The sequence below is a fragment of the Athene noctua genome, chromosome 20, assembly GCF_965140245.1.
Source record: "Athene noctua chromosome 20, bAthNoc1.hap1.1, whole genome shotgun sequence".
NCBI lineage: Eukaryota > Metazoa > Chordata > Aves > Strigiformes > Strigidae > Athene > Athene noctua.
Window position 1 is genome coordinate 3,002,595 of NC_134056.1, and position 61,669 is coordinate 3,064,263.

The window sequence follows — 61,669 nt, forward strand, 5'->3', positions numbered from 1 at the left end:
AGGAGGGTTTTCATCCAAAACTGACCCCCCCGATCCTCACCAAGCCAGCTGAGCTGCCCAAGAGCTGGCCCCCCAGCACCAGCTCCTGCGGGGACAGGGGCACCCCCAGGGCTCCCTCCATCTCCTGGGGGCTCTCTGGGGAAGAAGCCCACCCCCCCACCTCAGCCCGCTGGTGCCCGTACACCCCCTGCTCACGTCTGTCCTCCGGCCGCGTGTCCCCCCCGTGCACAGCATGCCCCCGTGTGCCCCCCACTTCGGCAAGAGCGCGAGCTTTGCTTGCTGACGTGGGTAAAGTGCAAATAGAACCCCCGGCCGTGCTCGTCCCGCTCCCCCCAGGCATCACGCGCCCCTGCACCAGCTCATCGTGCTGCCACCCCCACCAGCCCCCCCACCCCGCTGGCAGCAGGGCACCCGGTCGTGGTCCGCCCAAGCCAAGCTGTGCTAAAAACCGAGACCTGTGCAAGACCCTGGCATTGATTTTTTTTTTTTTTTTTTTTTTCCTGCAGGGCAAGGAGCAGTGGAACAGGCGAAGCGCCGGACAGCTTTGTTATTAGGATGCAAAAAGCTGCTTCAAGTATCAAAGAAAACAAAACATATAGCCAAAAGCTGGGTTATCCTCTCCCCCTTCCCCCTTGGAAATACAAAGAAGGAAGAAAACCCTGAGCAAAGCGCTGTCTGGATTCAGGAACCAAAGCAGGAAAGAAAAGAAGAGCACAGCCACAGTAGCCTTCAAAAGTGACTCTTGTGCACTTGTTCATAGTCCCAAACTTGTTAAAGAACAAGCTACAAATATCATTAAAGCAGGCTGTTTAGTCACAGTAAAAATAATAATTAAAAAGAAAAAAAGCCATATTTGGCTTTCACATCACTGCCCCCAGCCCTTGGGGGCACTTCAACCTCAGCATCCTTGTGGGTGCCCGGCACCCCCCAACCCAGGACAACGCTGCAGCGAGACACACCGGGCAGCGCCTGCGCCCAGCGCCGTGTGGGAGCCACGTCTGCGGAAGGGCTCCGGCCATCTGGGGCATTTCTGAGGGCAAACGGGCAGAGTCGACGCAGAGAGCTGGGGGTGAGCTGGTACCCGCTGCCCGGCCAGGCTCCAGGGGCACCCGCAGCTCCCACCCCAGCACCCGTATCATCAAGCCGAGGCCAGCTGGGGCCACCAAAGCCAACAGAGCCTGGGGACATCAGCTTTCAACAACAACCGAAAAATAAAACAAATAACTCAACACTGGGCTTTTCCCCAGAAGGGCCTGTCTGGAAGATGAGCAAGAGGCGAAACGCTTCCTCCTCCCCAAAACCTCTTCACAGAAGGGCACAAAGCTAATTTATTTATTTTTTTTAAAACTTTTTTTCATCCAATATACTCCAAATTATTAAAGTGAGAGCCTGGCTGCCTAGGGAGGAGGGGAGGGGGCAGCAGGCAAGCCCCGCACGCCAGCGGACGCTGCCAGGAGCCGACACCACAGAGCTCCCGGCTCCCTGCCCTTGGGAGGAAGAACAACGTGTTTTCCCTGCTCAGATTCCTCTCCGAAGCCCTTTGCAGGTGGCTGAGGGGGGTCTGCCCCCCCCAGGAGGTGGCCCCAGGACTTGGCCCGCCTGGGTGCGGTGGGGTGACGCAAGTCCGTTCGCCCAAGAAGCGGGTGGCGTGAAGGTGCAAGCAAGGAGAAGCAAACGAAAAGGAGTCGCTGGGAGGAAGGGAGAGAGAAACCAAACCCAAAACCCAGCCGTATTGGGAAAAAGAAAACAACCCACAACAACAACCACAACGGCCAGGGTCTCCACCTGCACCCCACACAGTCCTCCCGACACGTGCAAGCCTGAACTCCCACGGAACCCATCCCTGCTCCCGGGATCGGGATGAAACTCCCCGAGACAACGGCTCCAAGTCCCCACCAGCCTCCAGCAGCGGCTGGGCACCGCAGCACCCTGCCCCGCAGCACCCACGGCAAGGGGCTCCCTCCAACACCAGAAGCCTTTAACGATTTCCCCCACCCTGTCCCACTTGGCTAGAGCCCTTCTGCTAGAGACAAACCTCGCCAGTCACAGCACCTGTACCCTAACACACCTTGCTTTCCTGTTAAGTGACGGTAAAACTTTCTTTAGAGGACAAGGTTAACGATGGCTTTACTTCTGAGCTGAGTAATGGATGGGGTGGTGATGACAGGGGGTGGTGGTGGTTGGGGGGGGGGGTGGCTAGCTTTTCTCCTCCCCTTCTTAAAATAAAAAAAAAAAAAAAAAAGGAAAAAAAAAAAGAAAAAGCTACAATCTTATAGACTAACCTCAGGAATATCAAAAAAGGAGCCCAATATTTTTTTTTTAAGTAGGTCGCCACAGACCTAGTCGTTTACAGTATAACGAATGCGATTATTTCCTTCATAAATTTTAAATACAAGCAGAATAAAAATCACATTTTTTTCAGGCAACAGTAGCAGTTCAGTAGGTAAGTGGCTTGATCACATTTTTTGTTTTGTATTAGTAATGCATGCAAGCAGCTTTAGTATTACAGATCCCTTATAGGTCACGAAATGTTTGCTCTCTTTATAAAGTCCCTCCGTAAGTACCATCTTGTCTTCTCACGGGAGTTTCGGGCCGGCTGGAGGAGCCTGAACCTTGTTCAAAAGGTTGCGGAGTGCTTTGGGTATCCGATGCCATAGCATCTGTGGCAGCTGCCTCCTGTATCACAGAGCCAGCCCCCTCGGCATCCTCGCTCTGTTCGAAGGACTGGTTGGATCCATTGCTTAGCTCTACGTTCACTGTGTTAGTTCTCAAGGCTACTATAGTTCCTGAATCGCTCCTCCTTTCTGCATAGATTCGCTGCTCAAAGACCTGAGCAGTGTTGGGCTGGAATTCAGGATCCAGGGGGACACTGTTTGTGGTGGAGCCCATGACCGTGCGGTACATCTCCATCCCTTCTGGCAGCATGGACTTAATCTTCGGCAGCCAGCGCTTGCGGACCCGGCGGGCGTTGGTGCACATATCGGCTGCTATAACATTCATCTCGCTTTCCTTAAAGCTCGGGGCAAAATTCTGACAATACACTGCAAAGACAGGGATACACAGAGCTGAGGATTCAGAGAAAGCAAAAGGAAGGCGGCTGCATGATCACAGCCTCTGCCCCGGCCTGGAGACCTGCTGCAAGGCTTAGTGTGGGCAGGTGCCATGGAGCGGAGGCTCACCTGTGGGCCAGAGCTCTCCCAGGGAGAGACGTTCAGACCAAGACTCCTCAGCTCGAGATAGAGACAATCAAGAAGGGATAAAACTAGAAGGCATGAAAATCCCGGGTAGCACAGGGAAGGGGGTTGGAGAAGGGTTGGAACCCAGCAAGCCCCAGAGGTACCAGGCTCCTGCCTGCAGCCTCCAGCCGGAGCCAGAGCACGCTGGGATGGCCCAAAGCAGAGATGGGCACAGAAAAGGCCAATGCAAACTCCTCAACGGTAGATCCACTAAACAGCTCTTGAAACCACAGTGGTGCAGGCACAGCTGCGGGGCTGGAAAATGTCAGAGCTGCTCTCCACGGAGCAGAGGAGGTTGCTCAAAGGACTATCCTCTGCCTGTCCCACACCTCGTGCTGGCCACTGCAGGGCCACCAACCTGGCCGGTGCGGCTGCTCCACGGTCCCAGCAGCGGCACATCAGCTGGCACGTGCCCTGCAGAAGCCCAGCAGCACCTCGGCTGCAGCCCTGCTCCTCCGCGGGGGCCCAGCACCTGATGTTACACAGCAACATCCAAGGAACTGCCATGGGGAGCAACTACCCACTAAAGCTTGTGTGCGGGGTAAAACTCAGGCAGTAAGATGACAGCTTGTGCCCTGACACAGGACAGCGTGTCCTCAGCACTGTCACTGGACAGAGATGCCTTTCCGACCTCTGAAGGTATTTGCAAACCTTTAGCAAGGAGCAAGGCTGGAAGGTTCAGGCCCAGGACTCTCCAGGGGGAAGCTGCTAACAGGGCGGCTGACTCAGGAGAGCACCACCACACGCTATGGGCAAGCACCAACAGCACAGCTTAGGGATTTTGGCTTTATGTCTTGGACATCTGCTGTCTTATCCTTCCTCTCCACGTGCTGCAGATCTCCGAGGGTGGCTGGAAGGCCCCTGGAGTTCAGCAGCACAGCAATGGTTAGGGAGAGAAAAGATTTATCTTCCAAATCTTAAAAATAATGAAAAAAAAAAATCCTTCTTAGAGTTTCATTTTCCAGTGCAATATTTACATAAAGATTTGCTATCCAGAATCCAGTGGTGAGAGAACACATTGCTTTTCACTGTAGATCAAGTCCACGGTAAACAGGCTTCCCTGCACTAACCCGTCAGGGTTTCCTACATCACCCAGGTCCTCACTCACCAACAGATCCCTTTTGTCCCACAGCACACTCCTTGTACTCAACACTGACTGCAAGAGCCAAATATTTAACCATTTGTCTCTGCTGCCTGCCATAAATAATTAAACTACCTCGATGGAAGTAACAAAACTCTCTTTTTCTCGTATAAACACCAGACACTGGGCACAAAAACGCAGAGTGAAGCAGGTACCCCGGCACAGCCCAGGGTGGTTACCACAGTTAGGGCGCTGTGGAGTCACACAAACACCGGGGATCTTACCTGCGGGACAGCGGGAGGGTGTCAAACAGCTGAACCTTTTGTACCCCCGGCTCTGCGACAGAGCCCAGCAGGCCGACACTAGGACAGACCGACTAGCCGAGCCACGTGGCACGATGCAGAACTGTCTGCAGTTCAAACGTTAACAACAAAAGCTCCTGTTGCTTTGGGCAATCTTCCGAAAGGCAATGATTTGCAGCAGGGCTCTCATTTTACATATTTTTAAGAAGATAAAAAGTCTACAAAATATATTTAAGGACATAGACTAAAACTAACAGGCTACCAGCGAGGTGGAGAGCAGATCCTCCTGGGCTACCAGGGCTGAAGCAGCCAGTTTTTTGATTCCCAGGAGCCCATTTACTGCTGAAGACCAACACCCCAAACGGCTGCCCGCAGGCACCGCAGGGCCAGCACCTCCGAGATGCACAGCAGATGCCTCTGGGAGATGGATTGGAGCTGTATGCTCTGCTCCTGTAAACCAGGGGATCTGGCAGAGCCTTGCACTTGGATGAAACCAAAAGCAAGCTGGACTCTGGGACATAAAAGCCAACACACGGGGAGGGCCCGTTTCAGTGGTATCAAGCTCTGAATATTGCCAAAAATGTAATTTCAAATTCCTTCTCAAAGCACCTATAATTAACTGCAAAATTAGTGCTTTAAAATATAGCAAACCACTCAAGTAGCAATAATGTTTTATATTAAGATACTGCCAAAACCCACCAAAAATTAACTTCAGCCCCCCCCAAAATGATGCAAAATAAAAAAATTAATCCATTTTCCTATCACCTAACTTCACCATCTATAGTTCCCATTATTACACAACAGAGATGGCCTTCCCTGCTTAGGTTTGGGCTTTGCTCTCAGCTGTTCCAACCGAGCAGCAGTAAATCTCTCTCCTTACATTTGACTGCATTAAGGACCCTGCTGTCCAGGGGCTTCCTGCTGGGATCGCTCGTGGAGGACCGGATTCCAGTTCCGCAGCTGTTGGCAAGCGTGTTCCTGCAAGAAAGGCAAAGGAAGAGCCTTACAGCGGGGACGCCAGGAGACAGCCTCGTCCTCTTCCCTGCAGGTTCGATCACCCCCTTACACGGTTTTCAGGTAAGGAAGTGGAAAACCTGGTGCTCAGGTTCAGCATCATTAAGAAAAAGCGCAGAAATCAGTGCAGCATACACAGAAGGTGAAGCGCTCGTGACACGTGGCTAAAACACCAGAAAATAAACCAAATCCCTTGGGAAGGCACCAAGAGCAGGGGCACATACCGATCAAAGAAGGTGGCCAGAAGACGTCTCAGAAGGACCTTGTGTTTGACACCGGCACATAAGTGGCAATTCATCAGCTGCCCCCGGGTGATGTAAACACCTGAGCCTGGAAGGGTTGGAGAGAGAGAATTCGAAATGAAGCCCAGCAGGGATGGTTGTTGCAGCCCCTCAGGGCCTGGGCAAGTCCCAGGTAATAATAATTCATAATTTCAATTTCAATTCAAAATAATCTGTACAGAAGGGAAGTCTATGGAGATGAAACGAAAGGACTCTTTTTTTTTTTTTTTTTTTTGCAAAGATACACAGTGCAAGACTTTATTCTGTGATTTTATATCTACAGATATATTTACTCTTTCTGAAGGAAGAAAACCCCAATCCATTTGGCCTTTTCTTTTCTCAGCTGAAGGATTGTAGAACATATATAGCTGGAAAGAAAAAAAACCCATCCAGCACAGAAAAGGCACTCAGTTACACTACAGCTCTAACTGTTTCCAAAAATCCCAGCCCAACACCTCTTGATACTTCTGGTGAGCAGGGAATTTTCCTTCTAATGCACAGGAACTGCTGACTTTGAAATACATCGCCTTTAAGGATGCTCTCTCCAGAAGAAAAAGGAGCCCCTGCCAAAGCAGCTTTACGTGTCCAGGGGTTTGGCAGTGCTTTACAGCAGGTTTCTTATCAAACCTTTTTACTTTGCACATAGCTCACACAGACCAAACTGCTCCTGCCTCAGCATCGGCTTGCAGGGGGAGGTTATCCTGTTTTTCAAACGTGCTGTTATACGAGAGGGCTTTGGTATTTGCTTTTAATTAAGATTAAATAATGGGTCGTATCTGGATCCAGAACACGCTTTGTTCTCAAGACATAAAAACATCTACTGGAGAAATAAAATTACCTCCTGGATTTCCAGGAAAGCCTGCAGATGATTGTCCCTGATCTTCTGGGTGAAGACAGAGCTGCAGAGCAGCCCCCACCAGCCGGCTGTGCCGGGGCAGGCGCCCAGCACCTCCCCGAGCCCGATGCCCTCCCTGGGGCAGGCAGCTGCCTGCACCTTCCCTGCTGCCGTGGGCAGCCCAGCCCACCAGTCCTGCCCCAGAAAACAGCAAGGATCGCTCCGGATCTCTGAGCCATCCCACTGCTCATCAGGTATCTTCCACGTATCCTCTTCCACGCAGAGCATCTGTCCTTCAGATGTACTACCACGGCTGCGAGGTTGTTGAAGACCCTCTCAGAGGGAGCTGCTGAAGTTTGGAGATCAATCATGGCAGGAAAACCAGAGACAAAAGGAAAATACTCCGAAGGCAGAGTTGAGGAAAACTTTTGCTGCAGGATCCTCCTGTATGCCACCCCGCAGGTCTCACCAGGTTTCAGACAGGAATCAGCTTTCTTCAGCAGTGGTATTTTAAAAGATAAGCCATCAGAGGGAACACCAGACACTACCGAGGGTAACTTCACTTTAATAAATCAAAAATAACCAAGTCAGCCACTATCGGTTAGTGATATTAATCTACTTTTTTTCCAGATTGAAAAATGTAAATCAAGCAGAGCTGCCTCAAGCCAATTTGCAGCTCTCACTGTGAAAATAACCTGCACCACTTGATGGTTTTAAGAAGTCTCACATAAAATGTAAATGGTTACAAAATGAATATTCCAGATACAAAATAAACGCTTGTGTTGTACACTGTGCTGCGGCGTGTGCATGTTACTCCTGCCTTCCATCAGAGACCCATCCTCCATCAGATGGAAACTTTTCTGGGCATCCCCTGAAATGCAGATTCCTTCTACAGACTGAAAATAAAATCACGCTACTCACCAAGAGAGAAATGACCAGAAAGAAAGGACAACTGATTTGGATAGATTGCACTGCCACATGTCCTTTTTTTTTTTTTTTTTTTTTTTTACCAAGGGCTTTACAGGTGTTAATGAAACCTCCCCCTCTGGGCAGCAGGTAGGGGCTGTTGTGCAAAGATTGCTTCACCTCAGCATGGCTACGTCCAAGGGAAAAAACTTCACAACAGCACGGGCTGTAAGCTGAGAGGACCACTGCAGCAAAGTGAAGCTGAGGAGAATTCATAAAAGCAGAATATAATTATTTAAACTGGAATTTGACCTGGACACCCCAGTCAAATACCCATCTGTGCTGCACTTGGGGTGCCCGGGCTGCAGGCTGGCACAGCCACTGGATTTCATTCCTCTTTATCCAGCTCTATACCACCAGTATCTTTAAAAGCTAAACAGCACCATCTTCCACCTCAAGTTGGCCATAAATCCTTTACGGAGAAGTAGTGAATTCTCCCAATATTATAAATTCCCCCCCAAATGAAAATAAAGACAGAAAAAAGAACCGAACCCAGTTCCCTCTCTTCCTTCTTACTGCAGCATCTGACCATTTAGTAACACCCTCAATTCTAAAAAAACAGGTTTTTCAAAGCTTGTTCGCTGACACAAATTTTATCTCCACTGCTTTGCAAATCTTATAATGCAATAGATTGTTTGGTGGATTTTTTTTTTTTTTTAGATCTGTGCATCAAAATCAAAACACAATTGCAATGCAGCCCACACCAATCAGGAAGAACACAAGCTGGAGAATTAAATTAAAATGCTAAATTAATTCAATTGAATAAAGCCTGTTAATGACACATTTTTCTATCAGAAAATTAAAGGAAACGTAGAACTTTTTAAAAGATGATTGGTGATGAATAATCCAGAAAGACACAGCAAGGGCACTCGAGATGCACAACTCCAGCAACAGCGCGAGCAAGATGAAGACCACATTTCAAGAAGGAAAACATCAGCGATCCCCAGGCATTCTCAACGAAGGAAAAGTTACCCCATCATTACCTGCAACAAGCTCAAGTTTTTCTCCAGGATCTCCCTCTGAGTAGAGTTTTGGGTGGCAACGGTATCCGATCTGACTGATGAGACTGGCTGGGAGAGCAACTAGATCCCGTCGTATGAGGACACAGGAACGGTTCTCCAGTGGGATCTGCTCTGGCTTCTCTTGAGCAACTTAAAAATTAAAAGGGAAACCCATTAAAACAATTTATTATGTGGGCACAATGTTTGCAGAAAGTCAGATTTTGACTTTTTCACGCAGCTGTTGGAAATATTCTTCCCTCCTGAAGTACAACCATTCACTAGGGCTAGCGGCCGCTGGGCAGGTGCCACCTGAAAGCACAGACAGATCCCCTGGTCTCCCCCACCACCTACCACCGCAGTCTTGCACCCGCGTTGGGGTTCTGTGAGAGGGATTCTAAGAATCTAATTATGCTTTAACTTTTCCTAAGTTAATAATTTATGAAAACGGGCAACTCTGCACAGCTGGCATCGTTCTGCAAGTGCAGCATATGGAGCTGGCTTCCCCAAACGCTCCCAGAAGAATGTCAGGTTACTTCACCAGAGGTTTCCAAAACAGGCACTGAATTGCCCAAGTTTGTTAAATACCTGCATCGGTACCTTAACTACTTCTCTTGATGTTTTTCCTGATGAAGTTAAAAGGCCAGACTCGGCAGATACCCACTGCACCAAGAAAGGTCACCGCAGCCTCCCTCAGCCACCTCCTGCAAGCTCCTACTCTGAAGCACCTTCCCTTGCTCTGCCTTTTGCAGGCAAACGTTTCCTCTCAATAACAAGAGAGATTTCAACCAACGAGTCAAAAAAACCCCGTTATTAAGCTGTGGCTTCAAAACCAAATTACTGGGTTTTGCCAGGACACAGCTGTGACTTGCCCCAACGTACCATCCCTGGAGCCCACCACTGCCCATTACAACCCGAAAAGCTGGAAGTACTGAGCTTCCTACCAGCATGGCACAATGGCCTTGTGGGCATGCAGAAGATTCACTTTCTAAAACACATTTACAAGTGTGAGTCCACAGGCTTGCTTAAAATTACAAATTTTGACAGCAAAAGAGGGCTGACACGGGTATAATCAGCTCCAGCTGCACTGGGACATGGTGGGAACAGTTACAGTGCTGAATTGCAGCCCAGCTCTACAATGATCCATTTTTTTCCCCTCAAAACTGTTTGATAATGTGACAAGCACCACGCATAAAATCCAACCCAGCTCTGTACTTCAATATCTGTGAATACAGAGAGGAGAAAAAAAAACCCCAGCAATTAGCGTTTCTGAACTCAAAATGTCTCCTACTCAAGAGGTGTCTTTTCCCACAATTATTTTGGTGTTCAGGGGGCCACTTTTCCTCTCTCTAGATAAAATAACAAGTTTTGCAGACTTGTTGCTGCAGTAACCAAAGGGCGATGACTCCCGTACAATGGGAGCAGTGTTCTAACTAGGACATGCCCCGCGACGCCGTGCTGTGCCGTGGCATCCTATCGCAGGCACGGGGCTGGGAGCACCCCTCCCTCATTGCACCCTCCTTCCCTAAAAACTCAGAACACCACGAGGATGCCCCTTGCTCGTGGAGCCGTGCCGTGGCACAGCAACGTTTCCTTCAGCGACTGGGGACCAACAGGCGGCAGAACAATTCACGTGATGTTTTTAAACTAACTCCTCTCGCCATCACAGCCCGATGATCTATGCGAAGTGGCAGGGCTTTGTAGTGCTGATGCGCAGTTCCCCTGACGTACAGAATTTTCACCAACTGCAATTATTTCCCTGTTTAATAGCGCCAAGCACCCAGGCACCCTTCTCCTTGGAGACGGGAGTCATCTCGCACCGAGGAAGCACCTCAAAGACCTGCCGTATTTCTGATGCTTTCGAAGAGTGATAAGAAGAGTATATCCAATTAAATACTAGTATTTTCCAGCTTAAACAAATCAAAAGTAGAGGGGCACTGGGTATGGGGGAACCAACACCCAACAAGGGTTTCCACTCTGCTGTCCTCCGCAGGCTTTCTGGCTCTGGCAAGGCGTTCTCACCAAGGCAGGCTGCAGCACAAGGGTCACTGCAAAATAAATACAAATCTGGAGGGGAGAGGAAGCAGCAGGAACGGACACCGAAGTCAGCGGCCCCCCAGAATCCTCTGCTGGTCACACAGAGGCTGAACTAAAAGCTAAAATTATCTATACACCACGTATGAGCTATCGTTCTGCCAATAAATCCCAGGAATCAGACCGAGATGTGCAAGGTCCCCAAAAGCAGCAACAAAAGAAAGGTGAATGAGGCTATTAGGGGTAAAACTGAACTTGGCATCAGCTTTTTGTGCTCAGTGTACATCTCTGAGCCATCAGGCAACAAGACAGGTGAGGATGAGGCTGTTTTACACAACCTGCTCATTACAGGCAGGTCGTCAGGGCGAGAGCTCCACAGCGCCGGGCTCTCGACAGAGCGACCGCTTCACCTGCCCGGCAGGAGCAGGAAAACCATCACAGCACCACACAAGCACAACCCTCCATGCAGGTCGTGTAAAACTGCATTTTTAATATTTCATTCTTCCTTTGAACTCATGACTCGGGTCAAAAGCACCCACGATATTCATCCCTGCCTAAAAACCGGCGGGTGTTAAGCTGCTGAAGGGAAGCTGGGCAGACCGATATGGATTCTCAGAAAGTTTCTTAGAGGCCTCCAGTTATATCTTAAGCAATATAAAGGCTGCAGGTCTCCAGGGAGAGTAGTTGCAATCAATACCCTAAATGAGACAGAGTTCAGAGCAGGAGAGGCAGAAGGTCCTTGCAGGCTGTGACCCAATACTGCTCTAATGGGAACAGAAGAGAGATGACTTGAACAGCCACCAGCCACACCTTCCTCCTGCTCTCTTCTCCATCAAGACTGCTGTCACTTGAAGAAATTAAATACCTACAACATCCAAGTGGCAAACAGCTACAGTGGACAAGGACAAACCTGCCTGCTCTACCACCTCCCACAGGCAAACCTTCAAAAAAAAAAAAAATTGGGGGGCCAAAGAGATCCTAAGGTAGCAGTAACGAGGCAAGCAAGAGAAAGATCAGCATAAACACTGTGTTCACGCTACCTTCCTGGAGAAATTTTGAAGGATTTGGTGTCAAACCTGTTTCCTGAAAGAAAAGCAGCTTTTCAGGAAGACAACGCTGCCACGCTGGCTGGTGACAATCCTGCCTTGAAGAAATTCTTTGCTTTTGAAGACATTTCACTTCCTACACATGAAGCCATCGAGAAGTTTACATTTCTTCCTGTGAAATCAAATACTTCATAAAACAAACTAAAATTCAGGCTGAAAAGACCAAGCATAACTCAATCCACTATTCTATTTTGGTTACATCTGTCCTGCCTGGCTTGCTGTCTATAAATCTCTCATTAAACATGGGCATGAATAATTTTTTTGGACTTTGTTTCCATTAAAGCATTATTCAACGATACTAAACAAAAACGACCACAGATTTAGGCCTTTCAGTGCCACCTCAATTCAGCAGATAGCAATCGGTTATGTAAAGAAGCAGGATACAAGAGACACTTTGGTCCCATGTTTTCAAAGAAAGCCAGTCTGTTTGGCCTTTATGCTCTGAAGAACAGGATAGTATTTGCTTCTAATTAATTTGTATCTTCAGAGGGCAGCGGCTCCTTCCCTTTGAATGAAAGGGCAAACAATGTGAAGTATTGTTTAATACAGTTTTGTTCTCGACCAAGAAAGGAGCCTACCAGCTAGCAGAGAGGGGCAGGAAATCATTACAGAGGAAGCAATGAGAGCTGCCAGCCAAACGCTGCTATATTTTATTTATTCTGATATATGCTTTCATCTCAAACTTATATGGACGCTGCAGCTGGCAACAAGTGGTCCAGAATGGGCAATATCCTGGGTTTTCTGGCGGAAGAAGCAGCCTCAAACCAACTCACCAGTGAACACTCGGAGAAAAGCTGGAGTGGTGGGAATTACCAGTGGTCCACAGCTCCAGGCTTTGTGTGATGTTGGGGGCACGTGAACTCCTTATCCCTAAAACATGCTGTCTGGCTCAGAGGTCCGTCACACCACCCTGTTGCTGAGCCCACGATGGTTTTGGTGATGCCAGGATGGCTGCGTGTCCTGCCCAGCATGTCTGGGACCAGAGACGCTGAGCCCACACAGCTCCTGTTGACCCTCATTGGTGATGGGCAACTAGCTGCTTGGGCGAGTGCCTTGGGGTCTGGTAGTGCTGGGAACTGCACTGGAAACTGCCACACACCTGGCACCAGTATTCACTTATTTCCTTAGTTCCTGACAATCCAAACGCCAGGGCTTCGAAATGACTCATGAACCCCCAGTTCCCACCAGTTTGGGTTCTCCTCTTGACCATTTACTTCATATAAACTTCAACGTACACCTGTGGGTAAGAAACAACTACTCCTGGTTTAGGAACGGGATTCTGAAATACAGAAAGATCAGCGTGATGGACCCTCAACCAAAATTTAAGAGCCCCAACATGAAACCACAGGTCACGAGCCCTGGTCCACCACAACGGTTATGAAACCATCTCCAACTGCTCTACCACCAGTCAACCACGTATGCAAACACAGGGATAATTCTTCCCTGCTCGCTACACATCAAGAAGTTTCTTTTCAAATAGCAATATTTTTACAAACATTTTTATCCCATTAGCCTATTTTCCACTGGCAGTGGGACTGCCCCAAAAATAGCATCCCTGCCGCAGCCCCGGCATCGCCAGCATCTGCCTGCCTACGTAAACCTGGACCACAGAGGACACACGCACGCAGAGAGGGACAGATATATGATATAGTCCCAACTGGGATAGTTTACGTTTTACAAATAGTACATTTATATCAACGTACTGGAATGTAGAGATTTGATTTGTGACCTATTTATACAGGGAGGTAATCTGGAATTAGTATAGGAAAAATATTACTGGTTTATAAATACCCCTATCTTGCCTTCGCTTCAGATCTCAGCCAGGAGTGAAACATCTGCCAGCCTAAAATTAAACATCTGTGTTTTACAGTGAGGAAACCGGGACTGGAAGTTTAACGCCAAAAAAGGGCAGAGGCTGTGCGCCCCCGGCGTGGGGCTTCGCCTTCCTGCGGCTGCTCAGCGCCGCGGCCAGCACCGCTCCCCGCGCCGGCACGGTCCCTCATGCCAGCACTGGCTGCCTCCCGTTGGCACTTCCAGCAGCGGGGCTGTTTGAAACCCTCAACAAAAAAAAACAAAGGAAAAGTGCTCTGGTGAATAAACAGGGCATCCTCCCTTGACCACTTGATTTCCTAAAATCCCGCTCGCTCTTCGCGCGCGAGCATCCCCCCACGCGCAGCACGGCGTCGGGCCGCCCGCCGCACGGGCCTCGCAGGCTCGGATCCCCACTCCCGCAGTTAGAACCAGCTACTTTATTACGGCTGCAATTATCTGGCGTCGCGAGCCGTGAGTTAAATGGTTGCAGCGTGTTGTTCCCAGGCTTGGTTTGGGATGCTGGGCGGGCTCCGCCGGAGCCGCTCATTACGGATTCTGGGTTGTTTCTTGCCCTCTTTCCTTACTGTCAGGAATCAGAGGCCAGGAGAGAAAACTATTCTCTCAGCTAATTACCACAACTATTCTATAATGGCTATTTTAGATGAATTTTTAATGAAGTGTGCTCTTGTCAGTTCGGGATTTCATAACTTTCAAGTCCAGCCTTTACATTCCAGCCATTTGCTGCATAAAGATTTTTCCTCTCCCCTGCAAACTGGCGCAGCAGGAGCAGGGGAGGAGGACGGACCCTCGCACAACTTCGCTTGCGCCTGTCAAAATTAAATTAACTGCATCTGCTAAGCAGCAAGCTGACTGACAAGAACGCGGTTCAGTGCAGAAAAACGCCGAGCATCTGCAAGTCCTGCTGAAACCCACTTCAGATCAGGCCCACGACGCTGTAATTAACAAGGATAAAAATACTTTGCTTTTGTTTAATATTTTCTGGAGTTGTGCATTCCTCAGATCAGATGCTAGAAACCTCATTAAGTCTCACTCGTGTCCTCAAGGCCCACATGTTCTCCCCAACCAGACCTAGTTACAGAATAAGGAGCCATTTTAGCGCGATGCTCCCAGCCTGCCGCAGCAGCAGGCGGGCAGGGGGATGGTGGCGGTGACACTGTGGCCACCGAGGGCAGCCAGAGGCCACTGGGAGCTGAGACACCTTTTCCTAAATCCCTCTGCAAGCTGCCACTCTGTCTACCAACACCTAAACTTAACCCTCCCATTGGTCTCTGTTTAAGACTGGGCTTATCTTTTCATTTAGCTGCTGCCTCTTCTGCAGGTCCAACACTTGTCCCAGTCCACCACACCAGTGCCACCACTGCAGGAGGCACATCACTGACCAAGATCTTCTCCTCACTCCCTCTCCCACCATCAAACCCTCAGCCAAGGTGATGATGTGCTCCTTGTCTCTCAGTTTTGAGGATCTGGGGTGGTTCTGACTATAAAAAGGGATGAACAAAAATAAATAAAACAAACACAGCCTTGGGGCAAGAAGAAGCTTCATGAGCCCCCTGCCCCACGCTGCCCCGGCCTTGGGAGCAGTGGGTGGTGATGCTCCAGGTGGGTGATGCTCAAGGCAAGTGATGCTCAAGGCCAGCGAAGCACATGGGCCACCAGCATCCCACCACACACTCGCCAGCATTAGCTGAGTCAATGGTTCAGCTGGGGAAGGAGAAAGTGGAGAAAAAGGAGGGGAAAAAAAAAAAAAAAGCAGCCCTCTCTGAAATTCAGGGCTTCATCTGCTGCGCTCTTCTTTGGCTTTGTTTTTGTTTTTACAAACAGGGCTCTTGGAAACCTTGGCAATCACTATTTTAAAGGGCTCCCCCCTCCCCCAGGCCTTTGTAAGGCTGTCGGGATCTACATGCCAGGAGCAGGATTAGCTGGCTTTCTCTCTTCCATCTTATGGTTTTATTATTCTGCACCTTTTGAGGGTACAGTTTATCCCGAGTAATTAAAACACATTTAGCCGTACAAGTCCAAACCATAATGGAATAGCTTAGGTTTTATATTTTTTAATCTCTTTTTTGTGTGCCCTCTTTTCCAGGAAGCCTGATACTATAGCTGGCTTATTTAAAACAGGAAACTCCCTTGAAATGTGCTGGTGTGGAAGAGGTATTTTAGCAGAAATGTGGTATATTAGAGCCTTACAGCGGGACCGGGCAGCGCTGCGCTCCCGACCTGCCTCCTCCCCGAACGGACCCTGCCTCGGCATCACGACATGGTTCAAGCCTTCCCCCTACAGAAACCAAGCAGGAAAACTTGGCTGTGGGATGCCCAGCGCGGGGGCTGGATGGCTGCAGCATCTCCAGAAATGCCCAAGCAAGCTGCTTGTATTTTCACTTTTCCAACCGGGACGACTGCATCACACTACAAGAATTAGGCACGGCCTAATAGCTGCTGCCTGCGTGGTCCTGGGGCTGGTCCTGCCCTCACCTTCTGAATTTATTTTGTTCTGTTACTGCATGAACTGGCCCCATGACAGGGAAAGAAAACACCGTGTCCAAGGGTATAATCTCACTGCTCTGAGGAACGATGCTGAGAGCCCCGGCGCTGAAGGCAAACCCACATTACTCACTGCATGCTTACAGCAGGGAAGCGCAAAGCAAAATAAAAACAAAACCAGTGTGGGGGAAAACAGCCCGATTTCTCGGCGGTCTGACTCTTAACAGCAGCTGGGGCACAGGGTCCTGCTCCTGCCAGGTGGGCGGCCTTGGAGGAGACCCCGACCTTGTCCCCACTCCCTGATCCCACTCCTCCTCGCTCACCCGGTACCAACTGCTGGGAGTTTCAGCACAGCAGAGAGAGCAGAAAGGCTTTTGAGACTCATTTTCTACAACCGGCTTGTCCACTTTTCTCAGCGAATATCTCTAATATTAAAATAGTAACATTGCCTTCCCTCTTTTGCACATGGCTTGGCAAAAACACTTGGAAAATACTGCTTATCTGCTTGTTACCTGGCAGGGGGATATGCCAAGGGGACACTGGGCTCCTGCTCTTTGGGATGGGATGGGACAGGATGGGATAGGACAGTGTGTGGGGATGAGACTGTTCTCAGGACCAGGGAAAGCCTGGCTTTAGGTAACAGAAATGGTCATATTTGTCAAATCTCCTTTGCTTGAGAATAAAATCAAACAGCTTTGAGGAAAGCATGCCAACTCTTCAACAAACGAGAGTTAAATATTTGCAAAATTAGTCCAGCAATTTCAGCTCAGAACTGTAAGGGGGAAAGCGGCTCCAGGCAAGAGGATGCTCTGCGCAGCCAGAGCCGGGGGGAAGATGTCCCTCCTCGGGGAGCACCCGCGGATCAAAGCTGCTGCCACAGACACCTGCAGCTCTGACAGGGAAGCCACAGCGCCGAGGCTGAGCCTCCGACCGGGACGCTGCGAGCTTCACCCGACCGGGATGTGGGCACCCAGCGACCCCCCCGCGCATCTCCTGCTCTGATCCTGGGCCCCCGGCTCCGCACCCCCAGCCTGCCCCTGCTCCTCAGCGGGCTCCGAGCCCTGCAAGGTGCCGAGGGGCTGGGGGTGCACACCCCAAGAAGCCCTCTCCTGCGCAGGGAGCGAGAGGGAAGGAGCCTCGTGCCCCTGCGCCCACCTGGGGGCTCAGCCGGCAGCTCCTGGCCGAGCATCACCAAAGTGAAACCACCTCCTCTGTCTATGGCATGCCCAGGGACTCACCTAATAGGTGAGATAAGGTGAAATAAAAGATTATCAAGAGGCCCCCAAACTGCTTTTCCCGCATGCCCAGGGACTCACCTAACAGAGAAATAAAATATTATCAAGAGGCCCCCAAACTGCTTTTCCCTTTTTGACAGCGATGTGCTGGGCAAGGCTGGCAAAGGAAAGGGGGGTCACTTCAGGCAGTGGGCATAAAAGTCCTTTTTTCCTTTTTGTGGATATTCCCAATTAACATTTATAAAAATGATTTATTTCAGGTTTTTCTCCCTTCCTCCATATGTCATATGTTCATCTACTTTTTCAAAAATTTTATTCTAAAAAGCCAGGACAGAGGGAACGTGCCTTGCACCTCACTGAAGACTAACTCCCAGACCGACCACCTTGGCCCTGCCAGGTCGGCAAGGGCTGACACTTCCCTCCCCACGGACGACTGTCCCTCTCGGATGACCCTCGCCAAGGGACGGTGTCACCACTGCACAGGTTGTGTAACCTGTTGTGAGGCCACCCAAAAACCAAAGGACTAAGCTGAATGTGGGGGAGGCCACAGCCTCTCTTTCCTAAAGAGCCTCTCAGCTGGGGACACGGCCCACGAGCGATGGCACGAGGGCACCTGCTCACGCCATACCCAGACACCAGCACCGAGCCCACCACGTGCACCGCGCTACTTAAATAAACAAACGAAGCCCCTGAAGACAAAAGCCTGACGAACAAGACCAAAACTACCCGTGCTGGCTGGAGAAGGACCAAGCAAGCACTGAAGGAGAGCGGAAAACCCAAGGACAGAGACTGTCCGTTACCAGAGTAGCCTCCTGAGGACTTGATGTACATCTGCCCGTACTGCTCCTCCACCATGGTGTCGTACGCCTCGTCGTCCTCCTCATCCTCCTCGTTGTGGTAGGAGGTGGGGCTGTCGGTGGTGGGAATGCTGCTGGCGCCGGGGCTCGTCCGCTCCCCCTGCGAGTACTGGACCTGCTGGACGTTGGGGATGAGGGTGGCCAGGTTGGGCATCCCGTAGTAGGACACACGGGAGAGCTTCAGGGGACCGGTGTTGGAGCCACCGCTGGCGGCCCCCTCCCGGGCCCCGGGCTCGAGGGGCCGCTTGCCGGGCAGGCCGGGCAGGGCAGCTGCCTGCAGCTCGAGGTTCTCATGTTTGACGCGTGTGAGGAGCGGGATGGGCATGGAGGGGGACATGACGTAGGGCGCCGAGGCCGACTGCAGCTGGTTGCAGGGGCTCTGCGGCTCCGAGCTGGGGTCTTCGATCATGGTGGTCTGAGAGTCACAGTGGGGAGAGCTGACCTTGAACATCAAGTCCGTCCCTTTCTCCACGATGTGCTGGATCTGCAGGAAGCCCGCCGTGTACATCACCACCAGCTGCTCGCTCGCCGCCATGGTCAGCTTCCCGGTGTAGCAGAAGGAGAGGATCTGCTGGAAGCAAGCGGGGGGGACGGTACCCGGCAGCTCAAAGGCATTTTTGCTGTTCCCACTGAACAAGTCTCGGAAGTAGAGGCTGCTGGCGGCCAGGACCGCCCGGTGTGCCTTGAAGGCTTGGCCCTTCACCACGATGGAGACATCGCAGTAAAGCCCCAGCAGCCGCTGCTCGTTCAGGCAGCCCAGAACGGTGTTCCCAAAGTTGGGAATCTCTATGTGCAACATCTGCGACATGGCTCAGGATCGGCTGGAGCTCCTCAGACATTCAATGCAGGAATATCCAAAGTAGGGCACATCTGAAAAAGGGAGAAGGCAGGGAGAGAGGCACAGCATTTTTAGACAGTTCACCAAAGCAGGCAGAAGCAGAGGAACCCACCTCACCCGACATCAAAGGCTCAAAGCTAAGCTCCGAGAGCTGACGCGGAAAAGCAGTCGCTGACAAAAATTACTTATCGATGTTTTCAAATAACATTGGAAATGCTTTTGGTGGATGGCAAAGGATATTCCAAAAATGCGAGTATTTTCTTCAAGTTGCGGTCTGTTTAAATAAGCACCACTGATCTATTCCCCTGGGGGCTTTACTTTATGCAGGAAAATCTGAACGGTAATGGGAGAGGAGTGAACAGTAAAGCAAACGTGATATAGAATCGTAGAATTGTTTAGGTTGGAAAAGGTGTTTTAAGATCATTGAGTCCAACCGTTAACCCAGTCAGATAGTCAGACAGATCTCGGGTAGCATTATATAAGAAACACAAAACCCAGCAGCTATGTTGAAACTACAGAAAAGATATTTATAAAACAATGTGCCATTCTGCCTGAAATAAATACAGGATTCTGCCGGAGCAACAGCTCCCAGGAAAAAGCACTTTGAAAAGCAATCTTGCCATTTGCACCAGAAAGAGGGAGCATTTCAACAGTTAAACCCCTTCTCAACAGATTTATCCTCCAACAAAACGAGGCTTATCTCCAAATTAAGCCAGATATTTGAGCCCCAATAAAACAAACCAATGTACTGCAGCGAGCTGCCTATCAAGTTGTCTCCTTATTTTTCTCCCCTAAATCCAAAGCGGGGCAGGGGGAGCCCCAGCCCAGCCCCTCCTGCAGCCGGAGCCCCCCAGCCCATTGCCCCGGCTTGGGGGTACCGTCCCCAGCATCAGGGACCCTCCGAGTGTCCTCACATGAAACAGGCTCGAAGCGACGGCTCCGGCTTTGCATCCCAGCGCGGCCGCTCTCTAAGGCCAGCTGTACCTTTTGGCCGTGGGGATAATTCCTCCTTTCACCAACCAAATAAAGCCTCGCGTTCGAAGGGACCTCGGGCACAAACCCCGTGCAACGGCGGAGCAGGTAGCGTTAGTGCAGCCCGTGCACTGAAACTCCAGCAAAGCAAATCACTGCGGATCCACCGGCACAAGCCGGAGCCCAAACCCCCCCCCGTCCCCCCTCCCCGAGCTCCATGCAAGAGTCCAGCAGATTTAAAATCCCGTTTGCCTTCGATACTACTGAAGAAAAACTACGGTTAACTAGTACTGAAAGCTTCTAAGAACAGTATTTTTTTTTAAAAAAAGGAAAAAAAAGAAGTTTATCTGAGAAAGATTTAAAAAAAAAAAAATCTCTGAAAAGAAAATAATAACCCACAAAGAGCTGCTCTGTTCCCATTGCTGGGAAAAAAAAAAAAAAAAAAAAAGTCCTATCTGCAAGGCCACGGGGTAACAGGAAGAAAAGGGAACACACTCGGAGCCAATTTAATTGTATCTGCATGGTTAAAAAAAATTCTTCCGAGCGAGGAAGTTGCCGGTCCCCTCGCCTGGCTGGGAGCAAACGTACCTTCAGCAGCGCCCGACCCAGCGCGGCCGCTCGCCGGAGGGGTCTGGTCCCTCCGTATCGCCCCGGTCGCCACGCTAGACGCAGCGACGACGATCGCACAGGGGAGGGGAAAAAAAAAAAAAAAAAAAAAAAAAATATAGTATCAAACCCTGGGTTTGTATCTGCTGTAGCTCAAGCTTTTACCAAGTCAAATCTCCCCGGCAGCGCACAGCATCTAAATGAATAGGCCGGATGCAGATTAACATTCAGGCTGCTCTCTGCAATGAATAGAGCCCTTTGATTAGGGACCTGAAGTAAATGCCAGTTTCAAACCGAAGCTTTAAAAACAGAGAAATATCAGTGCCAGAGGAATGCTCTCAGTGTTGGTACAAGACAGACTTTTGATGAGTCACTGCAATGCAAACAAAGATGGCAGAAATACTGTACTGTATGCTGATGAAATGCTTAGTGGTGCCACGGCAACTGAGACAGGTTTTAAATTTATAGTGCAGTTTTGCATATGAATTACGCTGTAAACTGCCTCCCCTGCCATCTAGTACATCCAGAGTGTCAAAGCATTTAAACTATTCCAAACAGTCTGCAGAGCTGGCACTGCTGCTGGTTAACTCCTGCAGCCGGAGGAAGGCGCGGCGAGCATCCCCCAGCACCCCCCCCGCATCCCCCCAGCATCCCGCCTGCCCCGGCATCCCCCAGCATCCCACCACTCCATCCCAGGGGCTCCCCAAAACCACCCACCCAAAAGGACGGTTTTGGGAATGCTCAAATCTGCCCAAAATAACGGTGCTCCTTGGGCAGCCACAGTCCTGATTCTCCCCCCCCCCCTCCCCATACAAGAAAGCCTTTCAAATGCAGGAAAAATGTTTACCCCTTGGGGAAAGCTTCTTTCAGTCTGTGGCTGAATCCACTAAAAGCAAATCCATTTGCTTAAGTAATGAAATCCTAGTCACATTGTCTCCTGGATTCAGATTTTAAATTACCTTCGCATTTATTGAGCATGTTTGGTGCTTTTTTCTGGGAAAGAGGGTGGGGCCTCACTTTGCTTACTTCTCTCTTGCCCAGAGCGTTTTTATCTCTGCTATTGCTCTCAGATTTGTTTCAATTGCTCTGCTCGGATGGTCACACGCAGTTAAAATTTAGGAGATTAGAGGTGAAGCCATCCTTAGGGGAGGGTAACCGTAGGGAGCGCAGACGGGGCCGGTGATGCTCCGGCGCGACCCTTCCCTGCTGATCGTGCTCATACCTCCGCTTCCACCGTCCAGATGTTTGGTGCATTAAGTTCAACTCGAAAGCAGCAAACTGCTGCTGCTCCCGAGCGCCCAAGGGCTGGCTGCCTTCCCCTGCTCTTTCAGCAAACGGCACTGACACGACTGTTCTGCATCCCACGGGACCTGCAGCCTCCCAGCGCTCGGCAGAGCCGCCACGCTCCCAGCCAAGGACCTCCAGGACCTCCATGTGTTGGGAGCGCTCAACACTTCATCCCAACCCGGTGTCAGGTCAACGAGATCTCTGCCTGGTGTTGATGAGGAGGCTGAGGCACTGAGAGGGGACCAAGGTGACATCCAAGGAGGGAGGAGGTCAGAGATGACACCACGGCAGCCAAGCCCAAGACCTCTTCCTACCATGACACCACCAACCTCTGTTGGAGAAGGAGTCTGCCCCAGCAAATGCAGATCCACTCTGGATCTGTGAAAATCACTGAAATTAAATGTGCTTTACAAAACTTCTCCACTCAGGGACCTGAAGGAAGCCTCGTCCATGCGGATGGCAGACCATGGGTGGAAAAGGATTTCTTTCCTCCTCTTTTCTTCCAGCAAGAGCTCCCTTAGAGCTGGAGTGACCAGGCAGGTGCCGGGTGGGACCTCCCTGAACCTCCTCACAACCCCCTGCCTTGGAGAAACCCGACAGAGCAGGATGAGTGGGACCAGCCAAGGACAGCTTGATAGCGCAGTACAAACCGACTTAAAATAGATACCAATTATTAATATTGCTTAGAATCTGCTCTATAAACAAGCCAGGCATGCCAGCAGGAACCCATGTGTCTCTCTAAACACACCAAAACTGATTCAGGATACGTTTAAGCTGCTAAGAAGCACCAGAGTGCCCCAGCCTAGCAAATTATTGGCAGATTTCAGTTAAAACTTCCCATGAAACATCAGTTTGAACGAAGATGTTCCACACAACCCATCCCTCCTGGGGTACGCCTTCCACAGGACTGCAGCCTGGCCTGACCACCCTGAAGGGATCCCACTCCAAAATCACATCACTCCATTGTCTTTTCTCCAATTCCAGCAGATTTCATAGCCGCTGGTCACAAAGCCACCGAGCTTGCTGGTGGCTCTTGGTGAGAGTCTAAACCTCCAGTTTTCCTGGAGAAAAAAGGCCCTGAGACACCCTCATAGGGAAATGGTAAAAAAAAGTGTGTTTGGTCTAGAAGCAGCACCGAGGAACACAGGCAAAGCTGTACCAGCAGGTTGCAAAAGCCCAAACCACCTCAATAAACCATAGACCAGAACTGCTGGATTTTTGTTTCTTCCTCCCCATTTGGCACCTGCCTTTTTATGACCAGAACACAGGAAAAAAAAACAAAAAAAACCCCAAAAAACCCCCAATCCAAAACCACCAACAACCCAAACACCCCCAAAAAGTCTAAAAATAAAAGGACGCAGTCTGGAAAACCAAGGAGAACCTGGTCACCACCAGACCTCCCAACCCCTAAAAAAACCCAGCAACAAAATATTACTGGGACTAGATAGCAAATGCAGTAATATTTGATAATGTCTAACTTAACAATCTCCTCTATTAAATATTTTTTTTTAAAATAGAGCACCAAGCGACTTTTCAATTGTTTGAAATGCCTTCAGTCCATCTGACATGGGAAGAAATGCAGGCAAAAATGCAGGAAAAATGATCTTAGCAATTCCAGATATAAACTCTATTCTGCAATCTCGTCTCCCAAGCTAAACTGTGCCCCAGGGTGCAGGAGGAGCCCCCAGCACATCATCACCCAAAAAAATCCAGTCCCCTTTGGGTTGCCATGTCCTACAGGTGACAGATGATAAGGACACCTCCTACCAAACGGGAAAACTTGGACAAAATGGGATTAAAACCAGCCAACCACCCCCACCACACTGATTATTTAAGGTATGTGACCACTCAAGCAAAACATCCTTTTTTTTTTCTTTTTTTTTTTTTCTAATGGCAGCCTCTTTTTCCAGCTCTTGGATATAGCAGGACAATTTGTACATGTCTGCATGATTTCTGTAAAGTCATAGCCTTTATCACAAGATGTTCATCAAAAATGCAGCTGTTATTTGGTACAAGTTCCATGACAGTTTGAGAATCCCCAGTTTCTGCGTTCATGTGCTTTGGGGAAAAAAAAAAAAAAAAAAAAAAAAAAAGCAGGTTTGCTCTTTTCTAAGCTATTTTCCTGCTCTGAGGCCTGAAAGGTCGGAGTGAAGCGACAACAACAAAGGAAAAAAGCATCGACTTGGAATAAGATGCTGGCATCGTAGCTCCCCCAGGAGTAATCAGAAATAATTAGATAATGTATTTAAATTGTCTTTTTCTTTAGCCAACATACAAAGAGACTTGGAGACTTCACCCCTGCCAAAAAAAAAAGATAAAAAAAAAATCCCCAAAGTCCTAAGTTTCCCGCAGGAAGGTGCGCTGGGCAGCAGCTGGGGCAGGGACAAAGGCAGCAGGACCCTCCGGGGGTGGGAGACAAAGCGGCGGAGGGCTTTCACCCCCACCCAGCCAAAGCCCCTCAAAAGAAAAGAACTGAAAAGTCCTGCCCTTGAAGGCCCCAAAAGGTCAGAGGAAACTTCCCTTTCTTCTGTAAATGAGGAGAGAGGGGGGAAAAACCCACCCTTGGATTTGAGGCTGGCAGGGGGATGTCACCCAGCTGGGCAGGGGCTCCCCAAAGCTGCCCACCACCCTGGAGCTGTCCCCAGTGTGTCCTCACCCCCGGGCACAGAGGTGCCACCTGCCCAGCTCTTGCTACAGGGTTTGTTTTTTTTTCCCCCCCCCCCCCTCCCTTTCAATGAAAAGGAAACACACTTTTTACATAAGCCCGAAGGAAAAAACGCAACAGCTAACTGCAAAACTCCGCGGCGAAGGACGGTTCTCTGAGCACGGAGCTGCTGTAACGCCTGCGATGAAATAAAGAGTTAAATAAAGTCAAATAAAATACACTTCAGGTCTACGCTGTGTATACCCCACCACGCACCACAGGTCGCTGTGTCAGAGAGCCGAAAAGCAAAAAAGGAAAAGTCTTTGCACACACACACCCCCCCCCCCACCCCAAAACCGAGCCTCCCCTCTGCTCACGTCGGGGTTTGGGGCGAGAAAACCCGGCGAAGGGGAAGGAGAGGGATTGGGGCAGAAACCTGAAATGTGGTGAATTCCTGCACAGTTGAACGCCCGTCTTTGGCAGGGGAAAGAAAACAAGGTTAAGTTTGGTGATCAAATGACAGTCATAGCGAGACTCCTCTTCTCTTCTGCAGCATTCGTTTCTGCAGCTCCGGAGTATTTATTTTTGAAATGCTGCAAGTGGCAAGCAGCGAGCAGTGCTAACCTACCCTATTTTTAGTGTAGCAGCCAGTGGCTATGGGTGAAAGATTATTTCTTTCTTATTAAGACAAGCAGAAACGGAATTTGCCAATATTACTAAGTAACGCATCAGCAACACACACGCAGCAGACATGCGGCACGGAGCTCCGTTTGCTTTAGAATCCTAAAAGTTCACGCAGAAAGTAAAGACCTGGAAGCTAGGGCAGGGAATGGAGGGGTGGGAAAAAAAAGATGGAAAAGTGAATTAAATTAATGGTGATGATGCAGCCCAGGCGGTGCGTGCAGCCCCACTGCCAGGGCAGCCCGGGGATGGGGTGCTGGGGGCTCACCCGGGGGACCCCGGCACAGCCCTGGGAGCGATTCCCGGGGACCCTGGCATAGCCCCGGCACCGGTGGCGGTTCCCCGGGCTCTGTCCTGCTGCAAGGTGAGTCACCGGCAGCCTGGGCACAGCTCCGCCGCTCGAGGTCACCCACCCGGCAGGCTGCTGTCTCCAAAAAGTGCAGTCATTCAGCCAAGGCGAAGCGTGTTATTGCCATTATTATTTAATTAGTTGTTTGGGGGTTTTTTCTTTTTTTTTTTTTCTTATCTATCACTGATTTTAAGAGCTCTCAAAGCAAGGAGAAACAAAAATAGAAAATGCAACATTTTAGTGTTTTGGGTTTTTTTTTCTCACAGATTGCTGCAAGGAAAAAGGGAAGGGAGAGACATGGATAAAAAAATACAATTATTCTGCAGAATATAATTTTTTGCAATCAAACAAAAACTCAAGACCCCGACTAAGTTACGTCCACCAGAAAGCATACAGCACCCCATCACCATGCCTTCTGCAAAGCGTGCATCGCCTGCATCCCATCGCAAACATTAATTCACATCCGTAACACATCAAAAAGACAAGTGCCATGCTGAATTGTATTCTCCTCACTCCTAGTACACAACAGCAGAGCTAGCAATATATAACATGCATGACTCAGTTCTACCATCGTGCCACTACGGAACAGAAAGCCTTAAAATAAAGTAAATATCTTAAAAGGTCAATTAAAAAAAGCTTACAAAACATCAGACGCTGCTTCTTGCTAGAGCTCATTACCTAGTATGGTGGAGCTGCCTGTGTGTTTTTTTTCTTGTGCAAGTTAGTCTGTGAGTCAGCATTAACACACATGAGAACATCAGGAATACTGCCTAGTTCTGATGCAATGGAGGTTGTAAAAAAAAAAAAAAAAAAAAAAAAGAAGAAATCGCGCTCCGTTTGGACAGAAGCCTGTAATTCAATTGCCTTTACTTTTCAATTACTGCATAGCCTACCCTGACCAACCTGCAGAGGGGAAGGAAACTTTGCTTACATCTCTGTCTTAAAATTAATGACTTTTACTTTTGGCTACAGCCTATTCTCCCTGATTTAAAAAAAAAAAAAAAAAATGTAGGCACAATATCATTAACCCTTCAAGGGCAGCTAAGCCCTTGCAGCCATCGGGATCTCCATGTTTTTGTAGAAATTTCAGCACTGGAAAACAACATTGCCAAAAAGTTCTGGCGAAGGAAGACATTTATACATTAAACTTTTAATACTCTATAAAGCAAAGCTACAATTGCATCTGAGCTTGATCCTTAATGGAAATATAAGCTTGCAGAAAAGGAAAGTTACAGACTGCAGAAATTTAACTCTCTACTTCCAGGTTTATAGAAGCAAATACTAGACTGCGCAGGATGTTTTACAAAACTGAGGTTTCTGGGCATTGAACAAAACCTCCGAGAAACCCCAAATTTGTGACATGAGGTGATCACCTCAACCTTGATGCCCACTTTCCCCAGGCCGATGGGGGCAAAGCAGAGGACCCGCATTTTTCATACACTGCATCTCCTGCTCACACCTCCGCAAACAATTCCCTCTCTCCCCCTTTCCCGGGGGGGGGGGGGGGGGAAAACTCCCCCCTGCAGACTCATCTCCCACCCGCAGCATCAAGGCAGGAGGGTACAGGAAACTCAACGCCAACTTTTCATTTCTGACGTCTCTGCTCTTGCAACAAACCCCTCCACTGGTCCGACGAATTTTACTCAAAGCTTCAGAATGTGATGATTTCTGTAACGCACCCTAAAACACCCCCAGACAACACTGCAGCCCAGAATATTATATATATGATATTACGATATAGATTATATATGGTTAATATCTATGTATATTTTAAAAATATATATTCTACATGGTCAAGTAAGTCTTCAGAGCCAACGCTAACATCTTACAAGTTTTGTGCTGCTGTGCCAGAGCCAATGCCCCGGGAGAGCCCCACTGATGCACAGCTCTAGCTACAGCACATACGTTCCTTAAATTTGGGGTTTTTAGGGAGATCCAAGCCTCATGCAGCAGAGGAGGGTCAGAGGCTGGAGGGAAGAAAGTCTCCCCAACATTCACGACATACTGCAGGCGTGCGCTGCAAACTCTGAGCTGGTCCCACACCGACGAACACCAATCAACCCATCAAAAAAACCCTGTTACAGCTAATGCTTATGGATTATTAATCCAGTGGATCCCAAGCATATTCTAAATTCCAGTTTAGTTTGCTGGTAGTTTTCATGAGCAGACACAAAGACTATAATTTTTTTTTTTTTTTTAAATACACAAGTATAAATTGTTATTAATGCGCATTAACTGACAAGGAAAGCCCCTGAGATAATATCACTTCTGCAGTCTCCCTCGCACACAAGGGTTTGTCTCAAACCAGTATGAGCCTGGTGGGGTTTTTTTCTTAAGCATGTGGGATACTTGAATACAGATGAATTGAGTTTTAAAGGAAAAAAACCCAAGCAGCAACTTCTGGGCCAAGTTCTTGTGTGCCAAACTTTTCAACTGCCACAGCACAGCTCGACAGTGTTTCAAAAGAATTTAAGCACTGTTTTGAATACTGCTGACAATCTTCCTCATCAAAATTTGTAATTTAAATACCTCAAATCTGAAAAGCACGCTCCCTGGGGCATGCTTCATTCTCCCTCCCCGCCACCCACCCTCCTCAAACCCCGTTTGGCACAAACTCTTGTTTTTTTTCCTGTATCTGGCTGGTTTCTCCCCCACCTCCCGCAGCCCTGCATCCCCCCGGCATCACCCCGCAGCATCCGCTGCGTCCCGCAGGGACCCCAGTGCTCGAGCAGAAGTTTGTTCTTCAGATTACCCATAGATGAAATCTTTGTACACACTGCAGTGCCCCAAAGCACCGTTCCCTTTCTCTTTTATACCTACGATGCTAGTTTAGGGGTAAAGCTGTTTACTGGTTTAGAGAGAAAACCGTGCTAACCATGCTGCCCGGACTCCTAAGGCAAGAAAGGGTTAATGCGAGGAGCCCCGCTTCCCAAGCCTCTGCTATCCAGTAGATAAGATGTTCCTTCAAATGCCTTCGGATATGTCAATAAACCTAAAAATAATTCTATGTCAATAAGTCTAATTGGCAAGGAACGGCAAAAATTAATTTCTTGGGGTCTCTGTGATGTTACAGGCAGCAGCTCCATTTTGGCAGGAGCGTGTTTAAGATTCCCTCCCAGTGCTGCAAAGCACCTTGAAAGGTCGACGAGCGCTTTCATATTCTCAGATCCATCTACAACGCTGCAGCAGATGAAACGGATTGACCTAGACGAGAACTGAAACAGTCTCTGTGAAATAATCCATCAACACCCTTCGCCAGCCGCAGCCGCCGCCTTTGTCATGGGCACGCTTGGAAATCTCACCTACCTACTGCAGCCGAGCCGGGGCTGGAGAGGGTTTAAATCACAGCCCCGCTCTCCTGGGATGTAACCAAACACGGCATCGATAGCTGCAGAGCCGCCCAGACGGCACACAACATAAAATACCTCCATATTAAAGTGTGTGCAAAGCCTGTGCCCATTACCGAACTCATTAAAGACAGTGATACTTTGTAACATACTCTAATCTTTAATATTCATAGCTTGCTTCATTTGCATATCATGCCATAAATAGTTGAAGCAGAGGTAAAACACAAAGCGCTCTACTTGCATTTCTAATTATGCCTAAAATCAAATGTAAATCACAACACATCCAAGACACAGAAAATATTAAATTTGCTGTCTCTCAGTTAAAAATCTTCATAAAAAAAAAAAAAGCCAACCCACACGCACAAACCTGATTATTTTTAAAAAGAAAAATCAAACAGGCGTGCGTAGCGGGAATGACACTGTTTTAAGAGGGGAGCTCACACGTCCAAAGCCCCAGCCCTGGCTGCAACCCCTCGGGCCAGCGCTGGCACCAGCTCATCCCCTCAACCCCTAAAAAACCTGCATTTACCACCCAGCTGCGCTGCCGGCGGCTCATTTAACCTTGGACTTTGAAGAAACAACAGGAGCCTTTTGCTCTGGGGGAGCTGGGAAAGCTGATCTCCAGCAAAGGAGGTAAATTTGAAGAATCAGCTTGAATGTGAACTTCTGCCACGGCGTTGGGCTGGCTGGAGGTTGGTGCTTCAGCATCGCGCGCCGGCGCGGGAGGGAAAGTGCTCCCCGAGGCTGGAAGCTGCTAAACCCCGAGGTTTAATGAGAAAAGAAGGTGTTTTGGGGTGCTCGTGCTCAGCAGCTCCACATCCAGAGGGAAACAGATGATTTCTGCTCACAATGTACCAAAACTGATCGCGCGGGTCGTTTTTCACTGCTCTGCTTTTTCCTGAAACGTGGAAGAAACACCCCTGGGAGGTGGGTGCTGCCCTGCAGCGTTCCCACACCAGCACCAGCACCCACCAGCATCAGGCCCATGGAAAAGGCTCCAGAAGCACTGAACTGCTGGTGATGCCATCCGATGGAAAGGCTTGGAGATGGGTGTCCTCCAGACCCATCCTGGACATTATCCCTTATTATAAGAGCTACAGCAAACTCACCTGCCTCCTCCTCCGGAAAGGGAACTGGGCGGTGTGGATAATTGCTCCGGGGACTGCAGCCCCCAGCCACCACTGTCCTGGGAGGTCTGTTCCCACACAACTCTCAAGTTATTGACTTCTGAGGAAAAGCGTGGTCCTGGGGCGGCACAGGAGAGGAGCCAGGCTGTGCTCAGAGGGGTAGAGATAAGCCTGGTGTCCTCACCCGTACAACCGAATTAACCACATTCCCCCACTTCACAGAGGCGTCAGAAGACTTAATACCTGTAAAGCAACTTGATTTGCTCAGATAAAAAGTGTTATTAGTACACTACTGCCAATGGCGTAAATAATTTCCCTTTAACAAGCTTGCTTCTGCATTGAGCATGGGGATCCTTTTGATTTTATGAAGTCCATCACCACCAACATGTGAAAGTGCAGGTTTTTAACTCAAAAGCAGAGCTTGGACCCACACGCCGTTCCCGACAAGGTGGGATCATCACGGCCATGACCCACAGGACCTGCTGCAACCCCAACCCAGCCCTGGCCCTGCTGCTGTGCTCCTGCACCTCCCTGCACTGAGACGCTGCTCCTTGCCCGCTGCACCGACCCAACACGCTGCTGCTGCTCCCAGGAAGCTCAAAACCTTCCTCCTCTTCATCCATCTCCCTGTTCCTCCTCTTCACCTCCCAAGAAGCTACTCACAACAGAGAGGCGCAGCATCCGCGATACTCAAAATAAAATAAAGTTTTACAGATTTATGCCCAAAGATTTAATTAAAATCCAGTGAACCAAATTTTGCAGAAGTAGGACAAAATTCACACATTTTGGGAAGCCTTAAGGCGCCCTTGTCCAGCAGAGGGACACGGAGCAAGGCGGGCTGGCTGCTGCACGGCACGGCCAGCATCCTTTCCCACTTACCTTCCCTTTACCTCTGGGACTCCAGCTGCAAAAATGCACTACATCTTAATGAAAGGCTTTTGTGGGTGGCTGTCCCCAGGGAAAAATGTATTTTTAAGGCACTTGAACCAAGACTGATTTTGAAGAAAGAGCCAGCTAAACATTACCAAAGGGAGCCAGGCACCCAACAATCGCCCCAGCTGGGAGTGCAGCTCCCAGCCACAGCCTCTCCCTTATTAGATTTTTCCCATTTTACAAAAAGGTTTATAGAGACTTCTGAGAATGAAAAGCTGAAAGAAAAAATAAATTTAAAAAAAAGTATCATCGCCATGTTCTGCTCCTACTTGTACGCCGGGTTTCCAGGGTCCCCAGATCCCATCAGTGAGCGGGTCCAAGGACTTGTGTGAGGGTCCCCCCCTGGGGTCCCCCATCCTCTTGTCCTCCCCTGGCACTACAGCTCGTCCTGCTCCCTCTCCAGGCTTGTGTCCAGCTCAGCAATATTGCATCGGTTCTATCAAAGAGTTAAAGGATCTTTTCTGCAATAGCAACTTCCAAAGAATTCCAGAGACGTCATTAAACTTAACCCCAAAAGGTGAGCGTTTGCTCCGGCCCCCCAGCCCGCGCCGAGGGAGAAGTGAAAGCGAGCTGCTCACAGCCTGCAAAGCTTTTTTGCTGTTCGTATGTACCCTGGCATCTTGCCCGGACCTATTTTTAAGCCCATTTACTAGAAATCCCACAAATTAAAGGAAATACGGATAATGTTGTAAGAATCCTTTGGGCCAAATAAAAGCTACACATAATTTTCCTTGTGCATCAGAGTAAGATCCTTAACCACAAAAACCAGATTTCCCCAAAGCTCTTTTGCAACAGTGAGAGAATCTTGTTTTGTAAAAAGTTGCTTTGATTCACTCCTGGATTACAGGGAGCGCGGCAGACACCGCTGCCTCCCGGCCAAACCGGGAGAGGTGATTACTGTTATGAAACAGAAAGGTGTTAGGAGAACACAAATAAATTAAACATTTCTAGCTCTTGAATTGTGACTATTAATGACAGTGAAGCATCAGAAAGGCCTCATGGAGAGAAGCTGCATGGTGGTTATTGGGTTGTTTTTGGGTTTTTTTTCTCTGCATAGGAGACTGTTGTGTGTTTTTATTTTCTAGCTTCTTTCAAACCATGTGTTCATGGTGCTCACGAAGGACCAATGTGCTGGAAAGCCTCCTCCAGTGCACTGCTGTCTCCCGGGCAAATTCCTGCTTGGTGCACCCCAACCCCAGCTTATCCCAGCTCTGAGAAAAGCCCCCACAATCTCGTTTTGACAGTCCATCAAATAAGGAGACCACCAAACTCATTTCACTTGTCCTCACACCCAAACCTGCCCTGTTCCAGGCAGGACAGCCACCACAGACCCGCTTCTCCATCTCCAGTCCCCACCCCGGTGCCACGGCAGGGCTGTGGGTGCTGCTCCCCCACTGCCCACCCCCAGGACGGGGACAGGAGGACGCTGACACAAGCTGTGCATCACGCCAGCCGCCGCAACGGGTCTCCACAGCATCTCCTTGGGGATTTTATGTGAAACAGTGATTTTATGCAAAAGAGTGATTTTACACAAAACAGCGATTTTACACAAAAATAAATCTATGCTCTGTGTGTCTGTATTTACATAGTTGAAGGGGGGTCTCTCGTGGCGTGGACATGAGGGAGGGGCAGTGCAGGAAATAACTGATGGATCTTTGCAGAAAGCTCACCTGCCTCTCTGGAAATCTCCATCCTGGGTGAGTGGCGCCAGTGGCCGGAGGCAGAAGCCCCCCCGTTGGGTGTCAGCCCCCCGTTTCCCAGGGGCACCCCTCATCTGCCACCGCAGCAAGCAGAAAAGGGGCGAGAAGCACCGACGGCCCTTCCTCCCCACGCACTGCCCTGGCTGGAGGAGGCTGCTCCTGCCCCCTTCCCTCCCACCCCTTGCCCACACCGGGGAAATAAAGGAGCATCCGACGTGCAGCATCTTCTGCACCAGGACCGTTGGGAAGGAAGGAGAGAGCCTGGGTTTTATACAGCATCTGCAATTTTAACTATGCAAAGACTCCATCGCGTTAAATAAACTCCAGTAACAGCTCTTGTATTTCGGTAGGATTAAAAAGAAACTAGCAACCAGATACATGTTTCAATAAAACTCATAAGACAAGCAGAAACAGCCCCAAAACACAACAGTAAAAGCAGCATTTGTGGTTAGTCTTTGCGGGGAGGGGATGAGGAGAAGGTGCTTCATTTCCAACAGCGATAAAGCAAAGCGAAGCAATCATCATTAAACCTGACTCTCCCTTCACTCTTGTTCATCCCCAGCAGTCGCTTAAAATGTCTTCCTCGCAAACATTTCAGCTTCCTTTTAAAAAGAAAAATAATTATGCGGGGGAATAACCACTTCTATTCTACAAAGGCACAGATCTGAACAGTTAAACACGCAACTTTGGGAACTTTTCCAAGATTTATATGTTTTGCATGGAAAGCAAATGTTTTTTTTTCCTGCCTGGGAAAATATTTAAGCGCTAAGTTTATGAAGCCAAGTCCATTTATTCCCAGTTTATGTTGCTGCTCAGATGGAAACTAATTAGCGATTTATCCGGCAGCGTGGGGATGTGGCGCTGGCCGACGCCACGAGCCCCCGACCCGTGGCTGTGCCAGCACGTGGCCCTGGGGGCTCTGGCCCAGAAATAGGTTTTCTCCGCGGCAGAGGACAGCAGGACTGGCTGAAGGGTGGCACTGCGGCCACCCTTCCCCACAGCACCCCCAGGGCGGGCAGCGTGGAGATGCCCAGGAGAGAGCCCGAGGTTTCCTTCCCGCCCCGCCAGCCGCAGCTCATCCCCATCGCGCTTTTCGACACGGTAAAAGTCTTTTTCGAGTGATGCTCTTAGAAATAGCAACACTTGATCTGCATTTCCCTGCACACCTGCCAGTAAGAACTGAACTGCTGGCTTCACTGCGTGCGGCTCGCAACTCCTTCTTGTCCTCCCGGCTCGGAGCTGCTTCCACCTCCATCAGCCCTGGGTGGGACCCGCACCCAGGAACCGAGGCAGTGAGGGGAGCAGCCTTGCTGCCAGTGGGCAAGACCGGTGCCAGGCAGCTTTCCCCACCGAGATGGCATCATGACAGCGAGATGCACGACGCGACCATCACGGTACGGAGCAGCAGGAATCACACCAACGTTATCGAGCATAAACCATCCCCGTTTCTCAGGCCAGGCTCTGCTTTCACCTGCATCAGTACCTCCCACAGGTGCATTTTGTAAATACATCTCCCCTCCTTTTTTTTTATTGCCTGCCAGTGCAGCGCCCCAGCTCCCGAGGAGCCGGCGGAGAGGGAGGTGGAGCAGCACGGCTGTGCGTGGGGTGCTGGCGGCAGCCACCTTGCTTGTCCCCAAATTGGGGAACCCAGAGAACAAGCTTTGGTCCTTCGTCACGTAGGAGCAGGCGTGGAAAAAAGCCCCAGTGGGGCTGGGGACCCCCAAAGAGTAACCCCAGCTCAGCAGCATCGTCCCTGAAGCACATCGCTGGCAGAGCGGGACCAGAGCGGCCCCAGGCAGCCCCCCCAGCACCTGGACACTCACCTCCTAGGAAAAAAAAAAAAGGGAATATGGCCCACGAAGCCTTGCCATGCTGAGAAAGAGCTTCCACATCAGAGCTGGGACCCGCCACCTCCCCAGGTCCCTGCCCTCGCAGCACAGGGTGGCTGCACACCCACACAACAACCCTGCAAAGACATTCTCATGAACTGGGAAGGAAAAACACCCCAGTTCTCCCAGGGAACTCTTAGCCTGGGAGTTACTTCTTATTTCTAAGAGGGGCTTGTTCTGGCCTGCCCCAGAGCAACATCCATCTTTCATCAATTGAAAGATGATAAAACTCTGAGATCTGTTCAGCCCAAACACTCAATTAGTTGCTCAGATACCTGGAGACTTTTCACCCCAGACTTAAGACCCTTCAGCTTTTTACAGCAACACGGCCAGCGATTTGCCTCTATTTTTCCATTTATTTGTGTATTTTTCAAAATCTTTCTGGCCAGTTAGACCAGAACCATCACGATTGCGAAATCCAGGAAATTTGCTGCAACGCTCTGTAACACTTGCAAGGCAATTAGCCAAAACCTCACACAAATAAGCTTTTTTGCCACACTGTTCTAACCACCAAGCATTAACCCATTTTCTTAGGAAACAACATCTGCTGAAATAACTTCCTAATCTAGGAGCAGGCGTGGAAGAAAAGAGCTGCTGCAGTATCTAGTCCACGGTAAACAAAATTTTTAGGCAGAGTCGTCCCGCTCAGGGGGTACCAACTCACCCCAGCTGAGCAAAGGGCTCCTTACACAGACCCTCTCCCCAGAATATTTATTACCCGGCCGGGAAAACTGATGGGGTCAAAGCTTTCCCTGCAGCACGGATGTGCCCTAGAGACAGTTCTCTCCCCGAGGAGCCCATGGCAGAGGCAAAGGTGGGACAGCCTCGGGCTTCAGGGCATGAATTTGCACCCCTGAACCTGACTGTCATGGGGTCTGAAATCCTGGGAGCTATAGGAGCAGCATCCTATAGCTGTAGGAATAAATCACTGCACAGGCAGGACAGCTCCTGGGTAATCGTTGGTAATAATAAAGAAACCGCTGGGCAATAAAGCAACCGTTTCCATTTCCTACCCCTGCATTTACACAGCTTTTCTTCCTGGTAAGATGTCAACATATAGCAAAAATTAAGCTTCATGATTTGCCCTAGGAAACCGTTATCACACGCAGATAAACTGAGGCAGAGCACGATAATGTAACCAACATTAGCCAGCGAACCAGCGCTCGCAGGCAGCAAGACAAAAATCACGCTCAGTATTTTTCCTTATTTCAGATTAAAATAGCAGCTACGCTTCTGTGCTATTTGTTATAACTCATTCCCTCCCTTATTCTCTGTCCCTGCTTTCTCCCCCATCCTGAAAAACCAATAAAATAAAATAAAAAGCTTCCTTTTGGGAACGCGGCAGTAATAATACTGCTACCATCTGTTGATAAGTCCAAGAACCTGCACAGGGAGGAAAGAGGCTGCAAAGCTGAAAGGGAGTCAAGTGTTTGCATGGTTTTATTGAGAAATGAAATCCAGCTTTAAACACAGTAAATCGGAGACTATTCTGAATCACCTCTTGAATTTTTTAATGCTACTCCTGGGAGCACTGAAGGTAAATATGTTAATTTGACTTCAATCATGGTGCAGGGGAAAAAAAAAAAAAAAAAAAAAAAAAGCACGCCGTATTAGTTTAGGGTACCAAGTCTTAAAACTATTCATGCATTTCTGCATATTTTATACTCAGCAAATAAAGTTCCAAGGTTCTATAAGGAGGCTGCGAAATTATTCTGAGTAAGCAATAATGAGGTGTGCATTATATAAGGCTGATACTAATGGTAATCTATTATTAAAATTTAAGAGTTATAGCAGCTACATTTCAAACAGTTCTCCAGTAGTTTTTCTTCTCTAGGAAGGGAAAGCAGCACCTGGAGAAAGGAGGTTGGTGAGACAGAGGGTTTCGTGCGTGGTGCGTGGGATAACAGCCTCCGACCAAGGTGCACCCCGAGTCCTCAGGGTAATCCTTCCAATATTTCTCTAATTAACTCTCCCACAACGTGCCACCACCGCTGCGGTCAGCGGCCTCGTCCAGCCGCTCAGGCACGGTCACGAGTCACGGCTGGTTCATATTCCCAACGTGTTTAATTCTTTGCCTGATGTTTCAGTGTAACGGATCTCCCCAAAACCCGCTAGGCATTAAAAAATTAACAGGGTTTCAAGTTTGTACACCTTAGTGATCCTCGTGGCTAGCTTGACCCGCGATTTCTGCTGCGATACCCCTCTTAGGCTGGAAGGAGGGCATGAACGTGACCAGTAAAACCCAATGTGCTTTTCCTGCCTGTGCCTACGCTCCTACCAAACCACCTCCAGCACCTTGAGAAAAGACATCCTCGTCGGACATGCGGGCCACGTCAAACACACCATGGGAAGAGCGCAGTCGCATCCTCACGATGCTCCTCGAGCTCAAACCGAGCTTTGCCTGGTGACAGTGTGAGCTAGACCTGCTCTGCCCCTCTCCCAGCCCCGCTCCTTCCTTCTCAGGGGCTCAGGCTGGAAGAGGAGCCCCACGGTCAAACCTCAGCATGGGGCTGGGGACTGGCCCCTCGCCCCGACGGGGAGTCACCGGGCGCTGCGGGAGATAAGGACATACCATCATCCAGCACAACAGCACCTCTTAGCACTGCCACGAGAGAAACAAACAGAGAAAAAAACCCCTGAGTTTGGCTCATTTTCCTCCTTCCTACATCTTTCAGTAAGAATCAAAAGGAGTCTCTGGGGGCTGTAAATCTGTATCTGACAAACCCATACAGAAATAGGCACATCAGCGAGGGACCAGGCACTGCAGCAGCGCCGGGCCTCCCCACGTTTAACCTGTTACAGCTCCATCTCGCAGGGCTCACGGACCCCCAACACACACCAGGAATGCAGTGGTCTCGCTGCATCGCCTGCCCCTTGGAGAAAAATCCCCCCCTCGGCTTGTATGGAATGCAAAATTAAATTTTAGCTGCAATTCACAGTGGATTGCTAGCGTGCAGCCACTTTCATTTTTTTCTGGTGCAATTTTTCAGTAAGTTTAGATCTCAAAGGCAATATTCTGCCCAAATGAAAGGATAACGAAGCATAATAATTTCAGGAGAAACAAACTGTCTGCACTGAAAGGGACCTTAAACAGCGACGAGCTCTTTGCTCTCTAGGCTGGATGGGGTGCTGGGAAGCAAACCAAAGCAGAAAGGATGGAGGGGGTACAGAGCAAGTTGGTGTTTGCTGGGTGCTTATGGCACCCAGCTGCTCTGTCTGCCCATTCCCTGTTGTTTCACCACCTACCTGGGCCAAAGGAGTTAACAACTCTTCTGGGACAGCGTAACAGGAGATGAGAGTTAGTCATCTAGGCATGTCCGGATCGGTATGAACCCGGAGCTGGCGTATGAATGAAGTTGCCTTGGAGATGCAGCCAAAACCAATGACCAGATATTAACTTTTCACAACGGGCTGCCAAAGGAGGCAGAACATGCAAAACCAGCAGGACGACAGCTTCCAGCAGAGGCAGGAGCATCTGGATAGGACGGGAGGGACCCCTGAGCCCCCCATGAGAAGTAAAACCCTGCATGCTTTTGCTCAAGAGGCAGGAGAAATGTCCCCTTGCAAAGCCAAACAGGCCAAGAGTTAGCAACGAAACCCTGGTCTTGGACCTTACGGGATGGGTAAATGACGCCCAGATGCAAGATGCTATCTTCCCCTGGATTAACTTTAATGTTGATATTAAAGATACCAGCACCCAGCTCGTTACTTCTTTCTGGAAACAGCTTCACAAGCAGAAAAAACAGCTACGGGCACCTTACGCAACACAGCTGAAATGAGATGTCATTAAATAAAAACATTAACAAGTAGTTCAAAGGCTGGGCTGGTGAAGGATTACACATCAGCAAACATCCCCCTGCCTAATCCCAGTGCTTCACCTCCACTTCCAAGGGCAGTTTTGGAGGCGGGTGAGCAGGAAGGAGCCGCTGCTCCGGCCACCTGCGGGGCTCCTCCGCTGGCACCCAGCACGGTCCCTTGGCAGGAGGAAACTCGGCGCTGAGCAGAAGTTTCTTAATCTCAGCTCACAGCAAGGTAGCTTCCTACGAGGCACTTCTCCCACCCTGATGAAGGTGGTCATCCCGCTTCCCAAGGGGCCTGCGTGAGGGGGACAGCGGGTGACCAACTTTCTAGTTGGCTGCACTGAGAAGGAAGAGCATCCATCAAAATCCAGGGGTGAAGCCCATGGGCAAAGCTCAGCTTACCTGGACCTCACCTCCCTCCAACCTCACCTGAACACCGAGCCATGGAAAGAAGCAGCTTTTCAACCACAACAAGATAAATTGGGGCACCATTCACTCCATCCCGGGCAGGCAAACATCAGCTGCTGTCGAAGGACACACGCCGTCAAAGGGCCACACCACAACCCCCTGGTTTCTAACCCGAAGTCTGAAAGAGGAGATGCTTTTCAGGCCCTGCAACGTACCTCACTTTAGCTCACACAGGGAATGACTTACAGGGGAGGGTGGGATGCGGGAGAGCCACGATCCCCCCATCACAGCTGTCCTGGGCACGAGACCCAGCCCCAACACCCCCTCCACTGCGCAGCCAGACGATGAGCGGGTTGTAAAACTGCACTCCCGGCTATGTGGGACATCACAGAGCTGAACAGAACTCGCCATCTCTCTCGGTAGAAGAGCGTGAGATGAAACGGGCATATTTGTATTAGAGCCTGAAATGCAGAAAGCTCCCGTTCCGATCTGCACGCCAGCCCCTTGATATTTTTTCCCAGAAGGAAAAACAGAAGATGCTTTCCATAAGCAGACGATTTCAGCAGCTAATTTTACCATCACTTATGGTCGACTTTATGACTAAGATTTCATGCTGACTATATTAATCCTGTCAAATTTCAGAGTGAGAGAGAAATGATACTGTATATTTTATGGCTGCAATAACTTCTAAGCCATTAGACATGCATGCTGACATGAAAGTAATCAAATTGATTTTTTTTCCTATTACAATGAAGAACTTTGTATGAGCAAATAGTCTTTCTGGCACAGGAATGAAACCCCAAAAAGCTAGCACTCACTCAGGAAATTAGGAAATTGCCACGAGCCACTGTTCAGAAATTTGGATATTCTGCTTACTCACACATTATTGTCACCAAAGCTGAAAGGAACGTGTTAGTCAACCAAACGATCGACAAAAGCCAACATGAGGGATAAATGGAGGTTTCTGAAGCAAAGTTAAATATTGGAGGAATTGCAGTTAATTGCCTTCCCAGAATAAAAGGCTCCACCGTGCCTTTTTTAACCTCCTCAGACACACCGAGCTCCTCACGTGGGACAACAGCTTGCCGGCCACTTCTCCAGGTGTTGGGTCTATAAGCCAGAAGAGGTCTGAAGTTGCTGTTTAGAGGGCTTCTCAGCAAGTCCTGAAGACCTGGAAGTATTAACAGATTATACTACAGGTGCCAAGATGAAGGGCTTAACCCCTGGTGTGTGCGTGTAGACGCCGAGGCAGCAGTAAATGAGAAAGCCCGTGTGCCTGAAGGTCAGCTGAGAAAAACAACTTCGTTTTCAGCTTGGCCTCTGCAGAAAGCAGAGAGAAAGACAGACCATTTAAAATAATTCTTTACATGTAAATAGGCCTTTAGTTAATAAATTCCACTTGCTCAGTGTTTTGTTGGTTTTTTTAAACCCAACTCATATCTACACTCGAAACTAGGAAGCCCTTCTTTGACTCACAGTAACAACCTCAAATTCTGATTTAAAACCCTTTAATCTGACACGTTGGTAAAGTTCTAGGGAAAGGCGGGTCCAAACGGACCCTGTGATGGGCAGACAAGTCACAGGGCAGAGCTGACAGTTCGGGGTGTCCCCTGCCATGTGCAGGTCCCCCGTGCCAGGGCACCCCAGGGCTCTGCAAGCCAGGCCTTGCACGGGAAGGGGGAACCGGTCTGCACACCTGTGAGGTGCAAAAACCCGTGAAAACTTGTTTTCTTCCTCTGATGCATGAGTGCACGTTGGGTGTGAGAGGACAAGCCTGGCTAGGTTCAAAGTCTTGAAAGATGCAGTAACCAGGAGCAATTAAGTGTAGGTAACAGGTATAACGTACTACACTTACACGGCACCCTGAGAGGTGTAGCCACGTCTCTTCTATAGCCAACAAAACTAAAGATTTTCTTTTCATTTTAAATATGGATCTCATGCCGTTGTGTAGAATATTGGTATCGATCATTAAATGTCAGATCTTTCAAACCAAGTAACCCGCATGTAAAAAATTTGTATATGTGTGTGCTAAACTGTCTAAAGGCTCAAAGGAAGACGGGGGTTGTACATACAGCTTCTTTGGGCTTGCAAAAGCAGATTTTAACATTCATTTCATTGCAAATTAAAATGCTTTAATGGCTCTCTAGTAATAACACTGACCTTGGGGTTTGTTTTGTCTGTGCTGTTTGGGGTTTTTTTAAAAAACAAAAAGAACTTGGAAATACAAAACCATAAACCCACAACTACACGGATCACCCAAACCAAGAGTTGCTAAATGCCAATTTTAGTGAATTCATTTGTCCCACTACACAAGATGTTTGCTAAAGTCATCGGTGCTGCTGCTGTAAACCAAACAAGCAAAAGGTTTCCATACGTGTTATTAAACAAAATGAACTAACCTTTCGGATTGCTTTTACGCCTTTTTTTTTTTTTTTTCCATTTAGCTTTCACTCTAATTTAAGATTTAGCACCTTTCACAAATAGCAGTTCACAAAAGTTCAGAGACTCACACTTGCATTTATAAAGCCTCTTGCTGCGCACCCACATAGATGCACTTTGGTTACCAAGTTCTTACCTTGCAGAACCCGAATAAAACCATCCTGTGACTTTGCCGTGATCTTTTAGGAGAGGAGAGCTCTGCCCAAACAGGGCTGAGCAAACATCCCCTTGCTGCCTTTGCCACTTCTCCCAGTGTTTACTGTTCACATATTTCTGACATGAATCCCTCCCCGCCCGATGCGTGGGTACGCTCGGTCCGGGGAGCTGCAGCCCAGCCATGCCTGCATTTCACTGCCTGCATTTCACTGCCTGCATTTCACTGCCCGCATTCCTTTGCGGTGACTGCAGCACTCAGCACCATCACCGCTCCCTGCGCGGCCACAGACGGGACGGGCTTGGGGTGACACCCCCCAGGGGCAGCTTTGAGGGTCCCTATCGCTACCGCTCCAGCTAGCAGCGCCTCCTGAAATGAAGAAAGCAAGAGTTGGTTTGGGTTTTTGGTTGTTTTTTTGCGAGGTTGGATTTTTTGGGAGGATTTTGTTTGGTTTTTGTTGGTTTGGGTTGGTTTTAATTGCCTGTAAGCAAACTCTTTCCCAACAAAACCCAGAGCCCGTCCCAGCACACCGAGCATCATCAACCAGTGCCCACCAAACGGGTCCCTACTGTTGCCCCTGTGGTTTTTAGGGATCCCACCTTCCTGAGCAAGCCAGACCCACGTACTGACTCGGGATCTGCAGCTCCCCAAGGAAGATGACTAGTTGGCACATGAGCCACAAGCCACAGCCCACTATCAGCTTCACCTGAACCGTGGTGCCTTCAGCGACCCGGCAGGAAACAACGAATCCTTTTAGCCAAACCATTACAAAATTGTGCTTTAAAGTTATCACCCAAACCCCCCCAAATAAATCCATAGTTTTGCAAAGGTAGGAGAGGTCTCCCGGGAGAGGCGGCGAACAATATCCATGAGTTTCTCATGACCTTACGGAGATTGCCATGACAACACCGCTTCGATCCTCCAAACATGGATATATTCATTTGCACTAGTGTGATTGAGAATAATTAGAGCGAGATTCCCCGAGCCGGGGAGTCACAACCGTACGGTGGTTCACGGCAGCAGAGCCCAAGTTTCGAGGGAAGCAGCCTCAAATTTAAATGTAAAAAAGAAAACCCACAACACTCTTTAGAGCTGCGTGACCTAATTCATTATAAAGAATGTCAGTTAGCAAACCTTTTAAATAAAACATTAAGCTAGAGGTAATTTGAAGCCTTGTGGATTTTGTTTTACTCAATTATTTTCTAATGCTTCAACTTCAAGAATAAATATGCAGGAATAAAAAAAAAAAAAATACTAAGGGTTTCATTTAATTCTTTTTCAAAAGAAATGAAGACATTCATACTAAACCAAAATACTCTCAACCATGGCAGATTTTTAATTAAAACTTTTATGTCCTCCAAGATTCTTCAAGGTTGTATGTAATATCTGCTTCCACATCCATGAGCTAGCATCACACTTGCAGAAGATCGAGCCCATGATGCACGTTAGAATAACCCACGCTACGCATTACTATAACTTATTTCTGAGACATATACTCACAAATTAAACCTGGTTTGAATTTTTTTTTGTTGTTTTTTTCCTTGCCCATAATTTACATAACCACTTGCAATTTTCACTCTGTCTGTTGGGCAGAGTTTCCCTTCAGCAGATGATTACGCTGGCCTCTGCTTTGGTTTTATTTATGCATGATGGCAAGAACGTGGTTGTAGTGAGGCAGGTAGAAATATAAAACCTGGCAAAGAGCAGCAGAGGATAAAAGCCACTGCTGAATGCACTGTCTAATATGAGGTTAATTGGGAAAGGAGGGAAAACAAAAAGGGAAGAAGCTTGATGATTAGCACTGCAAATGCTCTTCCAAGATGTACTATAAACCCCAAAGAAATTCTATTTCTTCATGCTGGAGCCCTTCACAGAGGTTGGGCTTACCTGCAGAAAGAATAATTTAGGGTCTAGAAAATTTCACAAGCTCTTCTAAGCCTTCTGCCCCGGCACTGGACAGGTTCCCAAAGGGAAATACGTGACTCACGTGGAGGGAGCAGGGTGCCCTGAACGGGTGCCCAGACTCTCCCGCGGGTGCTGGTCCTGCTCTCGACGTGACCCAGCACCACGCCGGTCACGCTGCAGCCCGCTGCCATACAGCACTCCTGATCTTTGCATTTACAGTCTTTTTCAAAAGAAAAAGAAAAGAACAGCTATTTATATACAGGCATACTTGGGTGGGGTTTTTTTTAATTTCCTAAGTGCAGCAGCAGTTCAAGGAAACAAAACTCACCGTACCCCATCGATAGGAAATATTCCTGGATATATTTCCGACTGGAAATACAAAGGGAACATGGGAAAAGAGAAATCAGTTGTCCAGCGTGAGAGATCACCCTGCTGTCCCAGTTAAACCCAGCCCTGGGCAGGCTCACAGCGGGGCAGGCAGAGCCCAGCAGTGCAGCCACCTCTGAGGACGGAGCCCAGCCAGGACAACCCCAGGGGCTGTGACAGAGGCTCTGGGTGGGACGGCTGCTGGTCACTGCTCAGCCTGTATTCTGGGAGAACCTAATACAGTCAAAAGGAGGAGTCCTTGAGGAAAAAAAAAAAAAAAGTTTACAGCGAAATATTTGCTTTTCATTTGGCAGCATCACCGTTTTCAAGAGGGTACCACAAAGAGATTCGCAGAAACGTGCTTAACACCTCTCCTCTAGCAAGTCTGCACTACGAAACACCCAGGAAACAAAGAAATGCAGAAGATAAAAAGATTCCCTTCTGCCACCATGTCTAGAACACCTCACTACTTTGATTCATCCTTCCACGCAATCTCTAAAAAAGTGCAAAGTCGTCCTTCCCCAGTAAGTCATTCCGTGGGTCCCAGCGTGTATCTCCACACTCAACCAGCGGCTCATTCCAGGGGGGAGCAGGATACCAGGGGATGCCCGGGGCAGAGCCAACTCTTGTAATTGCTCACTGCTGTAATTATCACATTGCAACCACACCCTGGGGCCACTTTCGGGCTATTAGAAGTTCTCCTCTGTGCCACGGAAATATGGTATTTTGTGTTGCCACAAGATACAAAGAGTGGTACCCAGGCGAGCACCGTCGTGCACAGATACATCCACCCGCCCAGGGTGCTCCAACCCCGCTCTCACCAAGGGCTTCTTTTCAAGATCGAAAACTACTGATGAATCTGTTTCTCTGCAGCAGAGAATAAACAAGGATTAGTATTCACCCGTTCATAACAGGGAAACCCTGCAGCTAGAGGTGGAGTCAGTCAATGCCTGAACATCCAGCCTAAGTTGCTTGACGAATGCTAACTACAACTTCCAGCTTATTTATCTAATTTGGTTTGATTTTAAAATATTGAGTTATCTAAGCAGACACAAAAAGAAGTCTGAAAATTTCCCATGCCGGTGAAAACTCTCTCTGCCATTTTCTGATGCTATAATTCAATATATATCTCTGAATATTACTGACTTTTCTCAATCACATTTGTATTGAGAAATGCCTAAAAAAAAAAATTTGGGACAAAAGATCATTTTGAAGAACTGTAGCCTAAGTGCCTGAAAAATGGGGTTCTACAGTGAATGAGCCTTTCCAACTCTGACTGTGATCCACAGCCTCTAAATATTTTAGTCATTTAAGCCAGTTACAATACTTATTAGGGTCTAGTTTTGTCAATCAATCCATAATAAGAGCATAACAGCTGATACATATAAAACAATCCTCTTGATTTTAGTAGAGTCTGGTTTCTGTATTAGAAGGGGGCAGCTCTGAACTGATACAACCAGTTTCTAACCAAAAAAAACAAAAAAAAAATAAAGGAAGAGGGATGAAGTCAGTGGCAAAATCCACAATGACTTCAGCCAGGGCCAAGATCTCCTCCAGGAACGTGCTGATGCTCAGAGAAATGCAAAAAAGATGCCAAGGCTGGACCCCCGCCTCGGGGCAGGACCCCCCATCCTGCCGTGGGTGTCCCGTGGTCCAACCTCCCATCACTCAGGCAGTGCCCCTCATTCAGGACAAGGGCAGTACATCCAGCAGTACAGCGCCTTAACAGTGCAATAGGTGTGTAATATTGGATATCTGGGGAGCCTGACACTGCGAAACGTATTTAAGTGAAGCACCTCCACGCCGCTGCTCATGGTGTGGGCGATGCTGTGCACCCCTGCCCGCTGGACACACCACCAAATAATTTCCGAGAGCGACGAATAGCTGAAAACTAACAGAGCCTGTAATGACTATCAGTACGGATTTGAAACAATGATCTAAACACGAAAAGCCTCCCTGTCTATTCCCGAACCCATGAGGTACAATACTCTTCCCCCCAACCCCAGCCCTCATTTTAAAATTCATCCTTTATCAGCTTTGAGTTGAGAAAATCCAGTAGAAAGGCACAAATGGATTGTGCTAGTAAGCAGAAAAACTGTTACATCTTCTGAATGTAATTTTGCCAAAAGCCTCTGCACAATTTTTTTTTGTCACGCTTTGCATTATGAAGGAAATTTCTTTTTAGAAGAACAGGAGAATGATTTGCATAATATTCTTTGCAAGTTAATATCAGCCTCTGATAATGATCTCTGCATAATGCAAAAACGTTTGAGAAGACTGTTACAACACTAAGTAATCATATTTTAAATTATGTTTCCCTTTATAGAAAGGTGTTGCAAAAACACACAGACATGAAATCTGTCTGTTGAAGTCCCAAGAACCACCTGACCATCTTCCCACTATTCTACTGTTACAGATTGCAACACTGCCTTTCAAAATCTTACAAAACAAATTACGCTGCAACAGTCTGGCTTCACAGAAGGCAGAGCTTTTTCCTGTGCTGATGCTCCAGCACATTACATTTCACAAGAGCTTCTGATGTACTGCACAAGTTAAGCAAGGACCTGGAAATTAAGATGTGATACAATTAGATGTACTGCAGCAATTAAGGCGAATTCTCCCGTCTGTACTCGCAGGGAGCCGCGCCGAGCCGCAAGGTACCCCCGAACGGAGGTGGCAGCACCGGGGCATGCCCTGACTGCCACCACGTACTGGGAACACTGGTTTATCTGGGTTACTCGCTTGGCCCCGTTGCCTGCAGAGCCCTGTAAAGAGCACTGGGGATTCATTAAGACCGTGCCACCACTGTCACGTCCCCACCACACAAGAAGGTGTCCCCTCCCGCAGCCGGTAATCTTCCCGACATCTCTCCAAGGGATTAGGTGTTGTCTGGTGCAGTCACAAGATCTCCGCTAATGCCATCATTCATGCCTAATTAGGTCAGGAACTACACATCAAAAGAAGAGGTCCAGGAGGAAGCCATTTATACGAGCATGCCGAGCAGCATCCTCTTAGGTGTGGGCACCGAGTATTTCCCTCAACCCATCTCCAACAGGGGATGTGGGTGGGAAGCTAATGCACTTGGATATGAAATGCTTAATATGTCACTAAGACTTAACAACCACAACCAAGTGGTTTAAACCTGAGCTAACCTTCCCTGAACTAAAATAACACCGCGAAAGGAATTCAGTGAGGTTCTCGGGACAGCCCTTGCACAAGACAATAAAACACAGGAGCCACACACTTCAACGAAGCAGAGAAAGACAACAGGCTCAGACCAATCTATTTCTGATCATACAAATGATGTAACAGTCTCAGATTTGGAGGAAAGCACGAGGCGGGATCCACGGCGTAGGCTGTGCTCCCGCGAGCATTACCATGCAGTGCCAACGCTGGTAAGTGCCCCAGAAAACAAGTGTCCCCAGCCTCTGCCCATAGCATCCTCAGGACCACAGGGGAAAGTACATATAGTCCAGCCAGCACTACCCACGCCTCTGACATATACAACAGGGCATCATTCAGCCTTGAGGGTGGGTGGTTTTTTTCCCCACCTACAAAACCAAGTCTCAAATTCAAAACCCAGATCTGTGCAGTCAAGGCACAGAGAAAACAGCCTAAACAGCCTCTTGCACGTCAGAGCGAGCTCGGCAAGGCAACTGGCTCTGCTCAGCTGCTGCGCTTGGTATAGAAATCCTAACAGAGACCTGCGACCGTTCCTCCCCCCTACAAGTTCTGATAACTTGCAGAGTTTGTCCAACCGTGCTCAGAGACAGGCAGGAGAAGAACAACCAAGGCAAGTTCTTAGACCACAGAAATGACGGTTTTTAGGGGAGTTTTTTGCAGACTCTCATTTCTTGGTGGTGTTGGCTGTCGCGGTGTCATTAGCCTGGGTATGTGCTCAGATGATTTTGCTGGGTCTTAAGTCTTCCCACAGCAGGCTGTACCTACAGATGCTCTGGCACTGTGGATACAACACCCCACACCCCCCCACTCCACCCCTGTTGTTCAGGATGCTGCAGGGCCAGACACTTTTCCAGGGTATTTTCAGGTCCCAGGACACCCAGCCTGGAAGTAGCCCAGGCTAATAATCCTCCGCTCCATCCCATCCTCTCCTTTGCAGACCTTTTAATGAGTTTCAAGCAATCCCTTGCTACACCTCATCAAGGCTTCCTCAAATGGGTTTGCAAACTCCTGGCCCTCTCACCCGCAGAAACATCGATGCGGAACCCACCAGCAGCATCCTCATCTGTGCTGGAGATGGGGCACCAGGCTCCCCTGCAGCTCCAAAACTCACGTAATGGTGACCAAAATGAGAACCAGTGATGGATGCAACAGTGGAAGAAGAAAAAAATCAGCAGCTGCCCCAGGCTCTGGTGCTCCAGGGCAGAGCATGCCCATGGCCATGGCACACACACCGACTGGCAGCACGGGGCCCGGGCGCAGAGCGCTGCTGGATGCCACAGATCTGGTGCTGGGCACAGAACCTGTTACAGCTCTTTAATGAGCAGATTTCAGATCACTGGCTTGGTTTGTGGAGATGCAAGCTGTGACCTTGGCGAGGAAGCCTGGCCACCGGCTCGGAGGGGGGGGGATGCAGTCACACAGAAAGCCCACAGAGAGGTGGCCACCCTGTGCACAAAGTCTCCCACACCTCTGGGTCACATCCAGCTGTGCCTCCAGCAAACCTGCAGAAAGGTCTTGGTGAAAAGCAGCGTGGCCATGAATTTGCCCACCTCTGCAAGTACCAGATCAAAACCCATCCCTCTCCATGATGCCGCAGCTTGGCGAGTCCCAGGGTGAAGCCCCTAACGCCCTGACCACTCAGGGACACCGAGCAATGCAAGAAGCAGCACTAGGAACTTGTTTTGGTTTGGGTTTTTGGTTGGTTTTTTTTTTCCAAAAATCACAAGTAAATCTCTCCCTTCCTTCCCCAAACTGACATATCCATCCATACCGGCGGGTGGCACCACCCAATGCAATTCATATGCACCCTAACCACCTCCTGCGTGCCCATCACCTGGACACCGAGAGCAAAAGCTTCTCCAAAGTCCCAGCAAACACCTCAGCCATGGGCACATGTGCCCGGGAGATCACAAGGGTGCAGGAACCACCTCGTGAACTGCCCGAAACAAATATTCCTATTGCTAATGCTGCAACGTTGTGTTTTACATAACATTGCTGAGACACAGAGGAGGAGGTCAGGAGCCGGCTGGAGGGTGGGGAGCAGACACAGCCAGCTTACCGACGGTCTGTGAGACATCCAAACGATTTCCACAGCACGTAACCGTGCTGCACAGCCAAGAGAGGCTGCAAGAGCACAGCTCCTGTAGGGCTGGCACTCGGCATCACCTTGTGTTGCCTTATAACTGTATCGCAACTGAACTGCAGATAAACTGCCTTAAGAATCTTGGGAGGGAAATACCAGTTTTGGAGGTGCGAGGGCTGCATTTGTATTTTCAGGTGGTATAAACAAATCATGACTTTCACTGCATAAAACCTTACAAAACAGTAGTAAAGGCTAATGGAATGTTTTTTGTTGTTTAAAATCCCTTAAAAAGCAACATGATGCACTGTGGACCTCACCAGTGAATCATCGAGCCCTTCTTCAGGGGCTGGCCAGCCCAGCAGTGCTTGGGCAAGCACAGACTGGATCTTCTAAACAGTATCCACTGGACTTTGTGAAAAAAAAAAAAAAAAAAAATTAGTGGTGTTGGTAAGATGGCGAGCCTTGGTAAAAACCGACCAGCTCTGGTCTAGCTGCAGAAAACAACCTACCCGTGCAGTGCAACCGCTGCCAGGACTGCTCAGCCCCAAGCCCTGCCGCCTCCGAGGACAGGCAGTGATTTCATCCCTCAGTTCTTCCACGCCCGCCAAGCTGCACTGCCCTCCTGTCCCACCGCCCCAGCCTCAGCTCCCTTCCAAAAAGCAAAAAGTTAAGTCCTCCCTTCTGTGTCGTTTCTTGTGCCGAATCCAGATCAGTCAGCAAATACTGCAGGATACACCTCCCCTAGGGCCACTCACGAACAAGACAACAGCTAGTTTGGGATCTTAAGGGGAGGATAAATGAGGAAACTTCCTAAATTTGATTGTAAAAATATTCATGAAGATACCAAGTGGCTCAGGTACCTGCAGCTGCTCTCTGCAGAAGCACCCACCAACTTCCAAGCAAATACAGAGGCGCCTGTTCGAGCCTGTGAAGGGTCCTGAGTGGGGACCATCGGGCAGCCCCCAGAAGCCCAGGGACAGGGACAGACACTAACACAGGTCCTACTGACAGCAGGGTGTCACCTGGCCTTACTTAAACCTGTGACGGGCTCCGAGAAGGCAACAGCTTGAGATACACCCAGCTCCCCAGCTGCTCTCCAGGCTGGTCCCTGCTGGGGCAGCGTGTCACGGGCTCTTCCCCAAACTGCTTCATGAATCTTCAGGGATACGGGACTAGAAACCTTAATGACACCATGCAAGGATATAAAAGCTGCTTTGTGAGGAAATCAGCGTTGCAATCTGGAAGCAGAAGTGTTGCTACCGTTAGTGGGTCTGAAAGCCACCCAGAGCCAAGCCACCCCCATCATGGGGTCTCCAGCCCTCGCTGCCCAACTCCAGAGCAAACCAGCCTTGGGCTCGACACTTGCACTGCAAAACCAAAGCACTACATCAGGCTCAATCTACATTTTTACAGTTGCATGCTGACAAACACCAGCAAAAAAAAAAAATAATCCAAAACAACACCAAAAAAACAAAAGACAAAACACCCAACAGTCATCTGAAAGACCAGTTATTATATTGCTTGAAATGACTTGAAATTAAATTCCCACCGATTTTATTGAACTACTCGGATATTGATTCTGGTGTGCTTCTTGCTCGGTCTGCAGCACAGAAATTCACCTTGCTAGAAATCCCACCTACGTGCTGGGCCAGAAACACACACTGGGAATGTTTGGGGTTGCTTTGTTTCGCTCCCTCTTCCTTGCCCTACAACTGCCAGTGCACATCAATAAAATAAAGCCAGGAATTTCAAACAGTAATTTCTTTGTTCCCTGCCTGCATGTCTGCCACCATGCTGAGAGATGGAAGAGCACGGGAAGCCTGGATGCCCACGCAGGAAAAGGAGCGTGCAGCACAGATGCCACATCTCCCATCCCCTTCCCGGGTGGTCGCCCCTGTGGTGGCCATCTCCTGGCTCTGTCCCGGGGGGCTTCTGGACCAGATATGCAGGTTCCCCTCAGGAGCCTCCCAGCCCTCCTGTCTTTGGGAATTCCCTCCTCGTAGGACGGGAGAGCAGAGAGGGAGGCTGAACACGCCAGGATATTCTGCCAGTCTCTGTCACTCCGGTGGGGCGATTCCCCTTTCCATCCCCTAAGGCAGTTTAATTTGACTGGCACAAACACCACTGGTTTCACCCACGGGCATAAACCCGCACCCTGGGGCAGGCCCGTGCCAGCACTGCACCCCCAGTTCATCCGACCAGTGGAGCTGGGACACGGACGGGTCACACTCCAGCAAGGTCTCCCCCCCATTTCTAAAAAACAAGATGATTTTGGGTCCTCGTCCCAGATCCTCTCAGGTTATAAACTCAGGCGATGCCTGAACACTTGACACAAAACAACAACAGTATAAATGATTTTTTTACCCACATAGAAAGGGGAATAAAACAATTAAACCCCAGTCTGCTGTGTGTGAATAGCTAATTCAGAGCTCTAAGAAAGCGCCTCCATCGCCCCAGCCGTCCAACATCCGAGTCCCTGTGATGAGGTGCCAGCAGCACGCTCTGTGCTTCACAGCTCGCTTCACAAGGCATGAACCCAGCCCCAAGAAACTGCCACCATTTTCTCCCAAGCCCTGCAGATGTTTCAGCTCGAGCGGGCCTCCTGGCCAGCGCGCCAGCATCCACTCCCTCGCTCCCATGCCTGCGCAGTAAAGCACCGCGCGATGGCACAGCGAGCTCGGAGGAGAGCGGAGATGACAGCTCTGCAACTTCCAAATTTCTATTTAGCTTTTTTTTTTTTTTTATAAATTCATGCTGGCAGCATAAACTCAAGCTGGGCTGGTACTCCACTCCAACTCCCTCGTCGGGATGTGCTCATCTTTTGCCTTCACAGCTCATCCCCTCCCCAGGAGCATCACTGCCTCCTCAGCAGCACACCCACCAGTGCCCCATCCCGATGCTGGGAAGGACGGTTGCGTTCCTCCCTGAAGGACCTGCCCTCCCCAGCTTCTCCAGCATCCCACGGGAGGTGCAGGAGATGTCAAGCTCTTGGACGGCACAGGGCAAAGCTCTGGAGAAGGTGTCCAGGAGCCAAGTGAGCCTCAGGCTTGGGCTGCCCGGCACAGAGTGTTCTGGATGGGCTGGAGGCTCGGCGAGGCTGGAGCAGCCAGCGGAGCCCGTGGCCCTGACGGAGCCGTGGCACGGATCCTGGGAGCTGTCTGATGAGTCAAGAAGTCCCGTTGTTCGATTCACTACACAGCCTGTGAATTAGTCAATCCTCCTCTTTCGCCTACCCTGTGGGCTGGAGGGGGGGGGGGGGGGGGGGTGCGGGGCTGGCCCCCATCCAAATATTGTGTAAGCCGCAAAAAAAACTATTTAAAAAAACCCAAAAACAAACCAAACAGTTAATCTGTAGAAACACTGTTTTGGAGGAATGGGGGAAAGCTGAAGCTGTAACGGCAAATGATTACTTGCCGTTCTCCCGTTCCCTTCCTCCAAGAGCCTTAAAAAGGCTTCCCACCATCCCGCTACGGCCCTTCTCACATTACACTGGGATAAACCCAAGAGGAGCGTGGTGCTGGTGTCCTGGCCAAGGTCACGGTGACGGCAAAGCGCCGAGGAGGAGCCCAGCTTGGCGGCTCCCCGGGCTCTGCCCCAGCCACCGGCACCAGCGTTCCCAGGAGGGCAGAGCAAGGCAGGACCCAGGCCGGGGAGAGATGGAGCCGTGAGGCCGTTTTCTGTCGGCTTCATTTCCATGGGCACCCACGCAGAAAGCTAACGCAACCTCCCCAACTTCTTTTTTTTTTTTTTTTTTTTTTTTTTTTTTTGGTCAAAAGGCTTTTCTCTCTCCATCTTTTTCTTCCCCCCAGTTTTTAAAATCCAATTATAGCACGACTCTCTCAGCAGGGGTCAGTGTAGAATAAGAATCGCCAGAGTTAATGGACATAAGACCAAGAAAGATTAATGCCTAAATGGTTTCAAAAGTTGTATGATGCCGATTTCATTAACATTTTAATTGTAATGTATCTTTTTAATCTTCTTTCACACTAACGGTTTTATACGCTTCAAAAAAGAAAAAAAAAAAAACAAAACTGCTGACAACAAAAATATCAACATACCAAAATTAACAGACAGAACTGAGTGCTGTAATGGGAACTGAATGAAATGCAGAAAACCGTGTTAATGATGCATTAAGAGTAGGAATTGTAGTCAGAAAAAAGTAAAAAATTCAGCGCTACAGTTGCATGCCCTGCCTTTGCCTTCCCCAGATATTCAGCACGACCCCAGACATGTCTTTCGGTGGGGTTGTGCCGAAGCAGTAACCCAGACAGCATTAGCAAACGCATGTATAGATTTATCAAAAAAACCCAACCAAACCACCAAAAACCCAACAGTGCTTTAAATCTGGCAATTAATCTAATTTAAGCAGGGGGATATACCCGAGCAGCAGATTCAGAGGAGGCTTCTGCTGCTGCCCATTACCCTCTTTACTGAACGTTGCTCTCCCCGCTCTGCAGGCTCAGGCCCCGTGGCCACAGCGGCATTCACAGATGGGAAAGATGCAGTTACAACCACCGTGCAAAATTTTGTTTTACTTAATTAGAAGACAATTAAACCTAAGCAGTAATGTTCCATTAAGCACGGGCATGTATTGATGATGTTCGCATGTATAAATGGAGGGAGGAACAAAAGGAGATAATTGCAGAGCAGACAGATGAAGTTTCAAACAACTTTTCTCTGTAGAAACGAGTGCCTGAGCGACGCAGATGCTCTCCCCTGCCTGTGAGGCTGCAGCTACGGGAGCGATGCAGAAACCACAGCGTTTTACTTCGCAGTTCATCAGAACTTGTCAGAAGGGGAGAAGATCAAGACAGGGTGATATAAACCCTCCACAGAATCATTAGCAAATCAAAACCCCCTTAGTTTGCAACGAAAGTGTGATTCCAACCATAGCTATGGCAGAACCTAACCCAAAAGCACATTATCCTACTCAGATGCAGTCCTACGACGGTCACTACAGCCGCTGCAGCAGTGAGGCAGGTTTCAGGTGAAGGCGCACCTATGAGGAGGGGTTACCCCTGTGTCGGGGAATTTCATTACAGCAGGGTCTCAGTCACCAGCTTTGCACCCCAGAGCTTCTCCCCAGGAGGGGTCTGTGGGGCACCAGGGCAGCCAGGCACGTCCCATCCCACTGCAGGTCTCCCACCCAGCACTGGCCGGGCCCATCTGCCTCATCCCTTGGAAATCGAGTCATTTTAACCACCTTCAAATGTTTAAAACCTCACTCCCCGGCTCTTTTGGGCACCTGGTCATTGCCTTCTGCACGGCACGCCTTGAAAGGCCAACCCTTTATTTACACACCTGCGCGTTACACCTCTATGTGGCATAATCCCTTCAAAGCTTAGCGCCCTGGAAAGCACTGAGCACCAAAACACCATCACTCCTTTGCCGTGTCATCACTAAACAGTATCTTCTACAACATCTCTGCAAGGAATTACGTTATTTCCAAGCCTAACCCTTGTTTTCCTAATGCTTCATCTAATCAGAGCGTAAATGTTTGTCCTATGACAGAGAGAACTGGCATGTAAAACATGTACCCCCACACAATATATATATATAACCGAAGCTGCCATATGCTTCCCCAGTGGATACCATGACAGGAACGCGCGCGTGGAGCCGAGCCAGCGCTGGCACCCGAACACAGGACCCTTTCCACACAACTGCTCCGCCACCGAGCCCAGGAGCCTGAGTAAGCACAAGCTCGGTCATATTTAACTTGCAATTCTTCGCACACGCTATGCTTCGTCGTGCTGCTGAAATTTGGTCTCTAGACACCCAGGGATGAAAAACATCTGGCTCCTCTCCCCAGATCGATAGATCCAGAAGAGCCCTGATTGCTACAAATGAGATGCTGCAAAGAAAAGAGGATTTTTCTTCTCCTGTTTTTCCAAATGATTAATAGATCCTGATATTGGCTTTATTGCTGTGGGGATGACACCGGGAGGTGAAGTATTTAATCTCATCCCAGTGACTATATATGGTCACTCTGATGGAGTCACCTCCCTCCCCTCACGCTCCGCTGCCCTTCGCTCCTGGCACTGGCCTCCGCAGCAAACTGGCAGAGCTTGGGCACAGTGCCGGCGAGCCAGAAGTCAGCAGACTCCCCACGTTACTGTGCTCCCTCTCCCCCTTTCCCAATTGTTTTTTGCCTTATAATTTTAAAAATCTTAAATTGGAAGAAAAAAAAAAATAAAAGAGAGAGAATACACAAATACTCAGAACCACCCCCCCATATTTTAAGAATATGGAGAATCGTTACACAGGGAAAACACCACAAAACTGTCAAGTTACTCATGTTTAAACGTACTGTTCATAATCACTTTGAAGTTTAATAAAAATAAAATCAATCTTTTTTGTAAAAAGCGTATCAATTTATTCAGCCCACGCACACTGGTTTGCTGTTGGAGGGTAGTTTGTGGCTGCTGAAGCAGTAGCAGTGATTTCTGCCCCCCCATCCACCCACCTAGGGGAAAAAAATGCACTGAAATATTTGTCTTCATAGGAAATGAAACACAAAAATGTACTTGACATGCAATTTTTTTTTTTTTTTTTAAAGTCCGATGCGAGGGCCTCTAAAAAGACTGAAGCCAGACTGCAATGTCTGTGAACAGCCCCAGGAACACCTACAGCACAAAACGTGTGCCAAGTGCTATTTATCTTCATTTTATCCCATTGAGCCGCGAGCTTTCGGGGGGTCTTGGTCACCGTACCAAATAATTGCTCTTGTCGCCACCGGCCCCAACGCCTCCTCCAGCGAGAAGCTCAGAGGATGAGCCTGTGTCGTGCAGGGGCTGCAAATACCCGCAGCCCCCCGTCCCTCCTGCCCTCCCCGTCCCTCAGTCCATCCACAGGGCAGCCTCCGCCCCGGCTGAATCTGGGGATGAGGAAGAGTGTGGTACCTCCAGCAGGCTGAAACCTCCCGCCAGGGAAAAGGAGGAGGAAGCTCTGCACGCTCCTTCCATCATCCAGGGCTCTACATGGCAGGCTCCGTCCCAGCAGTCCGATTTTTATTACCTCCGTCCCCATTTAGGAGTAACCACATGACAAAACCGAGCGCAATCCTGCACAGCGGAGCTCGCCCGGGGATTGCCTCTCCCTCCCTGGGATCACGGCATTTTCGCAAGTTTTCCCTTAACAGCAGCGTTTGTGGATACAAAGACTGTAAGGTTTAATTTTTTTTTTTTTTTTTACATTTCTGTTCTGCTTCCAAACATTTGCTTAAAAAACAAGTTGAACTTAAAAAAAAAAAATAAACCACTAATGAATCACAGTTCCTAGCAAATGAGCAATTGCAGTTGACACAATGAATTATGCCTGAAGCAAGCTGGGAAACATATTTTGCAAATGATCTCATCCACAGGCAAACCTGGCATGACACTTGATTTGCTAAAAAAGACACAAAGCCTGTCAAAATTCCTGTCACTTCGCAAATAAAGTCAGGTAGAGAAAACCAACAGCCTCACCCTCTTTTAAGCATGCTTCACCTATTTCTCAATTGCTCTACAGGCTTGATTTAAAAAAAAAACCAAAAAAAACCCAACCACACTAACCCCACATGCCATCTCCTTTAGGTGTGCCCATCCCAGGTGGTGCTGAAGGCAATCGGATCCACTTCCACTTCCCCAGATGAAGAATAGATGGGCTGGGAGGCTGCTCTTCGGATGGCAAACACGGGTTCGGGCTCGATTTGAAGGCTAATTGCAGCAAGACACAATGCTCTCTCTGGCCATTAGGTATGGCAGGGAACTTACAATTCACTTTAATTTCCTCCAGTTGAATGCCTGTGTTTTATTTCTTTCATTGCATTCAACTAAACTCAAAAAAATGCAGGAAAATTAAAAAAAAAAAAAAAAGGTAATTAAAGCACTGGCCCCTGCTCCCAGCTCTTCAGCATCCCTGGAGCTCTCCAGGGCCGGTTCCTTTCCAGCCCACCTGATTTCCCCCCTAAAAAACTGGCTGGCTCAGAAAACCTGGGAAAATTCCAAACCCATGGCTGAAGCCTCCTTCTAACCCCATTTTGTCAGGCCTGGGTATTTTTAAGCACAGCCATTGTACAGAGCAAAGCAAAAGCAGAGCCGCATCACCCTTTGGCAGGTTTTGCTATGTTTATCCCCAATCCACGCCAGCCGTCAGCACCACCCCAGAGCCGAGTACCAGTGTAAGCACCAGTATGTCAGCGAGGGCAGCTCTCAGGTACAGCACACCCCCGGCAGAGCTCCACAGCCCGGCACCAGCCCTCCAGGAGGCCTGGCAGGGAAATCGGACGGTCTAAAATAAGTATTTCCACTCGGAGGTGAGATGGTTTGTGGCCCTGGCTGGGTAAACACACACCAGTCTGGAGGTTTCTCTGAAGCAAACCCAGAGCTCACTGAGACAAACAGGCTCTGGCAGGAGATTTTTTGGCTCTTCCTCCCCCAAGCACCGACTGGCAACGCCACAACGTGGCCTCGCACCTCCTGACGCCTCAGCTTGAGAGTTGAACCGAAACCTAGCCTGGAAAGGACGCACCTAGGCTTTACGGGCAGGCTCCTACAAGTTCAAGGACAGGGGATTTTTCTTTTCTGGATTTAGGAGCAGTACTGATGCTCTGTGTCCCCCGGAGCAGCAACACAACTGCCCCGCAGGGATGGTGACGGGTCACTGGCACCCGCTGACAGGAACCAAAATCTGTCCCCCTGCCCCAAATCCAAGGCGACACCCTCAGGAAAGCACAGACTTATGGCTGGGGGAGCAAAAAGGCTTTTAAATTGCAAGAGGGCACCAAAAACTTCACTTCCAAAGCGATACAGCACCAACGCACGCATCTCACGGGAAGGTGTCCATCTTCCAGGAACAAAGGAGGGCTCTGGGGAAAAGCCGGAGGAGACCTGAACAACCCAAACCCGCCAGCAGCGAGGACGGCGAGCGCTCCCGGCTCGGGCCGGAGGGGCTGAAGGGGAAAAGAACCGACCCCCAGGGAAGTGGGGTCGGGCCTAAGGGGTGAACCCCCAGGCCACCGGGTCTGAGCCTGGGAACCGAAGGTGTTTTGGGGAGCGCTGCCCCGCGCAAGCGCAGCGCCTCGCACGACACAAACCACACGTTTCGCCTGGGCAGACCCCCTCCTGCTCCGACACTCACCGACGGCTTCTACCCCACTACTTGTACCACCCCGCAAGCCTTGCGACTTGCATTTGAGAAATTTTAAGCTCTAGAAACCCATCCCCACCCTTTAGTGTTCAAATATTACATTTTTCTCCCATGAAGGCTTCATTAAAAGGCCTCTACAGGAGGAAAAAACCCAAACTCACAGCAGTTGTACCTCCAGAAGGACATTTATTCTCAGGAGGAGGGCAAGATCCCTCATTATTTTGTATTTGCTGCTTACTTCAGATCAAACTATTACCACCTCCATTATCCACACCTTGAGGTCACAGACTTTCTGTCCTAGGCTGGGCAAACAACATCAATTCAGCGAATAAGGAAAAGCTCAGCTTTCTTCTTTTTAGTAGAAGGGTTTTATTTAAGAGCAGGCTATATGAATAAGGCAGGTAATTTGGGTTTAGCTGTGCTTAAGCACCGTGATTTTGAACGGGACCGGTTCTCTCGGCCTCCCCCAGCACCTGGCGGGGTTGGCACGGCCGCTGCCAGAGTCGCCCCGACCCCGCCGTGGCTACCACAGTCCAGAAGCCAACGTGCCACCGAGCGAGCAGCAATCATTCCGCTTTGTTTACCGATTTCAACTTCTCCTACTGTTTAATATTTCAGCTGGAGAAGGTAAACCGGCACGCCAGGCCCTCAATTACGCGGGGCGCAAGGCAAACGTTTGGCAGGCACGAAGCACATCAAGCTGCCCGCAACCTCGCAAATGCCTCCTGAAAGGAGGAGGGAAAAAAAAAATAATAAATGTAATATTCAAATTAATGACCCAGCGGGTAATGGAGACTTGGCTGGAAGTGATCCTGCACTTTGCTGTTGGTCGGAAGGGGTGAGCCCGGCGGAGCGCAGCACGCGATGTACTGCTGTCGTTTTATTTTCCTACAGCAGGGAAGATGTTTGGAGAAGTCCTTGAGCAACAGCAAAACGCACTTTAACTACAGCAGCCTGCAGACTGCAGCAGGCAGGGGAGAACGCGCCGGCGCTCGGCAAGGAGCTCACCCAATCCAAAACCCAACCACTCACCCCAGTTTTGCCCCCCCCAGACACCCAACCAGCGGGTTAACACCCTGCCCCTTCGCCGACCGACCGGCCTCCGCCCCGGGATGGGGGGCACGAACGCCCCGTCCCGCAGCACAGCCCCGGGGGGGGGGGGGAGGAGGGCACCGGGCACCCCAACGACCTCGGGATGGCCCTGAGCTCCCAGCACAGGCGTTCGGCTGGGTTTGGGGGTGTTTTGTTTAAAAAAAAAAATAAAATAAAAAAAATCTCCCCTTTCACAGCATTTTTCTCCCCTGGGAGAGAAAGTACGAGCCTGCGTCTGCGTTTAGTCATTAAAAAATAAAATATCCAGGCAGCACCGCAGCCTCTTCAGAAAGGTATTTCTAATAATAACCCGATTTTCCACATTTCGCACAAGACTTGAAAACACAGCAGGAACTAACGCGATTCATCCCCAAACCCCATTTCCCACGGGCTGGGGGGGGACGACACACACACACAGCCGGCACTTCTGGGTCACCCCTTCCTCCTCCTAACGCCTTCCCCCCCCCCCCCCCCCGCGCCCTCAAAATCACCCCCCCCGTACCCCGGTTTGGCTGAGCCAAACCCTCCCTCTGGGTAACCGCAGCGTGATAATGAAAGAGGATTAAAGGCGCGATGTGAGTCTCCCACCCCCCTCAAAAAAAAAAAAAAAAAAGGAAAAAACAAAAAAAAGGGAAAAAAAAAAAAAGGATGGGGGGTGGCGAGGCGTGTTGGCGTGTTGCACAGCTTTCCCCGAGTTTTGAGCTGGGGGGGTGTAGTTATTAAAATATCCAACCGGGGGGGATGCCGGGTGCGCTGCCTGGCGGGTCACGGCTCCGGGGCCCCCCCCCCGCCCTCGCACCCCCCCCCGCGCCCGGGCGGGGGTCCCCGCGGCCGCGGTCTCACCTGCGGGGCGCCGGCCCCGGACGCTGCCCTGGGCCTAGCGGCGGCGGGAGCCGCGTCCCGGCGGCAGGAAGTGGTTCCGGCCGCTCCTCGCGCGGACCTTCCCTGACCTCGCCCAGCAGCGCCGGCAGCGCGGCCGCCGCGCAGGGCCGGCCCCGACGGCACCGGGCCGCCCGCTGCGGGGGGTGGGACCGCGGAGCGAGGGAGGGAGGGGGGGCACCTCCCGCCGCCGCCGCCGCCGCCGCCCCTCTCGTCCGCCTTTGCTCCCCCCCCCCCCCCCCGGGGATGCCCCCGCTCGGGGAGGAGGGACCGGGGGGGGCGGGACCCGGGCACGGACACCCCCCCACACCCCCCCACGCCCCCCGGGGCATCGCCGTGGAGGGGCGCGGCCCGGGCACGGGCGGGTCACAGGGGCGGAAACCTCGATTTCATATTTTATCTTCTTTTATCTTATGTTATTTTGTTTGGGATTTATTTTATTTTATTTCATTTCATTTTATTTTATTCTATTTTATTTCAGTTTATTTTATTTTATTTTATTTCATTTTATTTTATTTTATTTTATTTTACTTTATTTTATTTTATTTTATTTTATTTCAGTTTTTTATTTTATTTTATTTTATTTTATTTTATTTTATTTCATTTCATTTTATTTCATTTCATTTTATATTTTATTTTATTTGATTTTATTTCATTTCATTTCAGTTTATTTCATTTTATTTTATGTTATTTTATTTTGTTTTATCTCATTTTATTTCATTTTATTTCATTTTATTTTATTTTATTTTATTTCATTTCATTTTATATTTTATTTTATTTTTATTTCATTTCAGTTTATTTCATTTTATTTTATTTTATTTTATCTCATTTTATTTCATTTTATTTTATTTTATCTCATTTTGTCTCATTTTATTTTATTTTATATTTCATTTCATTTCAATTTCTATCTCTATTTTAGATTTTTAAATTTTTTTTTATTTTATATTTTTATTTCATTTTATCTTATTTTTTATTTTATTTCATTACATTTTAAATTTTTAACTTCATTTCATGTTATTGTTTTATGGTTGATTTCATTTTATTATTTAAATTTTTATTTATTTTAAATATCACTATTTTTTTACTTTATTTTCAGTTTTATTTTAATTTTATTTCCTTTTATTATTTTCCATATAATTTTATTACTTTTATTTACCTTTATTACTTTTTTTTTCATTTTTTAATTCCTTTTTTTGTTTCACTTTTAAATTTTCTGTTTCCTTTTATTAATTTTTTATTCCATTCTTTTATTTTTTTTAATAGAATAGACTAGTCCAGATGGGATGAACCTACAACAACCACCTAGTCCAACTTCCAGCTGCCTTACTATTTTATTATTTCATTTTTTATCCTCACTTTTTTAAAAAATTCTATTATCTATTTCCTATAGGGTGTCAGCTGGAGCAAGCGGAGCCCCCCCCGGTGCCCACCCCACCCACCTGCTCCTACCGCTCCGTGTGGGGACCCTGCTCGGCTCAAAGGGCCTCAGGCCCCTTCCCTGACCCCAACCCCGACCTCGACCCTGACCCCGACCCTGACCCACGGTGCCACACGACGGTTCCCCGGTGCCGCGGCGTGGCTGCACCGTGCGCGATGCGGGAC

General features: G+C 49.0%; 1 protein-coding gene across 6 annotated transcripts; it reads right to left on the reverse strand.

The window, feature by feature from the left end:
- Window positions 1–403: 403 nt before the first annotated feature.
- Window positions 404–60,282, reverse strand: NACC2 (NACC family member 2). 6 transcript variants are annotated; one of them, XM_074923639.1, is made up of 6 exons: window positions 60,032–60,282; window positions 18,203–19,129; window positions 8,699–8,866; window positions 5,858–5,963; window positions 5,500–5,597; window positions 404–3,041 (listed from the first exon to the last, which is right to left on the reverse strand). In XM_074923639.1, the coding sequence occupies exons 2-6, from the start codon at window positions 19,065–19,067 to the stop codon at window positions 2,542–2,544; spliced, it is 1,737 nt and encodes a 578-aa protein (XP_074779740.1). In that variant the 5' UTR covers window positions 19,068–19,129; window positions 60,032–60,282; the 3' UTR covers window positions 404–2,541. The 6 variants fall into 6 exon arrangements, with proteins under 6 accessions (XP_074779740.1, XP_074779743.1, XP_074779741.1 ...); XM_074923642.1 differs by lacking the exon at window positions 60,032–60,282 and adding an exon at window positions 31,313–31,417; XM_074923640.1 differs by lacking the exon at window positions 60,032–60,282 and adding an exon at window positions 26,278–26,400.
- Between the last annotated feature and the right edge of the window lie 1,387 nt (window positions 60,283–61,669).

Bases quoted from the DNA above. Each gene is read 5' to 3' on its own strand.
- NACC2 (XM_074923639.1), bottom strand. From the start codon at position 19,067: ATGTCGCAGATGTTGCACATAGAGATTCCCAACTTTGGGAACACCGTT. The intron at 8,867-18,202 runs GTAACGGACAGT...TTAATTTTTAAG, and splicing joins GTCCTCAGGAGGCTACTCTG to TTGCTCAAGAGAAGCCAGAG. The intron at 3,042-5,499 runs GTAAGGAGAGAG...CTGTCTTTGCAG, and splicing joins GGTCCTTAATGCAGTCAAAT to TGTATTGTCAGAATTTTGCC.